Source organism: Carcharodon carcharias, chromosome 19 (assembly GCF_017639515.1).
Source record: "Carcharodon carcharias isolate sCarCar2 chromosome 19, sCarCar2.pri, whole genome shotgun sequence".
Lineage (NCBI taxonomy): Eukaryota > Metazoa > Chordata > Chondrichthyes > Lamniformes > Lamnidae > Carcharodon > Carcharodon carcharias.
In genome coordinates, this window is record NC_054485.1 from 96214752 (window position 1) to 96286840 (window position 72089).

The 72089-nt window shown below is 43.7% G+C and overlaps 1 protein-coding gene and 1 long non-coding RNA gene across 2 annotated transcripts; one reads left to right on the plus strand and one right to left on the minus strand.

The window, feature by feature from the left end:
* Nucleotides 1–13838: 13838 nt before the first annotated feature.
* LOC121291396 lies at nt 13839–59336 on the plus strand. The gene is made up of 11 exons (XM_041212501.1): nt 13839–13890; nt 25840–25962; nt 28044–28370; nt 32567–32827; nt 39501–39617; nt 41039–41143; nt 47292–47411; nt 47501–47596; nt 53297–53395; nt 57620–57654; nt 58197–59336. Exons 2-11 carry the CDS (start codon nt 25905–25907, stop codon nt 58272–58274), a joined length of 1296 nt encoding a protein of 431 aa, XP_041068435.1. The 5' UTR covers nt 13839–13890; nt 25840–25904; the 3' UTR covers nt 58275–59336.
* Nucleotides 59337–64553: 5217 nt separating this feature from the next.
* On the minus strand, nt 64554–69556 carry LOC121291397. The gene is made up of 4 exons (XR_005945994.1): nt 69400–69556; nt 69088–69141; nt 66126–66183; nt 64554–65927 (listed from the first exon to the last, which is right to left on the minus strand). It is a non-coding gene; the product is annotated as an uncharacterized LOC121291397 (long non-coding RNA).
* Between the last annotated feature and the right edge of the window lie 2533 nt (nt 69557–72089).

Genomic DNA, 72089 nt, shown 5'->3' on the forward strand with positions numbered 1-72089 from the left:
CCATCGTTGTGTATTATAGGACTTGAATTTACTGTAGGGTATTTTTAACACTTTTTTTCTCTATGATTCATATAACTCCAGTATATGGCAGTAGAGATCAGGGAAGACGTAATAATATTGAAAAGAGAGGATTGTTTTGAGGGAGCAAGGAGAGAATCCATTTGATTAGAGGGAAGCACTTATCAGCCATCCCAGAACCAACTGAAATGGAGTGGAAGCAAGTCATCCTCGATCCTGAGAGATTTCCTAAGAAGAAGGAAACAAGATAATGTCTCGGGTTTTGAATTGACGCTTGAGACACATGCATTTCTGTGAAATTGCTTTATTTGCCACTTCAGCAGAGGCATTAAAATAAGCAGATAATGTGATTGGTAGGAATTTTTCATATGAGCTGTGAAACCTTGGTACATTGCATGGCAAAATATAAAAGGCTTGGAAAAGAATTGACAGCCCATATTTTGATCATCAATTTATTGAAAAGCTTTGCTCAGTAAATTTTTTCATCAATACAACTCATTGTATGTTCACATCAATAGGTAATAAAAGGAAGAAAAAGGGACATCAGGAACCCAGCCTACGTGTCACAGTGGATGTGGACTAAGTATTGGTATCAAGTACAATTGTAAGTTAAAAATACAGCTGTTTCTCTGTACCCTTCTGTTAATGAGGCTTCCTGTAGTTTTCATAGTATAATAGTCAGAAATGGGAGATACCGTTTCATTTTCCTCTTAAAGAGAATTTTTTATGGAAACTGAGCAAATATCCTAATATCTATTGAGCAAAATGGATGCATGCAACAGTGCTGACAGCAGGCAAAGGTGTTTGATCCTCATAATGTGTAGATAAAGAAGATTTTTTATCCAAAGCTAAGCTTCATTCAATATCTGAGAGGGGAATGCAACAAAATCAAATCCCTCCTTTTAGGCAAAATGTACAAGACTAAATTATATTCAAGATATCAATGCCAGAATTTGCAATAAATGCCCTCTTGATAAGAGCCTCAGCTTTAGAAAATGGGAGAAATACTGTAGGTTTGCATGTTTCGAGAGGATCTAACTGTATTAAACCCATGTTTATTTATTTGTTCATGGGATGTGGGCATCGCGGGCTAGGCCAGCATTTATTATCCATCCCTAATTGTCGTTGAGAAGGTTGTGATGAGATGCCTACTTGAACCGTTGCAGTCCCTGTGGTATTTGAGATTTTGACCCGGCAATAGTGAAGGAATGGTGATATACTTCCAAGTCAGAATGGTGAGTGGCTTGGAGGGGAACTTCAAATATGTCTGCTGTCCTTGTTCCTCTAGATATAGTTGGTCATGGGTTTGGAAGGATTCCTAGCCACAGGATTCTGAGACTCTGACCTGCTCCTGTAGCCACAGTATTTATATGGCTAGCCCAGTTCAGTTTCTGGTCAATAGTAACCCCAGGATGTTGATAGCAGGGGATTCAGTGATGGTAATGCCATTAAATGTCAAGAGGTGATGGGTAGATTCTCTTTTGTTGGAGATGGTCATTGCCTGGCACTTGTGTGTTACAAATGTTACTTACCACTAGTCGGGCCAAGCCTGGATATTGTCCTGGTCTTGCTGCATTTGCACTTGGACTGCTTTGGTTTTATTACATTGTCCATAATAATGTTTATGGTTAAACCTAAATGATATGGTTTACAAAAAAAATTGACAAAACTTATCAAATGTGGATGAAAGTAATGAGGTGGATGTTGTCTATAGGGATTTTAAGAAAGCCTTTGACAAAGTACCACATAAAAGGTTGGTTAACTAAGTTGAGGCTTGTGGAATAGAAGGATTAGTGTCCAATTGAATAAAAAAAGTAGCTTGAGGTGAGAAAGCAAAGAATCATGGTAGATGCTTGTTTTTCAGGCTGGATGATGGCAGACAATAGAGCTCTCGAAGGATCAGTGCTAGGACCGCTGCTTTTTTTGCTATTTATAAATGACTCGGATCTTGGAAAATTGAGTGGAATTTCAAGATGTTCTGATGATACCAAACTTGAGAGCGCAAGAAGTGAAGATGATACAAATTGCCTGCAACATGACATAGGCTGGCAGAATAGTCAGGCAAGTGACAGGTAGATTTTATTACAGAGAGGTCTGAGGTGATGCATTTTGTGGAAGGGATAGGAAGAAGAAATTTAAACTTAATGGCACAATTCCAAAGAGTGTGTGCAAGAATAGAGAGACCTGGGTGCATGTCTATCGATCTTTGCTAACCACTCTGCCAATATGTCCTGCCACCTTCAAATCTTATGGAATCTTGGGTTCCTAAATAGAACCTAAATAGAAGAGTACAGTTGACGTTTCGAGTCCTCATGACCCTTCAACAGAAATAAGTAAAAATTGAGGCTGCCCGGAGCACAGGATTGCTGCAGGGGAACCTTTTTCTTATGTTGCTCGCTTTGAAACCAACTTTTGCAAGGTTTTCGGGGGCTTGTGGCGAGCAATATGCCTCCCTGTAAAGCTTATTCCTATGTCTAAAAGGGAAACACTTTATTGAAAGTCTATTTTAATGAGACAAATCAAATATATATTACCAAGTTTTACTAATTTGTTTTGCATTTATTAATTTGAGCGAAAAAGTCAACTGTTTTCAGACATTTTAATTCACTATTTTGTTTTTATTTTCTTTACCTTCAATTATCTCCACGATCTATTTTAGGGAGTGTTCATGCTGTGAGTAATCTTCACAGCGAAAAAAAGCCTGAACCGAGGGGCACTGTCACCATTGAAGAACTGCTTATTTTCAGCAGCACCGCTCCCCAGGAAAATTGCCTTAAACATTACACCACTGCTACTATTTAAAGGCAGTATTAAATTCAGAGTTTGAACACATGAGAAACAGCACTTTAACTCTGCAAGGCAGACTGTTCTGAGACTTTGTGCAAGCTGTGGGGTTCACAGAGGATGGCTCATCAGAAAATAGCTGGTGCCATCCCTAGAATTTTTGTATCCGTTAGCATTACTTTTAACTAACCTCTTCCATTCTGGTTAGTCTTCCCTTCCTGCTTCTCTCTCTCTCGACTCAATAGGCCACTATCTCTCTGTCTTTCCCTGCTTTATAACGGGGCTGGGTCTATTCTGGCACTTATCACTGTGTTGTCAAATTATAACCCCCAACTGGCCTATCCTTCTTTGGCTGTCTAGCTGCTTAGTTTTCCTGTGAGCCCTCTTCCAGTGCTGGTATTCGCAACATCCCCAAATGCCTGGAGTCTAATCACCAATCCTTTCTGCATTTCCCTTCAGAATACTGCTTTACTGACAAACCAGGTCTTTTGCCATCCAAAAGTTTATTGCCAATTATTTGTATTGATATCCTGGTTTGTCAGAAACTTAGCATATAGGTACAGCAAGCAATTAAGAGAGCAAATGATATTTTGGCCTTTTATTGCAAGGGGAATGCAAGTTTAAAGAAGTGTTGCTAGTTTCCAGGACCTTGGTGAGACCACAAGTGGAATATTATGTGCAGCTTTGGTCTCCACATTTAAGGAAAGATATACTTGCACTGGCGGGAGTACAGTCTCACCAGATTGGTCCTGGATGAGAGGGCTGTCCTATGATGAAAGGCTGAGGTGATATTCTTTGACGTTTAGAAAATTGAGAGGTGATCTCATTGAAATATTTAAGATTTTGAAAGGCTTGACAGGGTAAACACTGAGAGGTTTGCCCTGACTGGAGAATCCATAACTAGAATCTAGAACAAGGGGGTGCAGTCTCAGGACTGAGATGAGGAGAAATTTCTTCACTCAAAGGTTTCTGAATCTTGGAAATATCTCTATTTCAGAGGATGATCCATTGTTGAATATATTTAAGGTTGGGATAGATTTTGGTCTTTCAGGGAATTGAGGGATAACCGGAGTAGGAAGATATGGCAAAGTGGAGTTGAAGCCAGAAATTGGCTATGATCATATTGAATGGTGGAGCAAGCTCAACAGGAAAGATTGGTCTTTTCTTGATCTAACTTCTTGTGCTCTTATATCAAAAGCCAGTTAACAACAGTTGACAACAACTTTTCCTTTACAGCATTTGGCTGTATGTTCGACCAGTTGACCAGATTTTAAGAGCATACTCATCACCAAATTACACCAATTTCAACTCCAAGTAGCTCACTTTCCAACATTTTCATTTTTTTTTACCATTTAGGTGCCACTCCAAGTCTTTATGTTCATACACTCCCTCAAACTTTGCACTGAGAAAATCCTCGTCCTCTTGATTTGAACTTTCATCTTATTTCTTTTTCTTTATCGCCTCTCACATCATTGCCCTCCTGTCTGAAACTTTAGTCTCCAAATAAAAATGCTGTCCCCCTATTTTCATGGCCATCCCCTCGACCTCATCACCTCTTATTGAATCCCTACTCTTATCTTCTCAGTCATTGACCAGAAGATTTCTGATTCCTTTCCATGCTGCTCTCCTAACCTCTTTCAAACCAATTCTTCCTGCAACTATCCCATAGACAAGCGCTTCCCCCAGTGAATTCACAGCTGTCCAACTTTTGGCCCTCCATTCGCTATGATAGCTCAATCGTTGTTGACTGGCTCACCCCTGCTCTCACCTCTCCCTCTAAACATATGTCCTCATATAAACTTCCACTGTCCCCTGTTGCAGTTTTCTTCCCAGTATAAACTACATTTTTACCACCTGAAGTCCAAGAGATTGCAAGCTTCCACATGGCCATTCTGCACAGCCATTCACAGCCAGAGTACTGGAATGTGTCACCTGAAAGGGTGGTGGAAGCAGATTCAATAGTAACTTTCTGAAGGGAGTAGGATAAATAGTTGAAAAGGAAACTTGGCAATTCTGTGGCCAAAGAGCAAAGGAGCGGGGCTAACTGGGTAGTTCTAAGAGTGAGCCAGAACAGGCACAGTGGGCTGAATGGCCTCATTATCCACAATGTATGATTCTATCTGGCTGGATCACGTCACACTCTACTGAGCTTCGCTCTTCTTTACTCACACTATCCATTATTTGAGGATCATCCTGATGGGTAAAGCTTACTCCAGGTTTCAGTTTTCTACGAACAGCCTGTTTAAGTGGTTTACCACTCCGCCCGCCCCTGCAAACCCGCCCCATCCCTGCACCCTCATTTCTCACAGCAAGTGGAAACAGCTCCTGCATTTCTTTGCTATAGTTTGAATCCATCCATTCAACTGTTTCTTTTGTATCCCCCCTTTAAGCCAGCAATTCCCCACAACTTCTTAACCTGCTATTTTCCCATTTTCCCCTCCCCTAGGCCGTCTCCAAGAGCCTCTTCGCCACAGGAGTTTGCTTCCTCTCACTCATTTCAACTAAGCTTTTGACCATTCAGGTTCCTTTCCTGACTCCAATTGACATTGTAAATGATTCTCTTCGTTCTGACTCTTGTCTTTTTTTCCAAAAAACAAATATCACAGCACCGCCCATAACCCCCAGAATAAAAGATCACCTTCAAATCCCCTTTTCCATGATCTTCAATCTTAACTTCCTTTACATAGAAATTTGCCTTGGATAGTGGTGTAAAACAGGAGGTATTGGATCCACAGCATGTCCTTCCCAGCATCTGGAGTGGAACAGAATATTAATCAATAGGATTAAGTATCAGGAGCTGTGTGTACTGGGCGGCTGAGTCACTAACCCCTGTTATACACCACACCCAAGCAAATTTCAACCCACTAAATCCATGGGACCATGGGGGATCTCCCTTCATCTCTAACCTTCATCAATATAGGCTTTTGCCACTCTTCCCAACCCTCTCTCTTTCTCTGATTTTGGCCTCAAGCATTACTCCCCTCCCTGCAGACCTCCACCCCCATCCATTTCACCATTCATGGAAATGCCTTCAGCTGGCAAATCATTAAAAATTTCCAAATACCCTCAGCTTCACCTTTAACAATGCCATTCTGCGGGGTGGGGGGGGGGGGGGTGGTGGGTGGGGGGGGGGGGGGGGGTTGGGGGGTGGGGGGGGGTGGGGGGGGGGGGGGGGGTTGGGGTGGGGGGTTTGGGGGGGTTGGGGTGGTGGGGGTGGGTGGGGGGTGGGTTGGGGGGGTGGTGGGGGTGGGGGGGTGGGTGGGTGGGTGGGGGGTGGGTGGGGGGGATGGTGGGGTTGGGGGGGTGGGTGGGGGGGGTTGGGGGTTGGGGGGGTGGGGGGGGGTGGTGGGGGTTGGGGGGTGGGGTGGGGGGGGGGGTGGGGAGAGGCCATTGTTCACCTCCTTGTGGAATGTGCCTTAGCAAAGAAGGTCTGGAGAGAGATGCAGTGGTTTCTGGAGATTGATCCTGAACAGTGCTGTGACACAGGGCTCTGTGCTCTGCGGGCTGTTCCCAGGGGGACACACCCAAGACAAACATCATCTGCAGCTGGAGGATCATCAACTCGGTGAAAGACGCTCTTTGGTCTGCCCAAAACCTTTTGGTCTTCCAGTGCAAAGAGTTGTCCCCGACCTGGTTTTGCAGACTGGCACATTCCAAGGTCCAGCACTATGTGCTGAGAGACGCACTAAAGCTTGGGGCAGCTGCCGCAAAGGCGCAATGGGGAAAGGGCACTGTTTAAGATCTTTCTGCCACAGTGCACCGAGGGGCTGGGAAAGGTATAGCCAGCCTCGGGTTGTATGTCTCACAATAAATTTCCACTGTATGTATCATAATTGTATTGAAGCACCTCAGTGAATTATGATGTATGTCAATAACTTAAATACCATTGCACTTTCTGTACTAACCATGTTGAAATACCTGTAATATTCATTGATTGTATTGAAGCACCTCGTGCTCCATGTGTAAAAGTTGAATATGCTTGTAATTTTTGTGATGGCCATTTTGAAATGATTTGTAATGTTCTTTTATATATGTTATGAATAAAGTATATTTTACCCAAAGAAAGAACCCAGCCACTGGTGCGAGCAAGCCATTGATGCTGGTCCCCAGCCTTGATCAATGGGGAGACCTTGTGACAGGGAGGTCACCTGGTTGTAAAACCAGTTGTCCAATGTTTTACTTTATCATGGGATGCGGCCATCACCGGCTAGGCCAACATTTATTGCCCATCCATAATTGCCCTTGAGAAGGCGGTGGTGAACCTCCTCTTTGATCAGTCCATGTGGTGTAGGTTCACCCACAGTGCTGTTAGGAAGAGAGTTTGAGGATTTTTACCCAGTGACAGTGAAGGAATGGTGATATAGTTCCAAATCAGGGTGGTGTGTGCCTTGGAGGGGAACTTCCAGGTGGCAGTGTTCTCATGTGTCTGCTGCCCCTGTCCTTCTAGATGTTAGAGGTCACAGGTTTGGAAAGTGCTGTTGAAGGATCATTGCTGAGTTGCTGCAGTGCATATTGTAGATGGTACACACTGCTGCCATTGTGTTTTAGTGGTGGTGGAGGGAGTGAATACTGAAGGTAGTGGATGGGGTGCCAGTCAGCAGGCCCCTTGGTCCTGGATCTTGTTGAGTTCTTTGAGCGTAATTGGAGCTGCACTCAACCAGGCAAGTGGAGATTATTCCATCACACTCCTGACTTGTACCTTGTAGATGGTGGACAGCCTTTGGGGAGTCAGGAGGTGAGCTACTCGCTGCAGGATTCCCAGCCTCTGACCTGCTATTGTAGTCACAGTATTTAAAGGGTGATCAACCAGCATTGTAGGGACTCTAACATGCAGAAAGATGAAAGACAAAGGAAGGCAGTATTGTAAATTAAAGAGGGTCTGAGAAATGCATAGAGAGGCAGTTTTAAGGAGTATTTGGATTCACAAAGGTGTAATGTACTGAGCACATGACTGTAACACATTTGAATCCCCAACAAAGTCATCAGGTTCAGTCGAAGACCTTTTAAGTATATGTTTAAGTATTAGTGTCTGTACTGCATGCTTAGTAGACATATGATTTCATTGTTCAGGAGCCTTATTGAAAACCTCACAATAACGTGCCCAAGACTGGATGTTCTCTCAGTCTTGTTGGATGTGAGCAATGTGTTTTGAGCTGAACACTGCAATCGGCAAACACCTAATTCTGACTTTACAATGGAGGATAGAAACCTATGAAGGTATTTGAACTTAGGACACTGTCCTCAGGAAGTCCTAAATTCCTGCCCTGGGCTAAGACAATTAGCCTTTAGCTGCCACTGATGTGGGATGAGGCTCATGTGTAGGCCTGGAAGCAAGGTCTCCTGGCTAAGAGGAATTTGGACAGGGTATGGGGAGAAAATGGGGAAACATCAGATTAGGAAGATTGGGGGAGTTGGGCTAGAGGGGGGTAAAAAAGAAGCAGCTGAATGGATGGATTTAAACTTGGGAGCAAAGAAATGCATCCACTTTGTGTGAGAAATGAAGGTGTAGGGGTGGGGCAGAGGGACAAAAGCACAAGCAGCTTTTCCAGCGTTTTCTATTTATATTTCAGATTTCCAGCATCTCTAGTATTTTACTTTTACTTAAGCAGGTTGTTGGTAGAAAAATGAAATCTGGGTTACCCACAGGGAGTATCTGCAAATAATGGAAAGTGTCAGTCAAGAAGACCGAAGCTCCTTAGAGCCTGACGTGGTCCAGCCAGATAGAATCCTACATCACAGTGAAGAGCGCCATTCAGCCCATTATGCCTGTGCTGGCTCTTGCATAGAACTACGCAATTAGCCTCACTCCCTTGATCTTTGGCCCAAGAATTGCAAAGTTTTTCATTTTTCAAGTATTTATCCAATTCCCTTCAGAAAGTTACTATTGACTCTGCTTCCATTCCCCTTTCAGGTGACACATTCCAGTAATCTGGCAGTGAATGGCTAAGCTAATCATGTGGGAGCTTGCAACCTATTGGTTTACTACCTCAGGTAGTAAACATGTGGGTCACACTTGGAAGACAACAGGAACAGGGGATAGTGCAAGTTTATATGGGGGTGTGTATTTTGAAGCAGAAGGTGAGAGTAGGGGTGAGCCAATCAACAACTGTTGAGATATCATAGCGAATGGAGGGCAATGTTTGGGCAGTTCCAGGGAAAGCGCTTGTCTGTGGGGTAGATACAGAGGAAGTGGGTTAAAAGAGTTTTGGAATGAAGCCAGAAGAGGAGTTAGAAACCTTCTGGTTAATGACTGAGAAAGCAGGAGTAGGGATTCAACAGGAGGTGATGAGGTTCAAGGGATGGCCAAGAAATTGAAGTCTTTTCAGTTGTGTTTTACTCTGCCCTACCTGGATCCAAGTACATCTCTCTCACACACACGCACACACAAATACAGGAAAAGATTAAATTTGCTGCTGATCTCTGGAGGAACCGGATGGTGAAGTATCCCAGTTAATCAACAGGAACTGTTGATTCCAAGTGGGGAAGGAATATTTGCCTTGCAATTTACACTTTATACAGGAAGAAGCTCTGAATTGGTGCAGAGAATATCCACGCTCTGACTGATGCTCGTTTTCTTGTCCAGTAACCAACCTCTTACAAGATTCAGGCTGCATTCATGGGTATAGTGCTCTGACGTGGGGAAATCCATCACTTTGGTGGAGAGAGGGTGGAGGGAAAGTGTACAGGCCCACATCCAGATAATAAGGATGATATATTTGGGCATTGTCTATTATAATATAGGAAAATGCTTGGTTGAGGAAGAAAGTGGTGAAAGAAGAGCTGAGCTTCAAGCACAGAACAGAATTCGTTAAAGTGGGGACCTGGGAATGAAAGGAAAGCAGAAGAGCTTGCATGTAGTCATGCCTTTCAGAATGGCAGAATGTCCAAACGCACTTTGCAACCAATAAATTATGTTTACAGTGCAGTCACTTGTAGGAAGTGCTGCAGCCAATTAGTTGGTTCAGGGTCACATTGACATTTATGGGATCTTGACGTTCGCAAATTGGATGCTATGTATTCTACATTACAACAGAGATACATTTCAAAAAATACTTCGTAGGCTGTAAATGACTTTAGGGGTTCCTGAAGTCATGAAAGGAGCGGTCAAATAAAATTATTAAAGATAACCCACAAACTTCCAGTGTTACAGTCAGATCTAACCAGGTGCTGATACAAAAGCAAAATGCTATGGATGCTGGAAACCTGGAATAAAAGCAGGAAACGCTGGGAATATACAGAAGGAGTTTGATAGCTTAATGTTTATCCACATAATTTTACATTTACCATGTTCTTGCCCAATCACCCAAAATGCAGCCTCATTGCAATCTCATGAGTTTACTTTCCCAACTAAATTTGTATTGTTAGCAAATGTGGATATGTAACATTCCATCCCCTCATCTAAACTATTAATATAGATTGTAATGCCCAAGTACTGATTTTTGCAGTACCCCCAGTTGCAGCCTGTTAATTTAAAAACACCCTGATTATTACTATTATTTTTTATTCATTCACCAATCCTCAATCCATACTAAAATATTCCCCCAAATGCCCCAATTATTAATTTTGTGTAAGCACCTCTTGTGACATGTTATTGAATACTTTTTGAAATCCAAATATACTGCATCCACAGTTTCTCCCTTATCCATCCTCCTAATTATATCCTCGAAGAACTCCAACAGATTTGGGAAACGTGATTTCCCTTTCATAAATTTGTTTCAACCCTTCTCACACAAATTGTAACTTTCTCGGTGTCCTGTCACCACATCACTAATAAAAGGTTGTCTCTAGCATTTAGCCTACAGCTGATGTTAGGCTAACTGGTCTGTAGTTCTCCTTTTCTCTCATCTTCCTTTCTTAAATAGCAGGGTTATATATCCTAGCTACTCATTGGAACAGTTCTAGAATCTGTGAAACTGTGGAAGATGAATGCTAATGCATCCACTATCTCTAATGCTCCCGCTTTTAAAACCCAAAGATGTAGGTTGACAAGACCAGGAGATTTTGCACCACAAATGAATGTGACTTATTCATTGTTTTTTAATTCTTTCATGGGATGTCAGCATTGCTGCCAAGGTGAGTATTTGTCACCAGCCTTTAATTGCCTGTGAGAAGATGGTGGTGAAGTTCTTTCTTGAATGGTTATAGTCCACGTGGTGTAGGTACACTGTCATCACTGTTAGGAATGGAGTTCCAAGTTTTTGACCCAAAAACAGTGAAGGAACAGTGATATCGTTCCAGTTTAGGATGATGTGTGATTCAGAGAGGAAGTTGTAGTTTGCAACATTTCCATATACGCTGTCCTTGTCATTCCAGGTCGTCGAGGCCACGGGTTTAGAATGCACTGTCAAAGGAGCCTTGGTGAGATGCTGCAGTGTAGCAACTGTCTGTTGTTGGTGGGTGGAGTCAATACTTATCTAGTGGATGGGCCGATGATCAAGTGTGTTGCTTTGTCCTGAGTGATGTTGGGCACTTTAGGTGCTCTTGGAACTGCAGTCACGTAGGCGAGTGGCGAGTATTCCATCACACTTTTGACTTGTGCCTTGTAGATGATGGACAGGCTTTGAGGATTTGTTACTCACCACAAAAATCCTGGCCTCTGACGCTCTTATAGCATTTTAAAAAATGTTTGCAGTTTTGTTCAATAGTAAACCACAAGATGTTGATGGTCTACGTGTTCAGCGATGGTAATACTACTGAACATCAAAGGAAGATGATTAAAATTTATCTTGTTGGTGGAGGTCATTGCTTGGCACGTCTGTGGCATTACAGTTCCAGCCTGAATGATGGGCATGTTGCATACAGACATGGGGCAAAATTTTCTGCCTACCGAGCGGGCGGGCCCGACCCAAACTCCGACGGGCGGGGAGCAATATTCAGCCCATGATTGCTTCAGTATCTGAGGAGTTGTAAACGATAGTTAACATTGTGCAATCATCAGCAAACATCCCCAAATTCTATATTGCCATATACGCAAATCTGTGACATCATATGTCTCTGCTCCCGCCATCTTCAAACCGTGACTCAGTTCCCGCCTTCTTAAATCTGTGCCTCAGTTCCCGCCTTTTTCAAGCTGTGACTCAGTTCCCGCCTTTTTCAATCTGTGCCTCAGTTCCCGCTTTTTTCAATATGTGCCTCAGTTCGCCCCTCCTTCAATTTGTGCCTCAGTTCCCGCCTTTTTCAATCTGTATCTCAGTACCCGCCTTTTTCAACCTGTGCCTCAGTTCCCGCCTTTTTCAATTTGTGCCTCAGTGACCGTCTTTTTCAATCTATGACTCAGTTCTCGACTTTTTCACTCTATGACTCAGTTCCCGCCTTTTTCAATCTGTGCCTCAGTTCCCGCTTTTTTCAATATGTGCCTCAGTTCGCCCCTCCTTCAATTTGTGCCTCAGTTCCCGCCTTTTTCAATCTGTATCTCAGTACCCGCCTTTTTCAACCTGTGCCTCAGTTCCCGCCTTTTTCAATTTGTGCCTCAGTGACCGTCTTTTTCAATCTATGACTCAGTTCTCGACTTTTTCACTCTATGACTCAGTTCCCGCCTTTTTCAGTCTGTGCCTCAGTACACGCCTTTTTCAACCTGTGGCTCAGTTCCCGTTTTTTTCAATTTGTGCCTCAGTTCCCGTCTTTTTCAAGCTGTGCCTCAGTTCCCGTCTTTTTCAATCTATGACTCATTTCCCTCCTTCTTAAATCTGTGCCTCATTTCCCGCCTTTTTTCAATCTATGTCTAATTTCCCGCCTTTTTCAATACGTGCCTAATTTGCGCCTTTTTCAATCTATGACTCAGTTCCCGCCTTTTTCAATCTGTGCCTAATATGCGCCTTTTTCAACCTATGACTCTGTACCCGCCTTTTTCAATCTGTGCCTCAGTTCCCCCTCCTTCAATTTGTGCTTCAATTACCGCCTTTTTCAATCTGTGCCTAATTTGTGCCTTTTTCAATCTATGACTCAGTGCCCGCCTATTTCAATTTGTGCCTCAGTTCCCGCCTTCTTCAATCTGTGCCTCAGTTCCCTCTTTTTTTCAACCTGTGCCTCCACTCCCTTTTCCAATCTATGACTCAATTCTTGCCTTTTTAAATTGTATTGCAAACATCTGCCTCGTTTTTACATATTTGCAATACAGACAGTGTATTAGATATTGACGAGCATATGTATGAAAAAACGGACTGACAGCAGGGCTACAGGCTGCCCGGTTGGACGCAGTACACTGAGCCATATGAAACCTTTAATTGTGAAAAGGCGGTGGGCGGGGGTAGGGGAGAGCAGAGGCCCTCGATCTGGTACCAATCGCCCTCTCATAGAGACTCCCTCCCAGAAGTGCCACTGAACTATTTTGGGACTCTTACTGACACACATAAACTACCTTCCCAGGTGAGTTTAAAAAAAATACAGGATGCGTGTATTTGCGTAAATGCACTGCCTGGGAGTGTGGTGGAGGCAGGTTCAATTGAGGCATTCAGGAGGGCAGTGGATGATTCTTTGAATAGAAACAATGTGCAAAAGTTACAGGGAAAAGGCAGGGCAAAGGCATTAGGTCATCATGCTTATTTGCGAATTAGTGCACACATGATGGGCCGAATGGCCTCCTTCTGTGCCGTTAAGATCCTGTGAATAAAAATCAAAAGTTGCAGCTTACCCTTTTTCATCCAGTCCTGGAGCATGCAAATTGTGTGTGGGATCCTGCTATAGAGAGCGATATTAATGAACAGGATTGAAGCGATCGGATGAGTACTGTTCTACAAGGTTCACCGGGAGAACCACACGACAGTCAAATCCTTGATAAAAGATTTGGAATGGGAATCACTAGAGTAAAATATGTTTTATAAACTATGAAAGGGCTGGTGTAAATTGACAAAAGCAAGTGCCCAGTGCCATCCGGCAATGACTCATCCACACCAAGTACATAGTAGTAAAGCTACCGTTTAGGAACCTTAGATAAAAACATCTCGAAAAAAATATCCAATCGGCTGTAACTTGAAACTTGATTTGGGAGGAGCGATGAGTCATTAACCATGTACATGTAGTGTCAAGATTTACAGTCTATTTAGATTGCACACACATTGTATTGGTCGGTTGCGAGTTTCTTCCTGTTGGGTGAGTAACTTCACTTTCAAACATTAACAAGACCTGGGAGCCCGAAGCTCTGTAAAAGACTGGCCCGTTATTTAGCTCCATGTCGCCGGTTCGAACTGCGGCAAACAGCCGGCCTTAATGATATTACATTGATCGTATATGGATGTAAATGTGTGATGGAAAGGCGCTTCATCACAGTCAGGGGTACACGCTTCAATCACTTTAAAAATAATTGAATAAATGTGTCACATCATCGAATTATTTATCTGTGAGTTAGAGAAAAAAACTTAGGCGCCAATTGTAGATTTTTTTTTAAAGTGAAAATCAACTAATTGATGTGCAAAAGATATTCTGACCTTTCTGTGCGGATGGGGGGAGGGCAGCGGGATGGTATCTACCGGGATCTGCGTCTGGTCAACTGTGGGAGATTGTGACTTCAGATTGGAAAAGTGACCACATTCGGAAGGGGGTTGATCAAGGTGGTCCAAACAAAGTTCTCCCCCTGGACTGGCCCCAGGGGCAGAGTTTAATGGTTAAGAATCGATATGTTATTTGAGGACAGGTTGACTGCCACAACACATCTTGGATTCGGAGAAGGAACCAAGAAAGCGGCTGACCGCCAGCTGTACAAGGGCTTTTAGAGATGGGCGATCAATTCTGGCCTCGTCAGCGACACCCGCCAACCGTGAACTAACAGGAAACCCTTCACTCACAACTGAACTTGCTATTTCCCGTGTTCAGGATTGTGATCGGCGTTACCAACATTTCTGTCCATTTCAGACCAGCCTTGAAACCCTCTCACCTCTCCAAAATACCTTTCATTTTCTATAGCGCTTTTATTTATCATTTCATGTTATTATAACCTCAGTTCTTTAGCCAACTCTTTTTCTGCATTTTACCCGTACTTTGACCACGTTGTGTGATTATGTATATTTGTGAGTGTGCTTGTGTTTGTATTTGTATGTATGCTGCGGTTTGTATGTTGCCTACATGTATACCAGGGCAGAAGAGTCAATTACTAGGGGATAAAAAAAACTGCGGATGCTGGAAATCCAAAACAAAAACAGAATTACCTGGAAAAACTCAGCAGGTCTGGCAGCATCGGCGGAGAAGAAAAGAGTTGATGTTTCGAATCCTCATGACCCTTCAACAGAACTGAGTGAATCTAAGGAGAGGGGTGAAATATAAGCTGGTTTAAGGTACGGTGGGGGGGCGGGGGGGGGGGGGGGGGGGGGTTGGGGGGTGGGGTGGGGGCGGGGGTTGGGTGGGGGGAGAGAAGTGGGGGAGTTGGTGGTGTGGTTAGGTGACTATCAGGTTGGAAGCTGTGGGAGGAAGACCTCCAGAGGAGATGAGGTCAGTGACAGTCCTGGAAACAATGGCTTGATGTTCAGTGGTGAGGTCATGGTCCAGGGAGAGGTAGGAGGAAGTGTCTGTGAGTTGACGCTCAGCCTCCACGAGGTAGAGGTCAGTGCACCAGACAACAACAGCACCACCCTTGTCAGCGGGTTTCAGGTTCTCTCAGGTCCAACCCCAATGTTGTCATCAAACCCGCTGACAAGGGTGGTGCTGTTGTTGTCTGGTGCACTGACCTCTACCTCATGGAGGCTGAGCAACAACTCGTCTGTCCACAAGAATGACCCAAACATCCCTGTCGCTTGCCATTTTAACACTCCACCCTGCTCTCTTGCCCACATGTCTGAACTTGGCTTGCTGCATTGTTCCAGTGAAGCCCAACGCAAACTGGAGGAACAACACCTCATCTTCCGACTAGGCACTTTACAGCCTTCCAGACTGAATATTGAATTCAACAACTTTAGATCTTGAACTCCCTCCTCCATCCCCACCCCCTTTCTGTTTCTTCTCCCTTCCTTTTGTTTTTTCCAATAATTTATATAGATTTTTCTTTTCCCACCTATTTCCATCATTTTAAGTCTTTTATGCCCTGCTAGCCTTTCCACCCCACCCCCACTAGAGCTGTACCTTGAGTGCCCTACCATCTATTCTTAATTAGCACATTCGTTTCGATAATATCACCAATTTCAACACCTCTGTGTTCTTTTGTTCTTTTGTCTGTGGCATCTTTTGATTATCTGCTCCTATCACTGCTTGCTTGTCCCTACAACCACAACACCACCCCCCCCCCCCCACCTTAAACCAGCTTATATTTCACCCCTCTCCTTAGATTCACTCATTTCTGTTGAAGGGTCATGAGGACTCGAAACATCAACTCTTTTCTTCTCCGCCGATGCTGCCAGACCTGCTGAGTTTTTCCAGGTAATTCTGTTTTTGTTTTGGATTTTCAGCATCCGAAGTTTTTTGTTTTTATCTTTTTGTTTTTATCTCTATGTTTAACATCTTATTGACTGAGGAACTCCTCTTGTTCCCGTGGATTGACGCTCGCTTTCTGCTGCAGGGGGTGGCTTTGTACTTTGCACAGATGAGGTTTAGCCAGTCCCTCTGCTGCGAGATTTTAACCACGTATAGAGATATGTGTTTATGGGCGGGGTTTGGAGAGGAATCTCCCGACTGACTGTGACAGGAGCAGCCGTTCTTGAGCTGTCCCCTAGGTTCACAAGAGGAGCAGTTCCGCATTCTGGACCAGTTCTCAAACTCTGCCCGGCAGACCGGCAGCGGAGAGTCTGGTACCCCTACCTGCTGGTAACCCACCACTGAACCAGCCCGAGGGAACCGTCACTTCTACACTCAGGTTTAAAGGCGGATCTGACCAGCGTTGCCGCTTATCACACACGGGGCAAACTCCGGTGTATATGACCGATTCCTCATTAAGCACCGGGATCGGAAAAAGCTCAGGAATAAAAGTAATAAATAGTGAATGACTGCAGGCTCCGTGTTACAGCTCAGGCGAACTGGGTGAGTTACACCGATTGCTGTATGTTAACGGACTCAAGTTGTTCTAGTGCCTGCCCCTTTCGCTCAGGCAGACCTTGGTGAAGCGCCTGGTGACATCTTATTAGGTTAAAGGAGGGAGGGAAATTAAGTTGCTGCAGTTGACTGGGGAAATTACCCACATTGCTGCCAGTGCATGACGGTGTTTCATCAATGACATGTATTTACCGCTTTGCTTTTACAGACTGGTGCTTAATGAAGTGGCTGGGTAAGCTGGACATTGTAATACTTACCAGGTGTACATTATCTGCCAACTCAATCAGTGCAGAGGCATCAAAGTGCCACCAAGTGCTCCAAAGCCTTTCACCTCCCCAGCACAGACTGCAAAGTCATGACCATTTTAGTGAACTGCAGAACAGCTGGACGACTGCACACATTGTACAATCTCCTTGCTAAAGCTGGCCATGGAGCAGTCACTGCTGGAGGCACTCACAGCCCCTTGCAATGTCAGCATCCCAGTTTGGACCACTCTCCCCCATGGTTCAAGCTAACAGGGCAGCCTTGGGCATGGGTTAGAAGAATGCCTGTGCCTGAGCTGAGAGCACAGCATGCAGTCCAATGGGCAAAGCTTCCGCCAATTAGCTGGATGGAGCGGGGCAGAGGAAGGTGGAGTTTTGGGCAGCCATGCAGAGCACTAAACCCTGGCCATCCAAGTGGTGGCCAGCACTCCCTGGGATGCATTAAGGGGCCTTCACACTTAACCAAAACAGGCTCACCAATGCATAAAGTGACGCAGGATGACTTTGGGTGGAACCCCTGACATCACGCCATCCCATTTAAATTTTCAGGAAGGTGGGGGGGGCCGACATGTCAATGGCCAATTGAGGTCATTGACAGGATCAATTAACCAATTAAAGGGCCTGCCCGTCCAACCTTCAGGTTGGCCAGGAGCCCCGGCAGCAACTAGAAAAAAACATGAAACATCATCCAGCGGCAGGATGAGGTTTCATGTAGGGTTTTAAAAATTGTAATAAAGTTGTTATTGAAGTTATGAACATGTCCCAACTCATGTGACATTATCACATGAGGGGACAGGTAAGGGACTGAGGACATCACGCTGGGTGGGCCTTAATTGGCCCACCCACATAAAATGGCGGTGCGGCCCACTTCGCTGGCAGCGATTGGCTCCGTGACCACCAGCGATTGGGTTAGGCCCACCCACCCGACAGGCAGGAAATTCTGCCCCAGGGATTCATCATCTGAGTCGGACTCAGCAGATTTCTGGTCTGAATGCCGAACCCCTGGGAAGTCCCTGCTGCTGCCCATGTGGATCAGATAGTGCGATGTGCTCACTGGATTGCGATCCCAGTGCTACTGTAAAGTTAGGTCCCACTGAGGTGTGAGTCTCTGCGCTGGCGGAGGGTGTGGGTGAGCACTGTGATGGAGGGTGCCTCCAAATTCCTCTTCTGATGTTCCCTCAGGGCTTGAATGGAGGCCCTGGGTCATGGACTCCATTGGCTATTTCCCAGATGTGCCTGTGGAAGTAAGGGGAAATAATTAGTCCTGTGAAACAGGACACATCACTCACAGAATGGTTGCCTGATGGATGTTGCACTGCTGGATCCTTTTTTGGTAGAGCACCGCTGACCTCACCGTCAGCACTGGAACCGTTCAGATTGTCACCAGCCAGCTGGATGGCTCAAGTTTCAAAGTCCTTGAGCACCTTGATTTCAGGCATCCCTCCATCAGTCCGCACCCTCTCCCCCATGTTGTGTGCCAGCCTGTCCTGCATGAACAGAGATAGCGAGAGAGTGTAAACAGGATGCCTGCCAGGCCAGATGATAAGTATGCCTGGCATGTGTGCGGCCTGAGTGGTCCCATGGATGGGACGAGGATAATGAAGGCATCTCCTCAGAGAGTGAATGGTGATGCCCCTTGAACCGGCAGCGAGTGAGGGCTCTGTGGATGTGTGATGGATTTGCGAGTGTGTGAGTTGAGAGTGATGAGAAGCGTGATTTATCCTGGCAGCATGGAGGAGATCTTTTGAAGGGACTTGGCGCTGATCACTGTGGCCACCGCCTCCAGAGCCTAGTTGGTCATGCCACTGACAATCCTGTGGCCAGAGTGGATGCGGGGCGGTGGTTGGGGTGTGGGTAGAGGACATTGCGGCGGGCCTCCACACCATCCAAAAGGTGTTCCAGTGATGCATCGCTGAACCTGGGGGCTGCAGTCTTTTTGCCTTTTGTTGACATCCTCCCTGCAGCAGTTATGGACTGGAAGATTTGAGATGCGTGCGCATGGCTGGACTTTAAAAATGGCGCCCGGCATGATGAATTGGCACGGAGATGGAGTGGCGGGCAAATGAGAGCCCGCCACCATGGAAATGGCGTGTTTCCTTGGACGGCATAACTAATGCTGCAGGTTTGGGATGATACGGCCCGAAAACCCACCATTCCTGCTGGTGGGTAGAACATTACTTCATCCTCCCGTTACCGCATTTAGGGTGGAATTGTCCCTGATTTACAAACTCCTGGGAAGAGTTATGGAGGAATGGTTGGACAGGCTGGCCCTATGTGCATTGGAGTTTAGAAGGATAGGAGCTGATCTTATTGATGCATATAAGATGCCGAGGGGACTTTACAGGATGGATGCTCACAGGATATTTCCCCTTGTGGGAGAGACTAGAACTGGGGGGGGCACAGTTTTAAAAAATAAAGGGTCTCCTATTTAAGATGGAGATAAGGAGAACTTTTTGTCTCGCAGAGGGTGGTACTCTGCCCAGAGAACAGTGGAGGCAGGGCCATTGAATATTGTCATGGCCATTTTAGAGAGAGGCTGAATTAGATAGATCCTTGACTAACAAGGGAGCCAAAGTTTTGGGGGGAAGGCGTGAATGTGGAATTGAAGCCAAAGGCCTACTCCTGCTCCTAATTTGCATGCTCGTATATGTAGCTCAGCTGGCTAAAATAAAAGTTTAATTAAAAAATACTGCCATTGCTGGAAATTGGAAATGTGAACTGTAAAAGCTGGAAGCAGACCTGTCAGCATCTGTGGTTAAAGAAACTGAGATAACGTTTCAATTTCAACGTGACTCTTCTTTCAGAAAAGTCTTGCCTTTTCTTTTTTTCAGCACCTTGGGTAATTTTCCAATACACTGGGAGATCCCCAGGTCACCCAGAGCAGGTTCAAAATCACCAAGAAAGAATTTCACCCAGGGGCAGGGCCAAGGCGCTAGGATCAGCATTTGGAACGCCTGTAATTGGGTTTTAGGTTTAAGGCTGCTTGTTCAGGTCACTGTTCAATGGAGTCAGCAAAAACTCCATCAAGTCCTTTTTATACTTAACTTCCTGAATTTCAGCCTATTGCAGGAAAGCTATAGTCAGAACAAGTAGGCATGACTAATTGTTTACCATGGATTCACAACTACCACAGAGAGGACGAGTTTGGGTGTTTTCAGTTTAACATTGACATAGTTGCCAAAAAAATAAATAAAAACAAAAAAATAGCAATAGTTTCCATGAAGAGGTATCAACACTCCCTAGAAAGGTGAGCTGAAAGGTTACAAACAGCTTATTAAAAATTCTTTCATGTGGGATGTGGGCTTTGCTCGATGGGCCAGTGTTTATTGCCCATCCCTAATTGCCCTTGAGACGGTGGTGGTGAGCCGCCTTCTTGAACCGCGGAAGTCTATGTGGTGTGGGTACACCCACAATGCTGTTAGGGAGGGAGATCCAGGATTTTGACCCAGCGACAGGGAAGGAACGGCCGATGTATTTCCAAGTCAGGATGACAGGTGACTTGGAGGGGAACTTCCAGGTGGTGGTGTTCCCATGTATCTGCTGTCCTTGTCCTTCTAGATGGTAGTGGTCATGGGTTCGGAATGTGCTGTTGAAGGAGCCTTGGCAAATTGGCTGGTCGGATGGGTGAGCCAGCAAGTCGCTAGTTCTTTGTTAACGCTCCGCTGTTTCTGCAGATTCATGGGACAAGGTGGCTCTTGTCAGCGGTCCATCAGTACATGGCGGGTGCATAGATCATACACTGGAAAGTGTATCAGCATATTATAATTATAAACATGAGGCTGTTAGGAATGAATAGAAAGAAGCTGGACTGTTTTTAGACTTTAGAACTATATCTTGAACTGCAATCAGTCCTAAACAGGTCCTGGAAATGTTGGATGGAACTGAAACTACTGAACAGATGAAATGGATGTTTCCAACACTGAGACTGATTTTTTTTTTGAGGTTCTCGTATCAATGCTCCATGTAGCCTGTTTAAGCTATGTCAACAATTTTAAAAGAATGGAAATTCTGATCGGAGGGGGAAAATAAAAGATCAAATTCAGAGGTTTGATCGAGATGGTCGAAACAGGATTCTCCCGCAGGGAATGGTTCAAAGGACAGAGTTTAATAACGGAATAAATATGGATTTTGAGGGCAAGATGCTTGCCACAAAATGTCCGAGAGTCATGAAGTGAAACAGCATTGACGGAGGCCATTTGGCCCATAGTACATGTGCTAACTCTGGTGGAGCTATCAAATTATCCCCACTTCCCCACTCTGTCTCTATAACACTGTATTTTCTCCCTTTCAGTAACTGTCAATTCCCTTTTGAACGTTACTGTTGAATTTAACCCCCCAGCCTGTGTTTTGCAAGTTATAGTAACACATTGCACCATGTTTCGTTTCCTCATCTCACCCCGAGTCTTTTTCACAGTGACATTAAATCTATGCCCTCTTATTGCCAGTCCTTTGGGCCATGGAATCAGTTACTGTTTTTTTACTTTATTAAAACCATTCATGATTTTGAACACCCACTATCAATTGTCTCCTTAACCTCCCCTGGCCAAAGGAGAACAAACCCAGCTTCTCCAATCTGCCTATATCACTGAAGACCCTCGCCCTTTGCCCAATTCCAATAAGTTGTCTCTGCACCCTCCTCAGCACCTTGAAACATTCGTTACAAGTGTGGTGCTCAGGATGGAACACAGTATTCTAGCTGAGGCCCAACTGGCATTTAATCAAGATTAGCACAACTTCATTGATCTTTTAATATACGGCTCTTAATAAAGTCAAACATCAAATATGTTTTTTTCCAAACAAAAACATTGTTTTATTAACTTATGCAACCACCTTGGATTATTTGTGCACATTCACCCCAGATTTCTCGTATCATTTAAACTTCTGCCATTTATTTCACATTGCATCATCTCATTCCTCCTACTAAAATATATCACTTCACATTTGTGTTAACTTTCATCTGCCGTGGCTCTGCCCATTTCACCAGTCTGTCTCTTTTCTTTTGAAGCCTGTTACCTTCTCATGGTTGACTACATTTTTAAGTTTTATATTACAGTATCCGCAAACTTTCAAATTATGTCATTCAAGCACAGTTTTTTAACTTTTTCTCTAGCTCCTGAAACTCTGATGACACACCCTCAATCCCCTCCATCCTGTGTCACTGGTTCCAACATCCACCATGATTTGAGGCTGTTTCCTTTTGCCCCTGAAACTGTTTTGGGCCCTCTGGGTGATATCCAATACTGGTGCAGAAATTCTTGTTCATCTCCATGCCATTCGGATTCCCTACAACCATTACGTTCCTAAACTTGGAATTATATCGCCATTCCTTCACTGTCGCTGGGTCAAAATCTTGGAACTCCTTCCCTAATATCACTGTGGGTGTACCTACACCACAGGGACTGCAGTGGTTCAAGAAGGCAACTCACGACCAATGTTAATTAGGGATGGGAAATAAATGCTGGCCTAGCCAGCGACACCCACATCGCTTAAGTGAATAAAAAAGTCTTTGCTGAGTGCCCCTTTCCCATGGTCCTTTGTTACTCAATGCCATGTAGGATAGATGACAGGAAGAAATAAATGGGGCATGTTAAAACAGTGTCACAATAATAATGGGGGACTTTAATCGATATGTAGGTTCGATGAATCAGATTGACAAAGGTAGACTAGTAATTGAATTCATAGAGTGCATGTGGGACAATCTCTTAGAGCAGTACGTTGTACAGCCAACCAGCGAGCAGGTATTCTAGATCTGGTAATGAGCAATGAGACATGATTAATCAGTAACCTCATGGTAAAGGAGCCTCCAGGCAACAGAGATCATGATATGATAGAATTTTATGTTCAGTTGGAAGGAGTTTCAGTGTGGGCCTAGGACTAGAGTTTTAAACCTGAATAATCGTACTTTTAAGAGTATGAACTCAGAGTTAACTAAAGTGAACTGGGAAATGAGTTTAGAAGGTAGGACAGTCGAGTTGCAATGGCAGTCTTTTAAGGAGATATTTAATAACTTTCAGCAAAGATTTAACCCAGTGAGAAAGAAGGACTCTTTGAGAAGGATGCATCATCCATGGTTGAACGAAAAAGTTCAGGATCGTATCAACTTGAACAAAACACTGCAAAGGTTAATGGTAAAAACAAAAAACTGCAGATGCTGGAAATCCAAAACAAAAACAGAATTACCTGGAAAAACTCAGCAGGTCTGGCAGCATCAGCGGAGAAGAAAAGAGTTGATGTTTCGAGTCCTCATGACCCTTCAACAGAAAGTTAGTGATAGGTCAGAAGATTGGTCAAATTTTAAGAACCAGCAGAGAATGACAAAAAAAATAAAGAGCGAGAAAGTAGAGAATGAGAGAAATCTAGGTAATAATATAAAAACAGATAGAAAGCAAGTTTGTACAAGTATTTGAAGAGGAGAAAAGTAACTAAAGCAAGTGTTGGTTTTCTCGAGATTGAGTCTAGAAAATTGATAATGGAAAACAAGGAAATGGTGTGGGCATTGAACAGGTATTTTGTGTCTGTCTTCACTGTAAAAGACATAGAAAACTTTCCAAAGATACTGGAAAATCAAAAGGTGAATAGGAGGGAGTAACTTAAAACAATCACCATCTCTAGGGAAAAGGTGCTGGGAAAATTTTTATACCTAAAGGCTTACATGTCCCCAGGATTAGACAACCTTCATCTTAGAGTCTTAAAAGAAGTGACTGCAGAAATAATATATGCATTGGTTATAATCTTCCAAAATTCCTTAGATTCTGTAAGGGTCTGAGTGGCTTTGAAAACAGCTAATGTTTTATTTAAGAGAGGAGGGAGACAGAAAGCTGGAAACTACAGGCCAGTTTGCCCAACATCTGTGTTAGTAAATGGCTAGAATGCATTATTAAGAATGTTATAACAGGATACTTAGAAAATCATAATGTGACCAGGCAGACTGGCTTTGTGAAGGGGAAATCATGTTTAACTAATCTATTAGAGTTTTTTGAGGAAGTAATGAGCAAGGTGGATAAAGGGGAACCTGGTGCAGTTGGATTTCCAAAAGGCATTTGATAAGGTGCCACATCAAATATTACTACACAAGATAAGAGAACATGGTTTTGGGGGTAAGATATTAGCATGGATAAAGGATTGGTTCACTAACAGGAAACAGAGAGTAGGCATAAATAAGTCTTTTTTGGGCTGGCAAGATGTGACTAGTGGAATGCTGCAAGGATCAATGCTGAGGACTCAACAATTTACAATCTACCTCGATAATTTGGATGATGGGACCAACTGTATAGTAGCTAAATTTGCCAATGCGTCCAAGACAGGTAAGAAGATAAGTTGTCATGAGGAGGTCGAGAGGCAGTCTACAGAGAGGTATAGACAGGTTAAGCAAGGGGGGGAATAATTGGCAGATGGTGTATAATGTGGGAAAATGTGAACTTGTCAACTTTGGCAGGAAGAATAAAAAAACAGTATACTATTTAAATGGAGAAAGATTGCAGAGCTCAGTGGTACAGATGGATCTGGGTGTCCTGGTACATGAATCACAAAAAAGTTAGTATGCAGGTACAGGAAGTGATTAAGAAGGCAAATGGAAGTTGGTGTTTATTGCAAGGGAAATGGAATATGAAAGTAGGGAGGTTTTGCCCTAGATGTGCAGTGCATTGGTGAGACCACAACTGAAATACTGTGTGCAGTTTTGGTCTCCTTATTTTAAAACAGATATAATTGCATTAGAAGCAATAACAGAAGTTTCACTGGACCCATTCCTGGGATGAAGGTCTTATTCTATGAAGACAGTTTGAACAGGTCAGACATATACCCATTAGAGTTTAGGAGAGGTAAACTTATTAAAATATGTAAGACTCTGAGGGAACTTGACAGGTTAGATACCAGGAGGATGTTTTCACTTTATGGGGTGACTAGAAATAGGAGATACAGTTTAAGAATAAGGTGTCTTCCTTTTAAGGCTGAGATGAGCAGATTGTATTTTCTCTCCGAGGGTCATTTTCTTTCAGCGAGTGGCATTTTCTTCCCCATGGAGCAATGGAGGCTGGGTCATTGAATCTATTCAAGGCTGAGTTAAACAGCTTTTTGCTAGACAAAGGAATGAAGGGGTTTTGGGAGTTGACAGGAAAAGTGGAGTTGAAACCACAACCAGATCATCCATGATCTTATTGAATAACAAAGTGGGAGCGATGGGCTGAATGGCCTACTCCTGCTGCTAAGTCCTGTGTTCCTACCTGGTCATTATCACATTGGTGCCTGGTCAAGCTATGCCTCAATTTTAAAATTCTCATCCTTGCCTTCAAGTCCCTCCATGTCCTGGCCCCCTCCCTATCTCTGTAATCTCCTCCTGCCCAGGATTACACTGAAATGTCCCCACTCCTCTAAGTCCAACCTTTTGAGCATCCTCAGTTTTAATCATTGCATCATGAGGGCCTGTGCCTTTGGTTATCTAGGTTCTAAACTCTGGCATAGCCTCCCTACACCTCTCCTCCTCTACACCTTGCTTCCCTCATTTAGGTGCTTTTCTGAAACCTACCTTAGTAACTAAGCTTTTGGCCATCTGCCCTAAGATGTCCTCCTGTGGCACAGTGTCAAAATTTGCTTCAAAATGTTCCTGTGAATTACCCTGGGACGTTTTATTATGGTAGAAGTGCTCTCGAATTGCAAGTTGTTGTTGTTGTTTGTGGGAATTTAATGTGTGATAATTAGCTGCTGCATTCCCCTCCATCACTAATATTTCATTGGCCATAATGTCATGAGGTTGTGAAAGTCATTAAGTGCAAGACGTTATTTTTAACATCTCCTAACATCCTCTAACTTCTAATTTTACAAACAGGAAACAGAATCAGTGAGTGATTGACTGAGGAATATTGTTATTTCTCAGCTGACACGCCTGACAGAATGTGCTGCTTACTTTGGCTGTCCCTTGTACTGAGTTACTTGATAGAAGTTAACAAGGGTGAGTATTGGCTCTGGGATAAAAGAAATGTTTTTAGTTGTAAGAGTTACATTACATGGTTGCGTTATGAATATTTCCTTTTGTACTGAGATGGTGTTCAGAGAGATATTGAATTACAATACATGTTAGAAAGTAATTCACAGGATGTGGTTATTGCTTTCAGGGCGTATCCTTAATTGCCGTTATGAAGGTGGTAATGAACTGCCTTCTTGAATGGCTGCAGTCCATGTGGTGTAGGTACACCCACAATGCTATTAGAAAGGGGCTTCTAGGTTTTTGACCCAGTGACAGTGAAGGAACGGTGATATATTTTGAAGTCAGGATGGTGTGTGGCTTGGAGGGGGACTTGCAGGTGATGGTGTTCCCATGTATCTGCTGCCTTGTCTTTCTAGATGGAGGAAATCACAGCTTTGGAAGGTGCTCTCGAGCCTTGTCAAGTTGCTGCAATGCACTTGTATATGGTATGCGATGCTGCCACTGTGCGTCAGAGGTGGAGGGAGTGAATGTGGATGGGGTGCCAATCAAGTGAGCTGCTTTGTCCTGGATGGTGTTGAGCTTCTTGAGTGTTCTTGGAGCTCACTAACCTGGGCAAGTGGAGAGTATTCCATTGCACTCCTGACTTGTGCTTTTTAAAATGTCACATTGTTTTCTAGATTACTAACTCTTTTCTGGGAAATTTCATTATATTTATCTCAAAGTGAGTGTGGGATAGATACGTTTACATTTCTACCGATCTTGTCTCTGGATGAGGCCTCAGTCGGTGTGGGGTTGTGTTTTACATCTCTGCCAGAGCCTGTGTTAGTGTCACTCATGGTCTTAACACACCTTAAAACAAGCTGTGCAAGTGAGCAGCCAGACCCAGGTACTTGTGTTGGAGGCAATGATGGGGCTGAATGCTTCAGTGAAACCCAGCACATCACCTCCTGCACCTCTGACACTGGCGATGCAACACAGGGTGATAGTAAATCCCCCTGTACACTCTGGAGTGGGGTGGGTAGGGAAGTGCAGGGTTGCGGTTCCAGAATGGAAGTTCCAGAAAGCATGAGTTTGTTTGACTGAGATCCACAGAATGAGGAAGGACTAACTTTGGGGACAGTAGTTTCGCAATGACAAAGTAACAGTCAACAGTTTGTAACAATGCAGCACTAAGCTTATAGAGTACAGAAGCAAGGATCTTATGGTAAATCTTTATGAATCACTGATTAAGTCACAGCTGGAGCATTGTGTCCAATTCAGGGCGCCACAATTTAGGAAGGATGTTTGGGCCTAGGAGAGAGAGAGCGAGAGTGCAGAGGAGATTTATGAGAATGGTGTGAGGATTGAGGAACTTGTTTTATGGAGAAACTGGAAGAACTGGCATTGTTGTCCCGAGAGCAGAGATGGTTTAGGAGAGAATTAATTGAGGTGTTAAAAGGGATTTGGGAGAATTGATAGGAATAAACTGTTTCCAGTGGTTGGAGGATGTAGATTTAAGGTAATTGGCAAAAAAAAACAGTGGAGTGATGAGGAAACATTTACTTATGCAGTGAGTTGCCACCTTCTGGATTGCAGTGCCTGAAAAAATGGTAGAAGCATATTCAATTGCACCAGCATTAAACCTGCCACATGAATAAACTCTTGAGAACGATTGAAGCTGCAACATAGAATAAAACTTTGCAGGTCGAATACTCACAGGCCCAGCTCTATTATTCTCACACGCTGCAGGTAGCTTACTGGAAAACCATAAGTGAACCGCAAGTTATTTTCCACCCACTTTGATGGGAAATCATGGGCTATGCTCCAGGATCTTTTCCATTCATCTTTCTACTGCTATTGATGCCATCCAGTGATTTAGTATTAGGGAAAGTAAACTCAACACTTTGCAACTCAGTTACATGTTGGCAATGTGAACTGGTGGACATTTCACTCTCATCAGTGCCATAACAAGTCCCCTTAGGCTGTGTTTCTGTACATTCATTACCTGTATTATTTGATTCATATAAGCAATATCTACTCTCAGCACATGGAATAATACTAAACACTCACTCTACACTGTACAGAGGCTGTGTTTACCATTGCTTCAACTGTATTATTTTTCATAGGCCAAGAGAAAATGGAAGTTTACCGTGCCTCTGGGAGCTCCATGTTCTTCCCCGGAGTGCCTGAAGATGACCGGGATCTGGCAAAGTTTTTCCAATGGGAGGTCTGCAGGGGAAATGCAGAGAATGAAACCACAACAGGAGTGGTGCAGTTTCATGCAGGGGATACGAAACCTTCCTTATTGAAAAAGTACATCGGTCGCCTTGACTTCTTCCCATCTAATGGATCCTTTGTCCTTCAAAATTTAACTTCTTCAGATGAGGGTCTTTATATGCTTTTCATTAATCTACGAAAAGTCACTGCCCAAACTGTGCGGCTACAGATAACAGGTATGTTTCCCTTATGGGTTTGTGTAGCAATGATTTGTATCATGGCAAAGTACATGATCCCTACTCTCCTGGGTTTTAGTGGCTGAAAAACCTGGGACAGCAATGGTAAAATTTGCCAAATGGCTGTCCCAAGCTGTACCCAGGAAAAGTGAAGAGCAAAGTCCTGATGATATTCAAAATCCAAACTAATCAGATGCTGAAAAAGGTGGAAAGAGATTTTCCCCTTCACTCCAATGTCTGATTCTGGAATCTGACTGTATTTATACAAGAACTTCAGAGCCTGGGAAAAGCAAATCCACTTCACCCTTAATGCTACGTTGCGTAGCATATATGACCTAAAGGCTTTCAATTTAATAGGTGCTTCACTGTCAATGAGAGCACAGGGTGCTAATTTGGGAGCACTGGCTCCCAAAAGCCATATTCATGAGTTAGCTTGAGATTAGTGACAATATATTAATGAAATATTTTGCTAAAGTAGATAAGGAAAAGGGTAAAAGGGGAGGAGGCGCCTTAGTAATTATGGATGAAATCACTTCAGTGATAAGAGAGGATATAATGAGAGATAAGCACACACCCTGGGATAGATCCTTCCCCAGTACAGCCCTCACCCTGCAGCCTCCACCCTCGCCTGAGGCCATTTCTTCCCCTTCCCCAAGCAAGGCTTAGCCCTGCAGCCGTACAAAGCCACCCCCACTTTATGGCTGATCTGGTAGGTGGAGACCTGCCCGTGAGCACCCCCTAAAAGTGATGAGCTGTTGTCTGCAGAGTCTGGCGCTGAAGACCGTGAGTGCTGCCTGAAAACAGGTAGGCAAACAAACCTCAAAGTCCCGAGCGAAGGTGCAGGTCGCTTATGTACAGCTGTGAAACACGTCAGCATGACGAACAATCCAGTGTGGATGGATGATTCTGGCGGGCTAGGCCTATAATGAGATGCCGATGTATTACAATGAAGTTCCCGACATCTGACTGCGGGAAATGCGACCCGCTGAAGCAGCCGATCTCAATCTGGTTTCACAAGGCCGTAAAACCGATTTTTGGCCTTCTCGCCATATTGTCCACTCACACCGCCGAACACGTCCAACACCAGAGGGCACAGAAAATTCCGCCCCTTATAAAACTATCATTCAGAAAGGCACAGAGGAATCAAGGACAGTCAGCATGGATTTGTTAAGGGAAGATCATGTCTGACTAATTTCATTGGCTTTTTGAGGTAGTAACGAGGAGAATTGATGAAGGTGGTGCATGGATTTTAGCAAGGCTTTTGAAAAGATCCCACATGGCAAACTGATTAAGAAAGCAAAAGCCCATGGGATCCAGGGGGATGTAGCAAGCTGGATACAAAATTGGCTCAGTGGCAGGAAACAAAGGGGAATTGTGAATGGATGTTTTTGTGACTGAAACACTGTTTCCAGTGGGATTCCGCAGGGCTCAGTACTAGGACCCCTGCTTTTTGTAAATGTGGAATCAAGAAGTTTGCAGACACCACAAATATTGGCTGCACAGTTGATAGCAAGGAGGATTGCTGTAGACTGCAGGAAGATATCAATGGACTGGTCAGGTGGGCAGAAAAGTGGCCAATGGAACTCAACCCAGAGAAGTGTGAGGTGATGCATTTGGGAAGGTCAAATAAAGCAAAATAATACACAATAACTGGGAGGATACTGAGATTTGTAAAGGAAGTGTGTGACCTTGGAGCACACATCCACAAATCCCTGAAGGTAGCAAGACAGGTCGATAAATTGGTTAAGAAGACAGTATTAAACAGCATAAAACATTAATTAGGTCACAGCATGAGTACTGTGTGCATTCTGGTCACCTCATTACAGAAAAGATGACATTGCACTAGAGAGGGTACGGAGGAGATTTACCAGTACTATCTCAGGACAACTGAGGATGTTGCCAGGACGAGAAAATGCAGCAGTGAGGAAAGAATGAATAGGCTGGGATTGTTCTCTTTGGAATAGAGGAGGCTGAGGGGACATATGATTGAGATGTACAAAATTGTGAGGGGCCTGGATAGAGTGGATGGGTAAGGCCTATTTCCATTAGCAGAGGTCAGTGACTTGGGGGGCATAGATTTAAAATGATTGGTAGAAGGATTAGAGGGGAGCTGGGGAAAATGTTGTCACCCCAACAATAGTAGGGGCCTGGAACTCACTGCCTGAGAGGCAAAAACCCTCAACTCATTTCAAGGGCATCTGGTCACACACCTGAAGCCCTGTAACCTCCAGGGCTACTGATCAAATGTTGGAAAATGGGATTAGGCTGGGAGGCTAATTTTTTGGCTGGTTTAGACACGATGGGCATGATGTGGCCTCCTTCTGTGCCACAAATCTTTCTACATTTTCTAAATACCTGAAAAGGACGAATGTGCAGGGTTGTGGGGAGAGGGCTGGGAACTTGAATTGCTCCTCAGGAGAAACAGCATGGACACGATGGACCAAATGGCCATCACCTTTGTTGAAATGATTTCATGATTCTGAGTGAAATTAAGAACTACTTCTTCAAGCAAAGGATGGTGGAAGTTTTGAACTCTCTTCCAAACGGACTTTCTGACAAACGGTCAACTGTTAATTTTAAATCTGAGATTGATGGGTGCTCATCAGCTGCAGGATATGGGCAAAGCTGGGTAAATGCAGTTTAATCAGAGAGCAGCCAGGGTCTTCTTTAATGGTGGAACCGGCTTCAGGGGCTAAATGGCTTCCTCCTGTTCCTGGCCCCTCAAAACTGTTTTGCCATTCAGTGAGATCATGTCTGATCTGTGATTCCAAATTCCATATTTTTCATGGAATGTGGGCATGGGCATCATTGGCAAAGCCAGCACTTGTTGCCCATCACTTCCTGCTAAGTGGCTTGCTACAGCATTTCAGAAAGCAGTCAAGATTCAACCACTTTGCTGTGGGGATCTGGAGTCACATGTCAGGCAGACCAGGGGAAATTACTGAGCCAAATGATTTTTTAAAAAAATGACAGTTGGCAATGGTTTCCTGGTCCCATTACTGAGAGTAGCTTTCAATTCCAGTTTTTATTAATTGAATTATATCAGCTGCCATGATGGTATTTGAACCCATGTCCTATATTAGGCTGGGGCCCTGGTTCACCACTACACCACCATCTCCCCACCTTTAGACTATCTCCCTTTGTTAACCCTTGGTTAACAAAAATCTATTAATCTTGGACTTTTAATTAACAATTGACCTGACATCAGCTCCATTTCTGGAAGCAAGATCCAAACTTCAACCAGCCTTTTGTGTTTTGAATTGTTTCCTAGTTTTACTCCTGAGAGTCTTTAATTTTTAGGCTCAGTCCCCTAATTCTTGACTGCCCAATCAGCAAAAATTGTTTCTCTCCAAACCTATCTTATCAGTTATATTAATGAGAGATACCACTAATGATATGTTAATGAGACAGTTTGGTATCAGTAATTATGAATTAATGAACTCTGATATCAGTAATTATACATTAATGTTTTAGCCTGCTACCAGAGTCAGTACATTAGTGTGTCTGCCTGATATCCATGACAATACAATGATGAATGAATGATAAATGAATGAATTAATTTGTTATTTCAATCAACAGCTTAACCCTTTAACATAAAATGGGTTAACCCTCTTACTAAATTATGAATTACAGAATTTCTGGCAGACGGATTAATGCAAAATGAAACAGAAAGTGCTTGAAATACCCAGCAAGTCTGACAGCTTACGTGGAGAGAGAAACAAAGTCAATATTTTGACTCGAATATGAGTCTTCAGGAATTTAAGTAATGGCACAGCAGCGCATTGCTGAAGGAGCGCTATATTGTTGAAGGTGCCATTTTCCTAATTACACTCATTAAAATATGGCTGCTCTAGTGGTTTAGGTGGAGACTAAAGAACCCCATTACACTTTACAGAGAAGAGCAGAAAATTATTCTGTTGCCCTGGTTAACATTCTTCTAACTCCTTTAAAGCCACATCGACTGGCCATTCATTACATTCCTATTTGTGACAAAACAGTGGACAAATTTACTACCACGTTCATCACACAACAACTGCACTTTAAAATGGCTGTGAAACACGTTGGGATATGCTGTGTGTGCCATAAGGTGCTGTGCAAACACGGGTCTTTTCTTTTGCTACCATGTTGTACGGGGCGATTTCATTGCAAATAAAGATTTTAATATCAGCTCTTTAATCAGTAATTTCCCCCTTCAGATCAGCTGTCGAAAGCTTCGATATTAAGCAACTCCAGCTCCCTCGCTTCCACCATCAGTCTGACCTGTGATGTTTCTGGAAAACCTCATGGGTATCAATGGCAGAAAGATGGAAAGGAAATCTCTCGGCCTCACCAGCTAATGAACAGGAACAGAAGCCTCATCATCCCGAGCGCTAGGAAAGGTGATTGTGGGACCTACACCTGCATCGCAATCAACCCCGTCAGCTTTACACAGGCAGATTACACACTAACTATTTATGGTGAGTTTCATTTACGGATGGCACTTTGAAGATGAAGTTTGAGACATCTTTCTACTTGCTATTGGTGGGTTTTCTAAATCATCCTGTACAAATTAGCGCTGCAGCAGAGAACACTGAGCAGAATAAATGCATATATTAAAATAAATTATAAAAGGTTTTGAAAAGAGTGAAGAAGTAAAATATTTTTTAAATGATGTCAAGGGAGATTTAATGCTTTGGTACACCCTGGGAACACATATCAGATTGAAACTAATGGTAAAATTGGCTTTGGGCAACATCGTGGATCAGGCAGTAGTGAATTGGCTTACAACCCACCTTATGTTCTTTTCCATGCACTTCAATAAAAAAAGGATTTAAGCTGTAGTATAAGTGGGTCACTGATTAACCTTGGCCCATTTGCCTTCCCGCCCAAGGCCAATTTCCCTTTGTACTTCCCCGCGCGCCAGAGACTGTAAAAACATGTAACAGTTTGGCATAACTGAGTGGCTTCCCAAGCCATTCGGAGTCAACCACCTTGCAGTCACAGGTAGGCCGGACATCAGATTCCCTTCCCTCGAGAGCATTATAATCCATTGGTTTCATGGTCATCGTTACTGGGACTGGCTTTTACTTCCAGCTTTATTAATTATTCATGTTTAAACTTCACCAGGTGGCATGGTGTGATTTGAACTAAACCCCATCCCCCCCAACATTTGCCTGGGTTTCTTGATTACTAGCCTTGTGTCATTACCACTATGCCACAATACCTTGGGTGCTTGGCTTGTGCAATTTCAAGATGTTCTCTCCTTTCACTTAAAGGTGCAGAGAAATTAGCAGCCTGTGTTCCTCTATTCTCCCCCACCTAACTTTCCTGTACGTGCAAATGATTCAATATTCTCATGCGGAGGAACAGTGGGATCGACTGTCATGGATTTATAGCTATGCTCACACTCAACTCTGGACCAAAATGCCATGTTTTCCCAGTTAGCTAATGGACAGATAACGTTCCAATGACGTCACCTTTGAAAGCATAAGAGGCATTTTTTTTATTACTCACGTAGCAAATTTTCACCTCTTCCATTCAACGAGTACAGTCTCATCCCTTTGTAAACGCGCACTATGCAGTGCTTATTTTAATTAGGGTGTGTTCCAGTCTCACTCACTGAAAACCCAGACTAGTAATCAAAGCATTCATTCCACAGTTCTGCATCCCATAGATAACTCGTCCTCTGTATCCTGAAACAGGCTCCCGGTGAAGGAGGACCCCTTATTGATGAATATTTTTCTGTAGCACGTTTTAATGTCTATTTTGATTGTATCCAAAGAATCATGGGACTGTCGGCACAAAATTGGCTTTACATTGCTGCGCACTTTAACCCTTTCCTTAAGTGTCAATTGTGCCTCAGTGAGTTGCCACTCCCGTCAGAAGCTTATAAATTACTTTCCAGAGTCCTGAGCGTATAATCCAGACTGATATTCTAGTGCAGTATCGAGGGCGTGCTGCATTGTTGGAGGTGCCAGTTTTCGGATGAGGCATTGACTGAGGCCCTGTCTTGCCTTTGCAGGTGGATGTAAAAAATCCCACGACACTATTTCAACAAAGAGTTCTTTCGTTTGCCCTTGCCAATAGGCAGAGTTTTATGGCTCCTCCCACGAGCGGGATTTTTCAGTCTTGCTGGAGTCAATGGGCTTTTGAATGGCTCGTTGCATTTTACGGCCCCTATCCCGCCCCTCCCCCGCCCCCCACCCCACGACCGGACCGTCAAATTCAGCCCTATATTTATTACTTTATCAACTTCACTAAAAACAGATTACCTGTTCATTGTCACATCGCTGTTTGTGGGAGTTTGTTATGTGCCAATTGGCTGCCATGTTTCCTATAATAAAACAGCGGCAACACTCAAAAGTACTTCACTGGCTGCATTTCACTTTGGGATGTCCTAAGGCTCTTTCTTTTTTCTCTTAGACCATTCGGCCCATCGAGTCTGCTCCACAATTCAATCATGGCTGATAAGTTCCTCAACCCCATTCTCCCACCTTCTCCCTGTAACCTTTGATCCTCTTACCAATCAAGAACCTATCTATCTCGGTCTTAAATACACTCAGTGACCTGGTCTCCACAGCCTTCTGTGGCAATGAATTCCATAGATCCACCATTCTCTGGCTAAAGAGGTTTCTCCTCATCTCTGTTCTAAAAGGTCTTCCCTTTACTCTGAGGCTGTGCCCTCGGATTCTAGTCTCTCCTACTAATGGAAACATCTTCCCCATGTCCACTCTATCCAGGCCTTTCAGTATTCTGTAAGTTTCAATCAGATCCCTCCTCATCCTTCTAAACTCCATCAAGTATAGACCCAGAGTCCTCAAACATTCCCCATATGTTAAACCTTTCATTCCTTGGATCATTCTTGTGAACCTCCTCTGGACTCTCTCCAGGGCCAGAACATCCTTCCTGAGATACGGGGCCCAAAATTGCTCACAATATTCTAAATGTGTTCTGACCAGAGCCTTATAAAGCCTCAGCAGCACATCCTTGTTTTTATATTCTAGTCCTCTCGAAATGTATGCCAACATTGCATTTGCCTTCCTAACTACTGACTCAACCTGTAAGTTAACCTTAAGAGAATCCTGGACTAGGACTCCCAGATCCCTTTGCACTCCAGATTTCTGAATTCTCTCCCCATTTAGAAAATAGTCTATGCCTCTATTCTTCCTACCAAAGTGCATGACCTCACATTTGCCCACGTTGTATTCCATCTGCCACTTATTTTCCCATTCTCCCAATCTGTCCAAATCCATCTGCAGCCTCCCCGCCTCCTCAATACTACCTGTCCCCCCACCTATCTTTGTATCATCTGCAAATTTAGCCAGAATGCCCTCAGTTCCGTCATCTAGATCATTAATGTAAAAAGTGAAAAGTTGTGGTCCCAACACTGACCCCTGCGGAACTCCACTAGTCACCAGCCGCCATCCTGAGAAGGACCCCCTTATGCCCACTCTCTACCTCCTGTCAGACAGCCAATCTTCTATCCATGCTAGTACCTTGCCTCTAACACCATGGGCTCTTATCTTACTGAGCAGCCTCCTGTGCGGCACCTTGTCAAAGGCCTTCTGGAAGTCCAAGTAGATAACATCCATTGGCTCTCCTTTGGCTAACCTACTCGTTACCTCCTCAAAGAATTCTAACAGATCTGTCAGGCATGACCTCCCCTTGATGAAACCATGTTGGCTTTGCCCTATTTTACCATGCACTTCCAAGTATTCTGAAATCTTATCCTTAATAACGGACTCTAAAATCTTACCAACGACCGAGGTCAGGCTAATTGGCCTGTAATTTCCTGTCTTTTGCCTCACTCTCTTCTTAAACAGCGGGGTTACATTAATGATTTTCCAGTGGTCTGGGACCCTCCCTGACTCCAGTGATTCCTGAAAGATCACCACTAACACCTCCACTATCTCTTCAGCTATCTCCTTCAGAACTCTGGGGTGTAATCCATCTGGTCCAGATGATTTATCCAAATTTAGAGCTTTCAGTTTTCCCAGCACCTTCTCCTTGGTAATGGCCACCGTCCTCATCTCTGCCCCCGACTCTCTTGAATTTTGGGGATTTTACTCATGTCTTCCACCATGAAGACTGATGCAAACAAGTTATTCAGTTCCTCTGCCATTTCTTTGTTCCCCACTACTACTTCTCCAGCGTCATTTTCCAGCTGCCCAATGTCCACTTTTGCCTCTCTTTTACCCTTCATATATCTAAAAAAAAAACTCTTGCAATCTTCTTTTATATTACTGGCTAGTTTACCCTCATATTTAATCTTCTCCCTCCTTATTTCTTTTTTAGTTGTCCTCTGATGGTCTTTGTAGGCTTCCCAATCCCCTGGTTTCCCACTGCTCTTCGCCGCATTGTAAGCTTTCTCTTTAGCTTTTATGCTGTCCCTGACTTCCCTTGTCAGCCATGGTTACCTTGTCCTACCTTTAGTATGCTTCTTCTTCCTAGGGATGAATTTTTGCTGTGTCTCCCAAATTACTCCCAGAAACTCCTGCCATTGCTGTTCCACTGTCTTTCCTGCTAGGCTCATCTCCCAGTCAATTCTGGCCAGCTCCTCCCTCATGCCTCTGTAGTCGCCTTCATTCAAGTGTAATACCGTTACATCTGATTCCAGCTTTTCCCTCTCAAATTGCAGGGTAAATTCAATCATATTATGGTCACTTCCTTCCAAGGCTTCCTTCACCTTAAGCTCTCTTATCAAATCTACTTCATTACACATCAGTAAATCTAGAATTGCCTGTTCCCTAGTGGGCTCCACCACAAGTTGCTCCAAAAAGCCATCTCGTAGACATTCCACAAATTCCTTTTCTTGGGATCGACTACCAACCTGATTTTCCCAGTCTACCTGCATATTGAAATCCCCCATGCTCACTGTAACCTTGCCTTTCTTACACGCCTTTTCTATTTCCTGGTGTATCTTGTGCCGCACATCCTAACTACTCTTCAGAGGCCTGTACATAACTCCCATTATGGTTTTTTTTTTTTCCTTTGCGGTTCCTCAACTCTACCCACACAGATTCTACATCATCTGAACCTATGTCATTTCTTGCTATCAATTTAATTTCATTTCTTACTAACAAAACAACCCCACCCCCTCTGCCAACCTGCCTATCTTTTCGATAGGATGTATATCCTTGGATATTTAGCTCCCAGTCCTGATCCCCTTGCACCCATGTCTCCGTGATGCCCACCACATCATAGCTGCCAATTTCAATCTGTGCCACAAACTCATTTACCTTATTTCGTATACTGCATGCATTCAGATACAACACATTCAGTCCTGTACTTTCCGTCCCCTTTCTCATTGTCATCCCTTTATCTGATGTGCTTGAAGTTAGATTCCTAGCCCTTTCCAAATACAGAGCTATTTTGTGTTCTGAAGACTTTAATAGCCTCTCCTGGGCTCTTCTTTCTTTTCAGTTTTTTTCATAATTTTCCATGAAGTTGAATCCATCCCCCACATGCTGACCTGCTGCTTTGTTTCCCATTAGTCATACTTCTTGGAGTTTTACCCTTCCCTTCCCCCTCACTTTCTAGTTTAAAGTCCTGTTGACCACCCTATTTACCCTTTTCGCTAGAACATTGGTCCCAGATCGGTTCAGGTGGAGACTGTCCCAACGGTACAGATCCCTCCTGTTCCAATCCTGATGCCAGTGCCCCACAAAATGGAACCCCTCTTTCCCACACCACTCCTTTAGCCACGTGTTTACTTCCCTTATTCTCGCGTCCCTATGCCAATTTGCACGTGGCTCAGGTAGTAATCCGGAGATTATAACTCTTGAGGACCTGTTCTTTAATCTAGTTTCTGATAATCCCCAAACAGGTCCTCTTTCCTAGTCTTACCTATATTATTTGTCCTATATTATTTGACCACAACAACTGGATCCTCCCCCTCCCTCTCCAATATCCTTTCAAGCCAGTCAGAGATGACCCTCACCCTGGCACCGGGCAACATACCATGTGGGACTCTCGATCCTGTTTACAAAGGATGCTATCAATTCCCCTAATTATAGAATCCCCTACAACTACCCACTTGTCTTTTTGCTCCGCCCTCTTGAATGGCGTCCTGTGCCACGGTATCGTGGTCAGCTGGCTCATCCTCCCTACAGCCCTTTCCTCATCCACACAGGGAGCAAGTACCTCGTACCTGTTGGACAAGGTCAAGAGCTGAGGCTCCTCTGTTCCTGAACACAGGATCCCTCTACTTGTCTCACTTGCAGTCACACCCTGCTGACCCTGAACACTGACCGAACTTGAGGTACTTAATCTACCGGGTGTGACCGCCTCCTGAAACAAAGCGTCCAGGTAACTCTCACCCTCCCAGATGTGCCGCAGCGTTCGGAGCTCGAACTCCAGCTCATCAATTCTGAGCCAGAGTTCCTCCAGCAACCAACACTTGCTGCAGATGTGGTCACCGTGGCTCGCAATGGAATCTGCCAGCTCCCACATCATACAGCTACAGCACATCACCTGCCCAGCCATCTCAACTTAGATAATCAATTTTTTTTTTTCAAATTTGGTGCAGATTCCCTACCAACCAATCAGGTCACAGCTTTCCTGTGATATCACTTCTTCAGTTTTGGCTTCAGTTACCCTGTGCCCCGAAGTCACCGCTCCGGTGCTCCTCCCTCCAAGTTTGCTCCCTGGAGACAAGGCCGCGAATCCCCGAGGTAAGCTAGATTTATACTCACCGCTCCAGTGCTCTCTGTTGGATGCTCTTCCTCCAGTTGAGTGCAAGAGTCCTTCTCCTCGATTCCCTCCTGAGTCGGGATGGCTGCGGTGACTTCTCCCAGAATGCTTCAGTCACTTCTCACCAGCACCCTCTGTTGGATCCACCAGCGCTCTTCTTCAGCCAGGTCTCTTCTTAATCACACAAATTGACTACTTTTTTTCATTTCTGCGAGTGACATTGACCACATGTATCCCCCAATCTTAGTTGCCATGACAACTCAGTCATTTGTTCAGCCATGTCAAAGGATTGATGACTGAATTTGAAGCCAAGCGTAGACCAGACCCAGGTAGGGTTGGCAGATTCCCTTTCCTGAGGGGTGTCAGTGAAACATTTGGGTTGTTGTGACAGTTTTCAGTCTGTTTTATCTGGTGAAATGTTTTATACTGGGTTAATTCTGTCTTTTCCTTAAATTACAGGCATTCCACCAGAGCAGATTGTAATCATTGTTGCATCGTTTGCAGGACTGATACTTTCTTTAGTGCCTTTTATTGGATTAATTCGTCTGTGCTGGTTTAAGAGAAATACCAGGCAAGGTATTTGTCAAATAGTCTAATGTGCGCTTAGGTATGAATACACAGGCTCCTCTTTAAATTAGTTGGGATTAACTTGATCTTTTAACATAAACATGTGCTTTACATGAAGAGATTGGAAAGAAAGAAACTAAACCAATTGCAGAGATAAAAGCAAAAAACTGCGGATGCTGGAAATCCAAAACAAAAACAGAAACAGAAATACCTGGAAAAAATCAGCAAAAAAAGGCTCTTCTCCACTGATGCTGCCAGACCTGCTGAGTTTTTCCAGGTATTTCTGTTTCTGTTTTTGTAAACCAATTGCATTTGTCCTGTCAGGCTCAATAATGTATTTTTGCATGTTGTGAGGTGGTTTCCTCTTTGTATTGACAATGAAGAGCTGATTTAATTCAGGAGCCTCCCCTGATCTGATTCCAAAGAGAAGGAATGGGAAAAATGCCTTTTGGAAGGGGAGGTGGGAGGTCTCAATTCACTTGAGTTCAACACTGCAATCTGTCACACCCCCAGAGTATCGCCAAGTGGATTTACAAAGAGGTTGGGCTTGGAAATGGGTCTCAGTTGGTCCTGGTGATAGTGACAGTAGCAGAGGCTACCTTTGGCCCTGATAGCAAAAGTCTGCCTAGGGTCTGTTGGCAGGGGCCTCCCCAGGCCCTGTTGGCAGGGGCCTCCCCAGGCCCTGGTGGTTAGCAGGACTCCATTTGAAAAAGATAGTTTTCCCTTGGACTTTGTGAGGCAAGTTCCACATGAATGTGATGGGGAAGGGTTTTCCCTTGGACCTAGTAAATGGACATGCCTCACATCCAGTGGTAAGTGGTTTCTTGGACCTGGCTCAGGGGCTGCAAGGGAGCTCCTGGGCCTCTTCTACCCTTCTCCAAAATATATGTTTTACATTATGGGTATTTGGAGAATTCAAGAGTAGGCAGAACTTCTCTCCAAGAGCAGACCGTAAGCATCTTTGCAGAGTTATAGCTCTGATTGGCCAGCAGCCTTGGAAGCAAGATCTCATCAAGAAGAGCACCGATGGATGGGAATGTACACATCTGATTGGGAGTTAATCCCAATAGGGCTCTGGAGAATGGCCACAGTGGTGTTTCTACTGGTTCTGTGGCCTGTGGATGGGCCTGCCATGGCCATTAAATTCAGCACTTGCTGGGGTCTCCACTTAATCCTGCTGCAATTGAGTTTGTGGAGCTTCTTCACTTTACTGCCCTAATATGTGGTCCATTGATGAGTGGTTGGTTTGCCCATGACTGTGATACCCAGTAACGCCTACAGCCTGTCCAGCCCAGAGGCCACCACTGTTAACCAGTTACACTTTGCCCATTGCCATATGTATAATTCACTTTCTCATATGTTAGTCTGTTGTAAAGTAGATTATAGTGGATTTCAAACAACTTTTATGTTTTTCTTCATTTCCCCCATAGCGTCTTTGAGACAATATAAACTTTTGTTTCTGAGCCTGTTCAGTAGTAACATTTTGTCTCTTGTTGCCATCTTCACTGCCCTCGCTTTTTGGATTGTGCTTAAAGGTACGTGTACAAAAGATATTCTTTATTTACTTGAAAGTAATCAGTTAAGATGAGGCAAGCTAGATTTGCAGAGTAATTAGAAAAGAATGATTAGTTTGGTCAGTACATAGTAAGCTGCTTTACATAGGTCAACCTGTATGTGTGGCCCTGGCCCACACAACCTTCAGCCAGGCACAGGGAAGCCTGTTTGGTTTTGTAGACTTAAGGAAGACTTTGGTCTTAGTGTCAACCATAGGACTACCCACAGCCAATAAAAGCATATCATCAGCATCAGAGAGATCTTTGTGGTTCTCAAATACCCATCATTAGGTTAGATCATAAGGTCAGCACGCAAACTCCTAGTAACAATGTTATCACAATATTAGCACCTTCATACCAAGAAACTTAATCATTGTTGGATTAGTATCCTGGCATTCCCTACCTAACACCACCATAAAATCACCAAAAACTAAAGACAGCAGTCTGTCAAGTAGAAGAGCCATCATCACCTTCCCTTGGCAAGTAGGAATCGAGAATAGATGCCAACTTGTCAATGTAACCCAAGAACAAATACATAAAATATATAAGCCAGTGTAGGGCAATGAACTTCCTGTATTCGTTCCTGGGATGTGAACATTGCTGGCAAGGCCAGCATTTGTTGCCCATCCCTAATTGCCCTTGAACCTACCTATGAATGTACAAATTAGGAGGAGCAGTAGGCCATTCATCCCCTTCAGCATCCTCTACTATTCAATAAGATCATGGCTGATCTGCTTGTAGCCTCAACTCCACATTTTGCCTACTACTTATGACATTTGGCTCACTTGTTATTTTTTTAAAACTCATTCATGGAATGTGGGCTTCGCTGTTTGGGCCCGAATTTATTACACATCCCTAGTTGCCCTTTAGAAGGTGGTGGTGAGCTGCCTTCTTGAACCGCTGCAGTCCATGTAGTGTAGGTACACCCATAGTGCTGTTAGGAAGGGAGTTCTAGGATTTTGACCCAGCGACAGTGAAGGAACGGCCGATATATTTCCAAGTCAGGGTGGTGAGTGACTTGGAGGGGAACTTCAGGTGGTGGTGTTCCCATCTATCTGCTGCCCTTGTCCATCTAGATGGTAGTAGTCGTGGGTTTGGAAGGTGCTGTCTAAGGAGCCTTGGTGAATTCCTGCAGTGCATCTTGTAGATGGTACACACTGCTGCTACTGCGCATATGTGGTGGAGGGAGTGAATGTTTGTGGATGTGGTGCCAATTAAGCATACTGCTTTGTCCTGAATGGTGTCCAGCTTCTTCAGTGTTGTAGGAGCTGCACTCATCCAGGCAAGTGGGGAGTATTCCATCACATTCCTGACTTGTGCCTTGTAGATGGTGGACAGGCTTTGAGGAGTCAGGAGGCGAATTACTCGTCCTGCTATTCCTAGCCTCTGACCTGCTCTTGTAGCCACAATATTTCTATGGCCAACCCAGTTCAGTTTCTGGTCAATGGTAACCCCCAGGATGTTTGCAGTTGGGAATTCAGTGATGGTAATGCCATTGAACATCAAGGGGTGCTGGTTTGATTCTCTCTTGTTGGACATGGTCATAGCCTGACACTTGTGTGGTGTGAATGTTACTTGCCACTTGCCAGCTCAAGCCTGGATATTGTCCAGGTCTTGCTGCATTTGGACATGGACTGTGTCAGTATCTGAGGAGTCATGAATGGTGCTGAACATTGTGCAATCATCAATGAACATCCCCACTTCTGACCTTATCATGGAAGGAAGGTCATTGATGAAGCAGCTGAAAATGGTTGGGCCTAGTCAAGAATCTATCTAATTCAACCTTAAAAATATTCAATGACTGTGCCCCCACTGCTCTGTGGGGAAGACAGTTCCAAAGTTTCATTACCCTCTGAGAGAAATCATCTCATCTCATCTCTGTCTTAAATGGGAGACCCCTTATTTTTAAACTCTGTCCCCTAGTTCTAGTCTTTCCCACATGGGGGAACTTCCTTTTAACATCCTTCTCATCCCTCAGGATCTTCTTTGTTTCAATAACATAACCTCTCAATCTTCTAAAGCCCAATGGATACAGACCCAGCTATCCAACCTTTCCCTATTTGATAACCCCCGATCTCAGGTCTCACCAACGACTTGTAGCAAAACTTCCCTACTTTTATATTGAATTCTCCATGCAATAACAATGACATTCCATCTGCTTTCCCAATCACTTGCTGTACCTGCATATTAACTTTCCCTGATTCATGTGCCAGGACACCCAGATCCCTCTGTACCTCAAAGTTTCACAACCTCTCTCCATTTAACTGATTTCCTATTTCTATTCTTTTCTATTCTTCCTACCAAAGTGGGCAAGTTCACATTTTCCCACATTATAGTCCATCTGTCAAATTTTTGCCCACTCAATTAACCTATTTATGTCCCTTTGCAGACTCCTTATGTGCTCTTCACAACTTTCCTACCTATCTTTATGTCATCAGCAAATTTAGCAACCATACGTTTGGTCCCTTCAACCATGTCACTGATATAAATTGTAAATAGTTGAGGTCCCAGCACTGATTCCTGTGTCACTCTACTCATCACATCTTGCCATTCTGAAAAAGACTCATCTATCCCTACTCTCTGTTTCCTGTTAGTTACCCAATCCCCTATACATGCTAATATGCTACCCCTTACACCGTCAGCTCTTAGTTTGCATAGAAATCTTTATGGCACCTTGTCAATTGCCCTTGAGAAGATGGTGGTGAGCTGCCTTCTTGGACCACTACAGCCCATGTTGTGTAGGTACACCTACAGTGTTGTTAGGGAGGGAGTTCCAGGTTTTTAAAGGGACCACAATATAATTCCAAGTCAGGATGGTGTGTGGCTTGGAGAGAAACTTGCAAGTGGTGCTGTTCCCATGCACCTGCTACCCTTGTTCTTCTAGGCGGTCGTGATCACAGGTTTGGAAGATGCTGTTGAAAGAGGTTTGGAGAGTTGCTGCAGTGCATCTTGTAGATGATACACACTGCTGCCAATGTATGTTGGTGGTGGAGGAAGTGAATATTTAAGATGGTGGATGGGGTGCCAATGAGGCACAACAGACTTGTCCGCAAACTTATAGCTCATGGAATAAAAGGGATAGTAGCATGATGCATACGGAATTGGCTGAGTGACACGAAACAGAGTAGTGGCTAATGAATGTTTTCGGGCTGATAGAAGATTTTTCCTGGTATATATTATTACTGTTATGATATGGCAAGTGGTATATGCCAGGCTGACCAAATCCACAAGGGAAACTTGACAGAGCTATTACAACAATTTTGCAATATGTATTTATTATGAGAAGGCTTCTGCACTGAAGCCAGCAGTCACGAGTCCACTACCACCTTTAGAAATTTGAAAGAATAAATTAAAAGATTTATTAACAAAAAAACCAAACTTAAACATATGCACAAGATTACAGTTACACAGTTATAACAATTCCCAAAATTTCTACTTAACCAGACTTCCAACTAGGCACCCCCTTAAAGGCAACAAAAAGTCTAAATAGATTCCAAATTTATAATGTATTCCAACAATTTTACCACAAGCACCCACTGGACAATTGGCTTCCAAAGGCTTTTAACACAGCTCTAGTGACTGAAACAACAAGCTTCTTCAGGGTGGCTAGAGGCTTTTTCGAAGTCTGTTTTACACAGTCACCTTTCAGATCTCATATACCCACACCCACACACAACATTCCATCCTTCTTTAAATATATTTCTCCCTCTTTTGTTTGTAAATCCTAATGTTTCAATTGGCCTTTAAAAGTTACTTTTCCCAGAATATAAAATCTTGCATGTTATCATTATGGGTCAGCACTTTTGGGAAAAATCAACGTAATAACTTTGCCCTATTTATCCTGTCAGCTGTAAACATTTTCCATGTCTCTTTGAAAATACACTTTTCTAAAAATGCAAATTTTATTCACACAATCCCTGCTGAGAATTCCCCCAAGCTTTACTCATCTCCATTTCAAACGCCTGTTTTACACCTCAGTCCTTTGATAATTTAAACTTTGCCGCCTTCCCATCTCTAATTTAATTAAATCAGCCACATGCAGAACCACAACCACACACACATAAACTTACTGTAAAATATTACACAATAATATTATGAAAAACATAATCGTTTCCAGACATTACCTAGACCTTGGTGTGCAAGATGTGATTTTAGCATTTATGGATGACATGAAGCTTGGAATTATTGTGACCTGTGAGGAGGATAGTGTAGAACTTCAAAAGACATAGCCAAATTGGTGGAATGCACAGACAGATGCCAGATGGAGTTCAATGTGAAAAAATGTGAAGTGATTCATTTTGGTAGGAAGAATATGGAGACACAATATAAAATAAAGGCTACAACTCCAAAGTGGGTGCAAGAGCAGAGGGACCTGGGTGTTTTGTGCATAAGTCATTGAAGGTGGTAGGAAAGGATGAGAATGCAGTTAATAGAGCATAGAGTATCCTGGGCATTAATAATATAGGCATAGAGTACATGAGTATGGAGATTATGTTGAACATGTATTGGACACTAGTTCACCCTCAGCTGGAGTATTGCATCCAGTTACGTGCACCACACTTTAGGAAGGACGTGAAGGCATTGGAGAGAGTGCAGAAAAGATTCACAAGAATGGTTCCAGGGATGAGGAACTTCATTTATGAAGATAGATTGGAGAAGTTGGGACTGTTTTCCTTGTAGAAAAGAAGGCTGAGGGGATATTTGATAGAGGCATTCAAAATCATGAGCGGTCTGGACAGAATACATAAGGAGAAACTGTTCCCACTCATGAAAAGATCAAGGACAGGAGGGCACAGAATTAAGGTGATTAGCAAAAGAAATATGAGAAAAAGCTTTTTCATGAAGTGAGTGGTTAAGACCTGGAATGCATGGCCTGAGAGTGTGGTGGAGGTAGATTCAGTCAACATGTTCAAAAGAGAATTAGACTGTTACCTGAAAAGGAAGAATGTGCCGGTTTACAGGGTCAAAGGAGAATGGCACTAACTGAATTATTCATTCACAGAACTGGTGCAGACATGATGGGTCGAATGACCTCCTGCACTATAAAAATTCTGTGATTGTGTATGACCCCAACCAGTGAAGAGTTTTCCATTGACTTCAATTTTGCTAGGGCTCCTTGATACCACACTCAGTAAGATACTAGCTTGATATTAAGGCCAATCACTCCCACTTCCACCCTTGAGTTCAGCTCTTTAGGACCAAAGCATTAATGACGTCTGAAGTTGAGTGTTTTGCAGAACCAAAACTAAGCATCGATGAGAAAGTTGTTGCTGTCAAGTGCTGCTTGATAGCACTGCCAACGATACCTTCCATCACTTTGCTGATGACTGAGAGGAGACTGAAGGAGCAGTAATTGAGTAAATTGAAGTTGTCCTGCATTTTGTGGACAGGACGTACCTGGGCAGGTAGAAATGGGGGGAATATCTTGGCTGGGGTGCAGCTAGTTCTGGTGCTTAAGTTTTCAGTGCTACTGCCAGATGGCATCAGAGTCCATAACCTTTGCATTACCCAATGCCTTCAGCCATTTACAGATTCATAAACATATACAACACAGAAGGAAGCCATTTGGCCCATCGTGTCCAGGCTGGTCAACAAAGATCTGACCATACTAATCCCATTTTCCAGCGCTTGGCCCATAGCCCTGGAGGCTATGGCAATGCAAGTGATTTCCTGATTTCATGTGGAGTGAATTCAGTTGACTGAAGCCTGGCATCTGCGATGCTGGGGATCTCGGGAGGAGGCCAAGTTTGATCATCCACTTGGCACTTCTGGCTGAAGATGATGAATGTTTCAGCCTCATCTCTTGCTCTGATGTGCTGGGTTCCACGGTCATTGAGATCCAGCATATTTGTGGAGCCACCTCCTCCCTTTAGGGGTTTAATTATCCATTCATGACTGAATGTGGCAGGACTGCAAAATTTTGACCTGATGCATTTGTTATGGGATCGCTTTGCTCTATCGCATGCTTCTCCCTGTGACGTAGATTCACCAGGTTGGCATCTTATTTTTGCATCTGCCTGCTGCTGCTCCTGACATGCTCTCCTACACTGCTCATTAGTGCACACTATTCATTTAACCTCCCATTATGAACCTGCAGATTAACAACCACTATGTTGAATCATTGGTTTAGGTGCTGCCCCCATGTCTGTGGTTGCCATATGCTTTGTGGCCATTCTGTTAATTTTTGCTGTGACTGCAAGTATCGCTATTTGGAATCCGGACTCTATTAGAAGATTCCTGGGAAACACAAGTAAAGAGGAGTTACTTTATCATACAAAATTCCCAATCCTAAAAATGAAATGGTCTCATCTAAATCAATGCATTGTCTACGCTTGACAGGTTTTCGAGCTTCACTTGACGTAAGCGGCATTATATGTTCCTTTATCGTGATCGCCATCTCAGTTGTAATCCTAGCAGAAGAGATCCAGCAAAACAGTAAGTTTACTGTCAGCGCTTTATTACTCCTCATAGTGTTTCAACCAGTTGATTTCACTTCTGAGTAATCAGTATGTTATCAGTGGGTTTTGCCCATGAATAGCTGGACCGTATAGAATAGAGAGGCCCCAAGTTTGTATTTTTCTTCTATTCATTTATGGGGTATGGGCATCGCTGGCTAGGCCTGCATTTAATGCCCACCCCTAATTGCCCTTGAGAATGCTATCCATCTAGCATGGATAGAATATTGGCTGTCTGGCAAGAGACAGAGAGTGGGGATAAGGGGGTCCTCCTCAGGATGGCGGCCGGTGACTAGTGGAGTTCCGCAGGGGTCAGTGTTGGGACCACAACATTTCACTTTATACATTAATGATCTAGATGACGGAACTGAGGGCATTCTGGCTAAGTTTGCAGATGATACAAAGATAGGTGGAGGGACAGGTAGTATTGAGGAGGCTGGGAGGCTGCAGAAGGATTTGGACAGATTGGGAGAATGGGCAAAGAAATGGCAGATGGAATATAACATGGGGAAGTGTGAGGTCATGCACTTTGGTAGGAAGAATAGAGGCATAGACTATATTCTAAATGGGGAGGGAATTCAGAAATCTGGAGTGCAAAGTGACTTGGGAGTCATAGTCCAGGATTCTTAAGGTTAACTTGCAGGTTGAGTCAGTAGTTAGGAAGGCAGATATAATGTTGGCATATATTTCGAGAGGACTAGAATGTAAAAGCAGGGATGTGCTGCTGAGGCTTTATAACGCTCTGGTCAGACCACATTTAGAATATTGTGAGCAATTTTGGGCCCGTATCTCAGGAAGGATGTTCTGGCCCTGGAGAGGGTCCAGAGGGGGTTCACAAGAATGATCCCTAGAATGAAAGGCTTAACATATGAGGAACGTTTGAGGTCTCTGGGTCTATACTCGATGGAGTTTCGATGGATGAGGGGGGATCTGATTGAGACTTACAGAATACTGAAAGGCCTGGATAGAGTGGACGTGGGGAAGATGTTTCCATTAGTAGGAGAGACTAGGACCTGAGGGCACAGCCTCAGAGTGAAGGGAAGACCTTTTAGAACAGAGATGAGGAGACACTTCTTTAGCCAGAGAGTGGTGAATCTATGGAATTCATTTCCACAGAAGGCTGCGGAGGCCAGGCCATTGAGTGTATTTAAGACCAAGATAGATAGGTTCTTGATTGGTAAGGGATTCTAAGGTTACAGGGTGAAGGCGGGAGAATGGGGTTGAGAAATTTATCAGCCATGATTGAATGTCAGAGCAGACTTGATGGGCCGAATGGCCTAATTTCTGCTCCTATGTCTTATGGAGAAGGTGGCGGCAGTGAGCTTCCTTCTTGAACCGTTGCAGCCCCTGTGGTGTAGGTACACCCACAGTGCTGTGAGGGAGGGAATTCCAGGATTTTGACCCATTGACAGTGAAGGTAGGGCGATATATTTCCAAGTCAGGAAGGTGAGTGGCTTGGAGGGGAACTTCCAGGTGGTATAAAGAGGAAATGAGGATGGATATAGATAGGTTGAGTGAGTGGGCAAGGATCTGGCAAATGGAGTTTAATGTGGGAAAATGTGAAGTTATTCACTTTGGCAGGAAGAACAAAAATCTAGAGTATTACTTAAACAGAGAATGGTTGCATAATTCTGAGTTGCAGAGAGATCTAGGTGTTCTAGTTTATGAGTCACAAAAAGTTAGATTGCAGGCACAGCAAGTAGTTAAGAAGGCTATTGGAATGCTATCCTTTATTCCGAGAGGGATTGAACATAAAAATAAGGATGCCATGCTTCAGTTACACAGTGCATTGGTGAGACTGAACCTCAAATACTGTGTGCAGTTTTGGTCTCCTTATTTAAGGAAGGATGTAAATGCATTGGAGGCAGTTCAAAGGGGGTTTACTAGATTGATACCTGGAATGAGAGGGTTGCCTTATGAGAAAAAGTTGGACAGACTGGGGTTGTTTCCACTGGAGTTTAGAAGAGTGAGGGGTGATTTGATTGAAGCATATAAGATCCTGAACGGCCTTGACAAGGTGGATTGGAAAGGATGTTTCCCCTTGTGGTTGAATCCAGAGCTAAGGGGCACTGTTTTAAAATTAGGGGTCGCCCTTTTAGAATAGAAATAAGGAGAATTTTTTTCTCTCAGAGGATTGTGCGACTTTGGAACTCTCTGCCTCAGAAGGGGTGGAGGCGGGGTCATTGAATATTTTTAAGGCAGAGGTAGATAGATCCTGGTTCGGCAAGGGAATCAAAGGTTATCAGGGTTAGATGGGAAAGTGGAAATCGAAACACAAGATGATCACCCATGATCTTATTGAATGGTGGAGCAGGCTCGAGGGGCCAAATGGTCTGCTCCTGTTCCTATGTCTTATGTTCTTAAGTTCCCTACTGCCCTTGTTCATCTAGATGGTAGGGGTTATGGGTTTGGAAGGAATGCCCATAGAGAGCAGTAGCAGGGAGGCCGCAATTGACTTCAGCCCTTTCCCTAACCCCCCAGCCACAACTCAAATTAGGGACGGTGAGATTGGCTAGATTCCCAATCTTAATGGCCATTCAACCTACATCGAAGTTGATGGAGAATAACATTGAGCAGAGTGTAAATCTGGCAATCCACCCAGTTCCATGGGTTTCCCAGCCAATGAGTTAGACTATAATCACCCACTGTTTGTGAAGACTTGAGTGAAATGGGACAATCTGAGACAGTACTTCAACCAAATGCCAGGCTAACAGATGAAGGAGATTGGTTAAAACTGGTTGCAAAAAGTTTGGGATGTGAGATACCAGCAGGCGTTCTTCACTTAAGGAATAATTGGTTCCTGGAATAATCTTTAAGGTAAGACAGTGGACCAGACATCTCACACTCACACTGGGGTCAGTTAGATGGAGTGGTGTGAGAATGTGTGTCTATAGTCAAGATGAATGGGCAAAAATGGGCAAAAACCCTTCCTTATTTGAATTAATCGTAAAATCATGGAACGTTCCAGCACAGGATCAAGTCTTTTGAACCATCAAGTTTGCATAAATAGATTGACCCGTTCTTTTAATTCCCTACATTCTTTAACTTTCCTTTTTTTGGGATCTTGCATTGTCAGTCTGAGAGAGCAGATAGGACCTTGGTTTGATATTTCATCCAAAAGCCTCGGCCCTCTCTGAGTACTGCACTGGAGCACCAAGCTAGTCTTTGTGCTCAAGTCTTTGGAGTGGGTCTGGAACCCACAACCTCCTGGCTCTGAGATGTGAGTCATAACTGATAGTTATTGAGATAGGAAGGATTCACCGAAGGAGGAAAGCTGATAAAAAAGAGAACACTCTTTGTTCAAAAGGCAGATTTTTGCCTTTGGTGCTGCAAGTACAAACTTGACCAGAGTGAATTATTGTTGATTGAAGCACCAGCCATTTATGGTTTGTTCAGTTAAAATTAATGGACATAAAATCATGAGCAGCTCGTGCCTGAATCTGCAGTGATCATGTCTACCACACCCAGCTCCTACCCTGTGCTGAAGGGGAGGATCTCTCATGAAGTATTTCTATATAAGGTGCATTATTTCCAATTCTTGGCTCTAGAGCTTCTTCAGTTTTCATCACTTCACCATTGATGGCTGTACCATCAGCTGCCTTGACCCAGGAACTCCATCCCTCTGCCTCTCCATGTCTCTTTCTTCCTCTAACATTGAAGCAAACAATGTCTGAAGGTACGGAAGGAGCCAATTAAGTTCATCCTGTCCATGCTGGCTGAAAAAGAGCCTAATCCTATTTCCCAGCTCTTGGCCCATATCCCTGTATATTAAGGCACAGTTAAGCACCTCCCCAAGTATCTTTAAATGCAATGAGGGTTTCTGCATTTACCACCAAGTGAGTTCCAGACCTCCACCATCCTCTGGGTGAATAAATTCCTCATCAACTCCCCTCTAATCCCCTGCCAGTTACTTTAAGACTAAGCTGTTAGCCATTGACCTCTCTGTTAAAGGAAATAGGTTCTTCATATCTGCTCTATCGAGGTTCCTCATAATTTTATATGCCTCAATTAAATCTCTCCTCATTCTCCTCTGTTCCAAAGAAAGCAGACCTAGCCTTTTCAATCCAATTGAAGATGCTCCTTAAAACTCACCTCTTTGCCCAGGCTTTTGCTCAGCTGTCCCAATATTTCCTTCATTAATACTGCAGAAGCTGATAAACTGCAGTAAGAACAAAAAAATACTGGAAATTGTCAGCAGGCCAGGTAACATCTGTGGAGAGAAACAGAGTTAATGTTGTGGGTCGGGTGAGGAGGTGACCAGGTGTGTAGATGAGGGTAGTGTAGTTGATGTAGTTTATATGGATTTCAGCAAAGCCTTTGACAAGGTCCCACATGGAAGACTTATAAAGAAGGCAAATGCACATGGGATACTGGGTAATTTGATAAGGTGGATTTAAAATTGGCTTAGTTGTAGGAGACAGAGGGTGATGACAGAAGGATGCTTTAGTGACTTGAAGCCAGTGTCCAGTGGTGTACCATGGGGATCTGTGCTCGGTCCCCTATCATTTGTCATTTATATAATTGACATAGATGACTATATTGGGGGTAGGATTAGTAAGCTTGCAGATGACACAAAGATTGGCCAGGTGGTTAACAGTGAGGCTGAGTGTCTTGGGCTACAGGAAGATATAGACGGGATGGTCAAATGGGCAGATAAGTAGCAGGTGGAATTTAACCCTGAAAAGTGTGAGGTGATACACTTTGGAGGGAGTAATTTGACAAGGAAGTATTCAATGATTGGCATGACACTAGGAAGTTCTGAGGAACAAAGGGATCTTGGTGTGTGTGTCCATAGATCTCTGAAGGCAGAGGGGCATGTTAGTGGGGTAGTGAAAAAGGCATTTGGGACACTTGCCTTTATCAATCGAGGCATAGATTACAAAAGTAAGGAGGTCATGTTGGAGTTATATAGAACCTTGGTGAGGCCAGCTGGAGTACTGTGTACAGTTCTGGTCGCCACATTATAGGAAGGATGTGATTGCACTGGAAGGGGTGCAGAGGAGATTCACCAGGATGTTGCCTGGGATGAAATATTTAAGTTATGAAGAGAGGTTGGATAGACTTGGGTTGCTTTCGTTGGAGCAGAGAAGACTGAGGGGCAACCTGATCGAGGGTACAAGATTATGAGGGGCATGGACAGGGTGGATAGGGAGCAGCTGTTCCCCTTAGTTGAAGGGTCAGTCACAAGGGGACATAAGTTCAAGGTGAGGGGCAGGAGGTTTAGGGGGGATGTGAGGAAAAACTTTTTTACCCTGAGGGTGGAGACAGTCTGGAATGCGCTGCCTGGGAGGGTGGAGGCAGGTTGCCTCATATCCTTTAAAAAGTACCTGGATGAGCACTTGACACGTCATAACATTCAAGGCTATGGGCCAAGTGCTGGTAAATGAGATTAGGTAGGTAGGTCAGGTGTTTCTCACATGTCGGTGCAGACTCGATGGGCCGAAGGGCCTCTTCTGCACTGTGATTCTGTGACCTTTCATCAGTTCTGATTTTTGTTTTACATAATATTTCCTACTGTAGCTCAGTATCAAGTTTTGTTTGATATCGCTCCTGTTTTGCACCTTGGTGTATGCTATTCTGTAAAAGTGCTGTGTAAATTCAAGTGGTTATTTGCTATATTCTGGATGGGGAGATATTCAATGTAAATTAACTCAATATGTTCACTCTTGTATCTTTTCAGATCAAGGTTGCCATGTTATCATTTTGGCCTGGAGTACACTGGCCCCATTAATGGTGCTCCTTGTTATAATCTTTTCAGTGTACTTTGTAATATGGCGCTGTAAGTATCAGAATGCAAGAGTGTAAGAATGCATCCAAGCATTCATCAGTCTGGTCAATTTATAAGGAATTCAGCCATAATGAAAGCTTTAACCAGCGATTCTCACTACCGCTTTAATTTCTAAAATGGAACGGTTGCAAAGAAATCTTGTGAATATGTTACACATTCTCTGTCTCTTCGCACAATATCATTGTGCTTAAGACACGGACTGAAAGTATAGGCAGCTTGTACAATCTTAGGGTTGTTGTTATCTTATCAGATTGCTTATCGGATGGTTGTTACTGGATGAATAGAGATTTCCTCCAATTAAATATTGAGACCATTTGTTTTGGCCCTCGCTCCAGATTCTGTTCCTTAGCAATCGATCCCATCCTTCTCCCTGGCAACAATCTGAGATTTAAGGTAGTTTTAACTTGCAGCAAATCCCATTCCCCTATTCACCACTGTGCTTGCTGACTGTAAGGGATCTATATTTGTCTTCACCAATCTTTTTCTCTTCATATACCTATAGAAACTTTTACAGTCAGTTTTTATGTTCCCCGCATGCTTACTCTCTTACTTTATTTTCCCCTTCTTAATCAATCCCTTGGTCCTCCTTTACTTAATTCTAAACTGCTCCCAATCCTCAGATCTGTTGTTTTTTCTGGCCAATTTGTATGCCTCTTCCTTGGATCTAATACTGTCTCTAATTTCCATTGTAAGCTGTGGTTTGGCCACCTTTCTTATTTTACTTTTGCATCAGACAGGAATAAACAATTGTTGCAGTTCACCCATGTGCTCTTTGAATGTTTGCCTATCCATTGTCATCCCTTTAAGTAATGTTTCCCAATCCATCATAGCCAACTAAATAGTGGAGGGGAGGGTTCACAGGATGGCAGCTTTGGAAAGTTAAAGAGAAAGGGCAAGGCAATAGAGCTGGGTAGCGATATGGGTAATGGTAAACAGAATGTGACAAAAAGGGACAGGGTGTGTCAACATATGAATGCACCAGCAAATGAGAAAAAATGTGAGGTTGCCAGTTTGACAGGAAAAATTGTTTAAATGGAGAGAGACTGAGGAATCCTTCAGTCCAGAGGGCTCTGAGTGTCCTCATACATTAATCACAGAAAATTAACATGCAGGCAGAGCAAGTAATTAGGAAGGCAAATAGAACATTGTCATTTGTCAGGAGGGAATAAGAGTATAAAAGTAGGGAAAACTTGCTCCATCTGTACAGGGCATTGGTGAGACCCCATCTGGAGTACTGTGTTCAGTCTGGCCTCCTTACTTAAAGAAAAATACACTTGCATTGGAAGCTGTTGAGAGAAGATTCACTAAGCCAAATCCTAGGATGACGGGTTTGTCTTATGAGGAAAGGTTGAGCAGATCGGGCCTATACCCATTGGAGTTTAGAAGAATGGGAGGTGATCTTATTGAAACATTTATGATTCTGAGGGGACTTGACAAATAGATGCTAGGAAGATGTTTCCCCACATGGCGGAATCTAGAACTAAAGGGGAAAATTTTAAGATAAGGGGTCTCTAGATTATGAAGGAGATGAGGAGGATTTACTTCTCTCAGAATGTTGTTAGTCTTTGGGATCCTCTTCCACAGAGAACAATGGAGGCTCGGTCATTGAATATATTCAAGGCTGAGTTTAACAAATTTTGGATTGATAAGGAAGTCAAGGGTTCTGGGGGACAAGCAGGAAAGTGGAGTTAAGGCCACAATCACAACAGCCATGATCTTATTATATAGGAATCAGGAGCATGAGGCCCCTCAAGCCTGCTCTGCCATTTGATAAGATAATGGCTGATCTGTTGTGGCCTTAACTCCACTTTCCTGTCTACCCCATATCCTTGACTCTCTTGTCAACCAAGAATCTAACTCAGCCTTGAAAATATTCAGTAACCATGCCTCTATCAGTCTCTGGGGAAGCAAATTCCACAGACTAATGACTGTCTGAAAGAAAGAAATTCTCCACATCTCTGTCTTAAATGGGAAACCCCTAATTTCTAAGCTGTGTCCCCTCATTCTGGTCTCCCCCTCAGGGAACCATCCTATCAGCACCCACCCTGCAAGTCACCTCAAGACCTTATGTATTTCATAAGATCACCTCTCATTCTTCTAAACTCTAATGGAAACAGGCCCAACCAGTCCGATCTTTCCTCATAAGATAACCCCATCGTCCCAGGAATCAGTCGAGTGAACTGCTTCTAATGCAATTAGATCTTTTCTTAAATATGGGGACCAAAAAGGTACACAGTACTCTAGAATCGACCTCCCCAATGCCCTGCACAAATGGAGCTAAAATTTCTTACTTTTATATTCCATTCCCCTTGCAATAAATGCCAACATTCCATTTACCTTCCTAATCACTTGCTGTGCCAGGACACCCAGATTCTTCTGTATCATAAAATCAAAATACTGCAAATGCTAGAAAGCTGAAACAAAAACAATAAATGCTGGAAAAACTCAGCAGATCTGACAGCATCTGTGGAGAGAAAGACAGAGTTAATGTTTCGAGTCCTTATGACTCTGAAGAAGCGTCTGCTCTGAAGAAGAGTTACATGGACTCGAAATGTTAACTTTGTCTTTCTCTCCACAGATACTGTCAGACCTGCTGAGTTTTTCCAGCACTATTTGCTTTTCCTTCTGTACCATAGTGGTCTGCACTCTCTCTCCATTTAAATAATATACTGCTTTTCTATTTTGCCTGCCAAAGTAGACAAGTTCACATTTTTTTAATATATTCATTTACAGGATGTGGGCTTCGTTGGCTGCGCCAGCATTTATTGCTCATCCCTAATTGTTCTTGAGAAGTTGGTGGTGAGCTACCTTCTTGAACCGCTGCAGTCGGTGTAGGCGCACTCACAGTGCTGTTAGGGAAGGAGCTCCAGGATTTTGACCCAGCGACAGGGAAGGAACGGCAATATATTTCCAAGTCAGGGTGGTGAGTGGCTTGGAGGGGAACTTCCAGGTGGTGATGTTCCCATCTATCTGCTGCCCTTGTCCTTCTAGATGGTAGTGGTCATGGGTTTGGAAAGTGCTGTCTAAGGCACCTTGGTGAGCTCCTGCAGTGCATCTTGTAGATGATGCACACAGTGCCATTATTCGTTTTGCTCCGCCTGCCAAATTTTTGCCCATTTACTTAACCTATCCATATCCCTTTGCAGAATGCTTATGTCCTCCTCACAACTTAATTTCCTACTAATTGTCATCAGCAAATTTAGCAACCATACATTCGGTCCGTTCATCCAAGCCATTTATTGAAGGGCAGAGCAAGCTCAGTGGGCCAAAAGGCCAACTTCTGCTCCTATTTCTTATGTCCTTAGGGACAATCCTCCAAGATGGTGGTTCTGGATTGTGAGGGGAAGATTTAGAAGAGATGTCAGGAAGGATTTCATGCACAGCAGTTGTGATCAACAAAAGGAATCATTATCAGGAAGGAATGGGTGATCCAGACCAGGACACTGCACTCATATAAATAAAATGCTGGAGGAACATTGGGAATGTAATAGGTTTCCAGGAGAATGAGATCAAATGGACTGAAGGACATTTTCCATTTGTACCCCTCTTTTAAAAATACAAATGCACAAAATGAAATTTTCAGCTGCCTATCTCTGGAGAGGAAGAAGTGGAGAGCCTCCTGGGCTGGGAGCAGAAATCAGAAATTGGGAAATGAGCTCCCACGTGGTTGTCCGCCCCTTCATTTTAAATGCTTGGAATGTTGTAGGCTGTGGGCTGGGACACGGATTGAGCTTTGACTGAGAGTGCTGATTCAGAACTTAACTCTTGTGAATCAGAATGAGAGGCAGACTTTCTCCCAGGGGAGTCTCGCACCCTGTGAGCAGTGACGTGATGAGAGAATAGATTTTCTGTTCTGACTTCCAGTACACATTGATTCTCCAAGCCCAGGAATTTCTATCCAGCAAAAGTCACAGGCTGGATGTGCACAATTTCCTGACATGCACCGAATGAAAGTCTCCCTTCATGTACTTTGTAAGATCACACAGTAAGGTGCCTTTCCATTTAATGGTTCAGCCCTTTCTCACTGACTGGACCAGTACATTCCCCAAGGCAACTAATCAGAGATACCATCAGCACTTACTGTTCAAGTACAGATGTGGAAAACCACACACACATGGACCAAAAGTATTCAAAAAAAATCATGAGACAGATGCATCATGTGACAATATTCTATCAAGGGTTGGACTTTCTAAAAGATCAATTTATTCATTATAGGTGGAGATGGTGCCAGAAGTCAAGGAGAACAGCAGGTATTTATTATTAATGTGAATTCAGATTTCTACACTTTTGTGAACTCTTTACTATGGCTGGTTTAAAATGGGCACATAGTATCACTGAAACACACACAGACCAGAGGGAATATTCCCCGTGTTTATAATGTCACTTATACATATAGAGACCAGCGCAAATCTTCCATCTGCATTTATGTCACTAACAAAGATACACCAGGAGTAACTTTGGCCTCTAATTTTCGTGAATGTGTATGATATGTTTGGTGGATCTCATTAAGTGTATGTTATCTGTTATTGTTACATCATTCCTGTGTCTATACTTGTTAGCCATTTAATTTATGCACATTTATTATCATTAGGACATTTTATTCCCAGTTTGTATCTGGTTTGGAAGATTGTTGTCTGTTTAGATCTTTTCCGTTTCCACTATTTGTTTCGCTTATCTCTCTCTCTCACTCTCGCTGTCTGTATCTCTGTATGCCTCTGTTTGTCTGTCTGGCTCTCCAGTGTCTGTGAATAGTTGGTCATTGCATATAACAAATACACTTATTTTACTTTAGGGTGGTAGAGAATTGCAGAGCCTGAATGGCATCAATGCAGATCAGGAACCTGAACCTGAATACTTACAGCGCTCTTAGAGAGGACACATCGGCAGTCATTTTCTGACTTGTCACTGCCAGCGAAAAGCTTCTGCCTTCTAAAAGGGTAAATTGGAATTGTGTCTCTATTCCTCAGCTATGGACTGACTGGATCCTCTCATTTTGAAGACTTCAGTGTTACAACCTTGCTGCCTGATTTCAGACTATGTTTCTTTCAGGACACTGTTCTCAACCATTGTATTAAACACAAACCTCTGGTACAAGGAACAGCCACATCAGACTTTGAGCATCTTGGCAGGGAAACCCCTCCATGAAGTGGGGCCAGTGGCATCCCCTTAACATTAAGCTTGATTTTGCTCAGATTGGCGAACGAATGGAGCCAGTTGTTTATTAAAGTTGCACTTGCTCATTGACATTCTATGGGGTTTTGCAAGATGTGTTGCTGTCAAGGGGACATCCAAATGATACTCCAATCTCTGCTTTGCAAGCATTTATATGTCTCCTTAACCAATCAGGTTGAATATTTGTGTATCTGAAACTGGAGAAATGAGTTGGAATATTGAGTTTAATGTCAAACCACATAAAAAAGCCAAGTAAGGAGAGGGCAAAAAATATTGGATTAAGGCAGGGAACAATAAACAAGCCAAAACACAAGTGAGAAGAAAAATATTCACAGATTTTAAAAACTCCAAAAATAATTAAAATCTGAAGGAAAGACTCCACACTCACTAAAGTTGATTTTCAGTGCTGGAGAGGGTGTCTGGTCATAATGAAGACTTCCCATACTGTTAAAGGAATAATTGAACTGGGATGACATGTCTTAACATTTGATGATGCATTTCATCCAGACCTACAACATCAGTACAGGAAATTCAGACTGTGCAATGCATTTGAATAGGGAACCAGATGTGAGATGCCATTTTTGCACAATTTGGGAAGGAGGCAGCCACAGACAGCAACACCTACATTTCTGCATTTGACCATGCATCTTCATTCACTGTTTGCCGTTAGCCTCGCCGTTATGTTTATAGTAAAATCTGGCCCAATATGTTTACAGCTTTGCTAAACTGCACAATTTCCAGAATGAGATGCCCCACTATTGCTGTGTTGTTCAAAGTGTTGGTTGAGGGAGGGAGTTGGCCACGATACAGAGAGAACGCCATGCTCTTTGGAGCTGGTTCAGCACTTCCTTTTCAAAGGCAATTTGACTTAGTCAGCAATCTTAAAAGAAAGAGTTTTAAAAGAAACCATGGCACCTGGCATTGGTGAATGTCTCACCTAATAGCCAACTGATAGTAGCTGATGAAATAGTCAATGAAATTAACTGGAATTCCAATTCTCTTACATTTATCTCTATGGCTGGGATTTTATGGCAGCAGGATTTTACAGTCCAGCCAAATCCAACGGAGTTTAGAACGGCACAACTCATTTTATGGCCCCGGCCCCCGCCTTTGTTTTATTAGGTTAAAATAGATTTACTGCTGAACCTGGATAAGCAATGACCCAGAATTTGCTGGAGACAGGTAACTCATATCATGCCCTGTTTGTTGCCTTCAGGATAAAACTGAAAAAGTTTTGTGTTGCAGGTTGCTGATGAGGGCAACAGGGCATTTGGGATCTTGAAGAATGATTGGAACAACAGTCCATGTCCTTAATCAATGAGATTTTTAAGGATTAAACAATAAGTGAAATGATGGAGGAGAAAATTGGGGTGAATTAGAATGAACTCAGGTACATTAAAATTAAAATGAACTTAGATACATTAAAAAAAGAGGAAAGGAAAGATTAGATTAAAAGACTGAGGGAAGAAGGCAGAAAGGAAAAGCAGGAAAAAGGTGCTAATTTTGAAATGGCCTGTAACAATTTACTGCCTCTGAATGAGAGTCAGTTTCAGTTTTCCTTTTCTGGGTCATAGAGGTTGAGGGGCAATGCTGTAATATAAATCTCATCGTTAAAAAGTAGTTATGCTGTTAAGTAGCAGCCCAGAGTTTCTACTGAGTTTAATAGGTAATTAATACACAAATATAGAAACTTCTTGAAATGCGTGGTGGTGGGTGCATACTGTTTTGTTTTCAGTTTCTGAGATTGTGTGTGAAAGTGAGAAATTTTCCTGGCCTCTGTCAGCAGTGTCTGTGTTGTATTTGTTTTTGGTGCATGCAGCATACCTAATCTGTTCACAGAACAAAACATCAGCTTGCCTCTGTTGAAAGCATCAAGTATTTTATTTCTTTTCTTATCGATGAGTATATGCTGTTTTTGATGTGTTGATTGTTTGCACTATTTATATATACATTTAATGTATGTATATAATATATGTACACACATGAATATTATTTTAGGGAAACTTGGGTCATGTTTTTTGTTTTGAGCTGAATTAAGCTGTGAATAATTTTTGGGATCAATTATTGGGTACAACAGATTTGACGATTTGAGCTCACAAATGATTACAGCTGAATTTTACCAGATGAATGGGGCCCACTCCCATGTCGGGGTAAAAAGTGGGGAGGAGCGAATGGCCTATGGGCCTGCTGTGCAGGCTCCTAATGCTGCCAGCCCAATCAGAGTGACTCCAAAGCCTCAACAGCGCCATTGGGAGAGGTGGTCGCTGCTGAAGACTGCAGAAGAACCTGGGAGCTGAGCCAGTAGGAGGAAAAGAAAATTCAAAGTCAATATGCAAAGGTTCAGAGGGAAAACCCTGCTGGGGTGGTCCTCAGGGCCAGGGTGCTGCCTACCCTGTTCACAGCACCTTCTGTGACCCACGGATTCCCTCCTCCCCATCCTGCTGCTGGGAGGCCTCTTTTATGTAGCTGGTGACCTCCTCCTGGTGACCATGACTACAAGAACAGGTCAGAGGCTAGGCATCCTGCAACAACTAACTCACCTCCTGACTCCCCAAAGGCTGTCCACCATTTACAAGGCACAAGTCGGGTGTTGTTGGAATATTCCCCACTGTCCTGGATGAGTTACAGCTCCCACAACACTCAAGAAGCTCGCCACCATCCAGGACAAAGTAGCCTACTTGATCACATCCCCAAACATTCACTCCCTCCACCACTGATGTACAGTGACAGCGGTGTGTACCGTCTACAAGATGCACTGCAGGAACTCACCAAGTCTCCTCAGACAGCACCTTCCAAACCCATGACCATTATCAGTGGTCTCTGCCATAAGTTAGCTTGGTCACTTGTGTTTTTATGGTAAAATAAAACACTTCAGGTAATATAACCAAGGTAATAAAATAATTACATGAGATTGAGTTGTGCAAAATGCATTTTTTTTATCCATGTTATTTTTATGTTGCTATTTGCATGTATCTTTGTACTGGAAATCATGCTTGACAAATCTATTGGAATTTTTCGAGGTTATAACCAGTAGAGTTGATGAGAGGGAGCCAGTTTATTTGGACTTTCAGAAGGTTTTCGACAAAGTCCCACATAAGGGATTGGCGGGTAAAATTAAAGCGCATGGGATTGGGGGTAGTGTATTGAAATGGATAGAAAACTGGTTGGCAGACAGGAAACAGAGAGTAAGAATAAATGGGCCTTTTTCCGAATGGCAGGCAGTAACTAGTGGGGTACCGCAGGGATCAGTGCTGGGACCCCAGTTATTCACAATATATATTAATGATTTAGATGAGGGAATTACATGTAATATCTCAAAATTTGCAGATGACACAAAGCTGGGTGGGAGGGTGAGCTGTGAGGAGGATGCAGAGATGCTTCAGTGTGATTTGGACAAGCTGAATGAATCGGCAAATGTATGGCAGATGCAGTATAATGTAGATAAATGTGAGGTTATCCACTTTGGTAGCAAAAACAGGAAGGCAGATTATTATCTGAATGGCTATAAATTAAGAGAGGGGAATGTGCCAATGAGACCTGGGTGTCCTTGTACACCAGTCGCTGAAGCTAAGCATGCAGGTGCAGCAGGCGGTAAAGAAGGCAAATGGTATGTTGGCCTTCATAGCCAGAGGATTAGAGTACAGAAACAGGGATGTCTTGCTGCAATTATACAGGGGCTTAGTGAAACCACACCTGGAATATTGTGTGCAGTTTTGGTCTCCTTACCTGCGGAAGGAGGTACTTGCTATAAAGGGAGCACAGTGAAGGTTTACCCGATTGATTCCTGGGATGGCGGGCCTGACATATGAGGAGAGATTGAATCGATCAGGATTATATTCGCTGGCGTTCAGAAGAATGAGGGGGGATCTCATAGAAACCTATAAAATTCTAACAGGACTAGACAGGGTAGATGCAGGAAGGATGTTCCCGATGGTGAGGGAGTCCAGAACCAGGGGTCACAGTCTGACGATACTGGGTAGACCATTTAGGACTGAGATGAGGAGAAATTTCTTCACCCAGAGAGTGGTGAGCCTGTGGAATTCACTACCACAGAAAGTAGTTGAGGCCAAAACATTGTATGTTTTCAATAAGGAGTTAGTTTTGACTCTTGGGGCAAAAGGGATCAATGGATATGGGGACAAAGCGAGAGCAGGCTATTGAGTTGGATGATCAGCCATGATCATAATAAATGGCGGAGCAGGCTCGAAGAGCCGAATGGCCTACTCCTGCTCCTAGTTTCAATGATTTATTTATGGTGTACATGGAGTATACAGATCAAAGGTTAACTGGTATAAGAACAGTGAGCGAGACTCTGGATGCAGTGCTCATACTGGAACTGTGTAATATGATGTACCTGAACTCACACTGGAACTGTGTAGTACTATAAAGCATCTAAAAGTGGTGAAATTGGTGAAGGGTTGAAGATGAGAAGGCAGATAATCTGACTGGAATCAGCAGCTTTTTAGTGATGCCTATACTCCATTAATATGTTGAAACATACTTATTACATAGTTTGGCAGATCTATTTATTAGATTATTGTTGAAGACATTATTCTGTATGTTTGATTTGATTCAACATCAAGAAAAAAGAATGAATTCCCTCACTCCTGTTTCCCATGGTTTTTCCAGTTGAATATATTTTCCAGGATATAAATATGACAAGTCTCCCAGTGAGGGCACCAGAGCTCTCTCCGCTCCAATTGTTTCCAATTTGCTGGCAGGATTTAGTTTTCTGGCTCAACTTCTAAAGAAGCAGAATATCAGAAAGAGAAAGATGGCAATTAAATTCCCTTTCTCATTACTCTCTGGAAAATTCCTTTAATGTTCATGTGAGAGATGATCTACTCGCCCAGCAGTGACTCTTTCTCCCTAAACAGTTCCTCACTCTTCCCTCTCGCAGCAATGATCCTCTCTCTCCCACCCCCAGCAGCGACCCTCTCTCTCTCTCCCATCCCATGCCAGCAGTGACCCTCACTCTCTTTCTCTCTCACTCTCAGCACTGACCCCCTCTCTCTCTCTCTCTGCTTCCCCCAGCAGCAAATCCTCCTCCCCCCAGCAGTGACCCATCACCGCAGCAGAGATCATCTCCCCCAAACAGTAACACCCCTACTCCCCTCCCAACAGTGACCCTCCTTTCCCCCTCAACACAAAACCTCCTCCCCCTCAACAGCGACACCTCTTCACCCCTCAGCACCGACCCTCCCCCAACTCCAGCAGTGACCCTCCTGCCCCGCCATCAGTGACCCTCCTCCAGCCACTGGAGTAACCCTCCTTCCCCTCTCAACACCAACCCTCCTCCCCTTCAACAGTGACCCTCCTTCCCCCCAGCAATGACCCTCCTACCTCCTCAACAGCGACCCTCCTTCCCCCAGCAGCGACCTTCCTACCTCCTCAACATCGACCCTCTTCCCCCTCAACAGCACCCCTCCTACCCCGACCAGTGAACCTATTCCCCTCCGGCAATAACCCTCCTCCTGCCACAGCAATGACCCTCCTCCCCACCCCGAGCAGTGACCCTCCCTCTTCCCTGAGAATGGACTCTCCTCCCGCCCCACAGCAGTGACCCTCCTTCCTCTTCAGCAGTGACCCTCCCTCCTCCCAGCAGCCCCCCTCCCTCCCCTCGGCGGTGACCCTCCCATCAGCAGGGCCCTTCCCTCTTCCCAGTAGTGAGCTCCCCTCCTCCCAGCACGCCCCTCCCTTCTCCCAGCAGCGCCCCTCCCTCCCCTCGGCAGTGACCCTCCCATCAGCAGCGACCAACCCCCCCCTCCTCCCAGCAGTGACCGTCCCTCCCCTCAGCAGCGACTCTCCCTTCCAGCATTGTGACCCTCCCTCCCCTCAGCAGCGACCGTCTCTCCTCCCAGCAGCGACTGTCTTCACCCCCCAGCAGTCACCTTCCCTGACTTCAGCAGTCACCCTCCCTGCATTAATTCTCTCTCAAGCTATCATAAATTTCATACCCACTCTCCTAAAGAGTAGCTTCAGAAAAATGTGAGCTTTATTTGGTTTTCTTTTGCATTGACACATCGATGAGAAGTGACTAAGTCATTAAAAAAAGAAATTTGCTTGCACAGTGTCTGAGATGTACAGCCAGTGTATGTTGCGCTCCAACTTTCATTTTGTCCTGAAACAGAACAAATCTCCTGGGCCCTGTGCCTTTTAAACTTTGCGCCACATGTACTACACATCATTCATTACAGATTCTGCAGGAGGGTATTGAATCAGGGGCATGTGATGCCACACTGATTTCAGCCAGTGTACAAACAGTGAGCACTGATATATGGTGATGGCCATTTTGTGCAGAACCTCATGACCAGGTATTGGTATACATTGCCCTTGTTTTACATCCAATGACAGGGCAACTTTCAACCCCAGTAGTGAGGCTCATTCCTCTTTGCTTCAGATCACATCCCCGGACTCTGGGATCAGGCCGCAAGTACACCAGAACTGCAGTGATTCTTGATAGAGTGTGAATAATCCTGGAGTCGCATCAATTGGTGAGTCTCCGGCTGAAATTTCATTTTATAAAATCCAGCCATTTGGGATTATTAATACACAGTGCATCATAATCACAAAGAACAAGACAACAGAAATGGTTGTGAACAGAATGTGGAAACAGGGAGAGTTTAAAATGCAAATGAAAGGAGAATGAATACAGAAACCGAGTCCACTATCGTATGCTGGAATGTATCCCACACACACACACACATATTCAGCTGGTGGGATTTAAATTCAATTAATTAATAAACTCCAGAATTGAGTTGGAATTGGAACCATCACTTGATTTTCATAAAAACCCATCTGGTTCACTAATGTCCTTTAGGGAAGGAAATCTGTTGTCATTACCTGGGCTGGTCTGCATGTGACTCCAGACCCACAGCAATGTGGATGACACTTAACTGCTCTCTCCAATGTCCTAGGAAGCCACTTAGTTCAAGGGCAATTTAAGCTCTATGTAAACTTTCAGATGAGGGTTGTTCAGATGTTCAGTGCCATTATTGATGGGCCTGGTTAATGTGCTGCATTGTCTCAGCTGTGATCCTGAGTGGCACATTTCAGCTAGGGGCTGCTTTTTTTGTGTTCTTCAGTCTCTCCTCAGCAGCATTTGTCCTTCTAACCTTCCACCCTCACTACTCTGGCGCACTGAACAATCGCCCTTATTAGCATGTGCTTCCCACTCTCAATCTTTCCCTCTGCTTTCTTGAGTTTAGTGTGTGGGATACAGTCTCACATATTGTGTGCCTCGGGTTTCAACTGTGTCAATCATGAAGACAGCTTTGGCTTTCCATATTTCTCTTCAATGCAGCGATCCAAAAAAGCAGAGACACTGACTGCCAGGAACAACTCACGAAACCTGAAAGAAGATGAGATATTAGGTTGGAAATTGAAGACTTGATACACCTCCTGCTTCACATGAATGCTCAGCATAATTCAGTGGGTAATTAAAATATGTTAAATTCACTGAACTCCAATCCCTTAACGTTCAAGCCCCAGGAAGCTGAAGGTTGGAGCATTTGGTTTAGCTGTTAATACGTTCCTGGAAATATCTTACCTTCTCCAAATCTGGGTTCTATGATTTTTGCTATTTCTTCCTTGTCCCATTTTAAAATCTGCAATAAATGTACTAAAAGTTAATGTCTCTCCCTGACACACACATTCTCTCTTTATCTTCTTCTCTCTTGTTATTTGTTTATGCCTTGATTTATGTATGTTTTTTTCTCAGCTGAGATTAAAAAATTAGCCAAAGGGCAGAAAACAGTGAGTCACGGTACATGATTACCAACCGCCCTCCACTTTGAAAAACGATGAGTTTCCCCAAGGGTCAGCGCAAAATTCATTGACAAAAGCAAACTGGAAAGTATGGCAAACAATTAACACGACATAATGTTCTGATGAAGAGTCATACGGACTTGAAACGTTAACTGCATTCCTCTCTGCAGATGCTGTCAGACCTGCTGAGTTTTTCCAGCTATTTTTGTTTTTGTTTCAGATTTCCAGCATCCACAGTATTTTGCTTTTAACATGATATCAATCATCTGCAAGAGGATGTGGACAAGTCTGCAGAATGTATAGTCAAATGGCAATTGGAATTCAATACAGAGAAGTATGAAGGGATAGGGGGGAGCAATGTAGACTTAATGAAAGTTATAAAGAGTGTGCAGCAATAGGAGGACCTGCAGATTCATGTGCACAGATCTTTAAAGTGATAGGATGTATTGCGAAAGTAGTTATCTAAGCATGAGATCTTGGGCTTTATAAATAGTGGTACTGCTTACAAAAGCAGAAATGTTATGCTGTACCTTCATAAAGTTCTGTTTAGGCCATAACTAGAGTATTGTGTCCAATTCTGCTCACTACACTTTAGGGAGGTCATTCAGCGGGTGCAGAGGAGATTTACCAGAATGGTTCCAGGGAAGGGGTATTTTAGCTACAAGGGATATAGATAGGTTAAGCGAGTGAACAAAAAGTTAGCAGATGGAATATAATGTGGAAATATGTGAGGTTGTTCACTTTGGCAGGAAGAACAGAAAAGCAGCATATTGTTTAAATGCAGAGAGACTGCAAAATGCCGCAGTCCAGAGGGATCTGTGTGTCCTTGGACGTGAATCACAAAAAGTTAGCATGCAGCTACAGGAAGTAATTAGGAAGGCAAATGGAATGTTGGCTTTTAATGAGCTCCAGCCAAGGAGGGTGGAGTATAGGAGAAGGGAAGTCTTGCTATAACCACAGTACTGTGTACAATTTGACCTCCCCACTGAAGGAGAAACTTGCATTGGAAGCAGTTCAGAGAAGGTTCTCTAGTTGATTCCTGGGATGAAGGGATTGTCTTACGAGGAAAGGTTGAGCAGATTGGGCCTGTACCCATTGGAGTTTAGAAGAATGAGAGGGGATCTTACTGAAACATATCAGATTCCGAAGAGGCTTCACAGGATAGGTGCTGAGAGGTGTTTACCCTCATAGGAGAATCTGGAACCAGGAGGCACAGTTTAAAATTATGGGGTCTCCCATTTAACATAGAGATTAGGAGGAATTTCTTCTCTCAGAGGGTTGTTAGTTTTTGGAATTCTCTTCCCCAGAGAAGAATGGAGACTGGGTTATTGAGTATATTCAAGGCTGAGGTAGACAGGTTTTTGATCAAAAGGGAGTCAGGCATTATGGGCGACAAGCAGGAAATTGGTGTTAAGGCCACGATCAGATCAGCCAAGATCTTACTGAATAGCAGAGCAGTTTCAATGGGCCGAATGACCTAATCCTGCTCTTTTTTTAATGATCCTGTGATATAGATTAGGTTGGAGAAACTGGGCTTGATTTCCCTGGAGTAAAGGAGGTTGAGGGGAGATTTGATAGCTGTATGCAAGATTTTGACAGGTTTCAATAAGGTAGACAAAGAGAAGTTGTTCCCATTAGAACCACAGAAAAGTTACAGTGCAGAAAGAGGCCATTCAGTCCATCATGTCTGTGCCAGCCAGAAAAAGATGAGAAAGAAACTAGCTGCTCATTTGAATCCCATTTTCCAGCAACTGGTCCGTAGCCTTGCAGGCTACAGAGCTTCAAATGCAGATCTGGGTACCTTTTAAATAGTTGAGCATTTCAACCTCATTTACCAATTTAGGCAGTGAATTCCAGATGCCCACCACCCTTGTGAAAAAGCTTCCTCATGTCCTATCTAATCCTTCTACCAATCACCTTAAATCTATGCCCCCTGGTAATTGACCCCTCAGCTAGGGGATTCAAGTCTTTCCTGTCAACCCTATCTAAGCCCCTCATAATCCTGTACACCTCAATCAGGTCACCTCAGCCTCCTCTGCCCTAAGGAAAACAACCCCAGCCTATCCCATCTTTCCTCATAGCTGTAATTTTCAAGTCCTGGCTGCATTCTTATAAATCTCCTGTGTCCTCTGTGTTATTGAATATATTCAAGGCTGAGGTGGACAGATTAAGGCTGCAGATTATAGAAGGACTAAGCGACACAGATTTATGTTTTTGAGCAAAAGATGCGGGAGGTGGGGGAGCATGTGAGGAAGAACATTTTTTTACATAGTGCCTCATCCAGACACATCTTTTGTTTCTTCACTATACCCATTGCCACTCTCCTTCGCTTTTGTATCATGAAACCTTTAGTTATTTAATCTCGCCAAACCTGCACCCTGATCACTGACTTTCCCTTTTGTCCTTCCTGCACTCCTCACCTGACTGCTGAGTTTTTTCCAGCATCTTTATTATTATTATTTACCCTCCTGGTACAAAACAGTCAGAACATTTTATACTTGAATTATTTATTTTTACACAAAAACAGAAAATGCTGGAAAAACTTTGCAGTTCTAGCATCATCTGTGGAGGGGAACAGAGTTGTCCTTCTTCAATTAGGTGTACCTTCCTCCGAATAAAAGTCATACGGACTGGAAACTCTGTTTCCCTCTCCAAAGATGCTGCCAGACCTGCTGAGTTTGTCCAGCATTTTCTGTTTTTGGTTCAGGTTTCCAGCATCGGCAGTATTTTGCTTTTTTTTTTACCTTTTTGTTTTTAAAGATCTCTCCTCAGGGATTGGTCTCTGGCCTCTTCTTACCCTGAACATAAGTAAATAAATTACATTCAATCATGTGATTTTAAACGAAGCAGCGCCATAGTTCAGCGCAACCGGACCAGCCCCCTGACTTTGCCCAAGTACTGATCCTTCACTGGGTTACCCAACTTTACATATCATTAAGACCCGCGGCTTCAACCGGCTGCATGGAGCTAAATGCTGGACCAATCTTTGGCAGGATCTCTGCTAGTTCGCAGATCTGGCTTTAACGTCCAGTGTTCGTGAAAGTAGAGTCACTCACCCCAGCAGCCGGAGTCGATCCTGCTGATCTGTCACTGTACAGCGAAGAAGAGGAGTGAACCCTGAGACAGCATTTATGCTCGTACACGTCCCACTTGTCTCCGCCCAGCACAAATTCAAATCGAAAACTAACGAACCAGGCTTTCGGTTCATCTGTAATTAGTTATTTCCTCTTCACATCGAACAGAGCAACAGGAGCAGACCATTCGGCCCCTCAAGCCTATGTCTCCCCCCCCCCCCCCCATTCAATCGGATCCTAGGTCTGATATCCCCCGCAAAGCTGCTGTAGGGATCACAGAGAAAAGCAGCTTGAGAGATTTCAGCCAAGAAGGAGGCGCGGTGGAAGGGATGTAAAGGCGGCTATAGTTAGTGAGCAGTCGCAGCCCTTGCCCCACCTGTTTGACTACCGTGAGGGCCCATGGAGAGGTCAGCAGTGGGAGATATGGAGAAACTATGTTTCCCCCAGTATCAAGCAACGTCAGGCCTTCAAGGAAAAAGAGCAAAAGCTCCAAGTTAGTTCCTTTCTTTATGCAGTAGGTCCAGTAGCAGACGAGGTTTTCGTCAGGCAGAGTGTGCAGAAGTCCACTGCAGGCTTTTCCATTATTAAAGCCTTTGACATCTATTTTAACCCAAAGCAAAATGTAGTAATTGAGAGAGCACATTTTAACCTGTGCTCACAACGACCTGGGGAGTCAACTGAATTATTCTGAACCCACCTATATCGACTAGCTAGCTCTTGTGGATACTGGGGCGCTGAAGGGCGAGCTAATCTGTGACTGCGTAGTCGTGGGTGTTTGGGATGAGAAACTCTCCAATGTTCTGCAGGCCGAAGGTCATCTTACACAAGCGGTCCAGTGTGCGGGGCGGGCTGAGCTTAGAGCATTTAAGCGGATCACTGCAAGGCTTCACGTGGCTCCTTAGGTTGGGTAGGCTCATAGGCAGCGGCCCCACCCCTACATAAGCCTGACAAACCAACCGGAAGGGTGGGAAGCTCCACGCTGGTGGCCATTTTGAGGTGTTCATGTTGTGGCACGGAAAGCCAGCATAGACATCAAGCCTGCCCAGAAGGGGGCATGGACTGCTTCCAGTGTGGCAAGACTGGGCATTCCAAGCAGTTCTGCAAATCCAGCAATTTTAATCAAAGTTGCAGGCCAACTAACACTTATGAAACACATTCCTCACCAGAAATGAAAAGTCTGGAAAAAGACAAAACTATAAAGTTCCTAGAGGAAGTAGATAGTCTTAATTCAGACTACTGGTCAGTTACAGTCCAGGTTCAAGGTTCAATACTTCTTTTAAATGATACTGGAGCAACTGTTAACATATTAACAGATGCCCTCAACTGACTTCAGCCTTTATTCATCAGACATCAAGTTACAAGGTGGCATAAATTTTCCAATGTTCCTCTTAGCTACAAGGGTGACAGATCATTGATTTTCTCTATGTACTTCAGAATCAATGTACATCCCTATTGAATGGTGATATTTGCATACTTCTAGGAATCCTAGAAGAACCAGATAATGCTCATCATTGGAATGACTCACTGTCTTTCATGCAACAATCTTCTTCATTTTAATTAGAAACACTGGTAATTCAGCCTTCAGCAGCTGAGGACCTTTATACACTCAGCAGTAAGTTCCTTTCTTACACAGAGACACCATCCACTCAACCCAAATAACTCTCAATGTGTTAATAGTGGGGGATTCCAGCGATGGTAATGCCACTGAAAGTTATGCGTGTAATGGTGTTCGGCTCCATTGTGTGTGGAGTCAGAGCAAGCTGGTTGCCTGGGTGTGGGGGTGGGGGGACAGGGCTGCATGCCTGGTCTTTGTGCCTGTGTTGTGGACCTCCAGAGGCATTATTGGTGGAGGGAAGTACTGGTGGCTGTGATTTTCGCCGGGGGTTGCTGATCCCTGTGCTGGGGGCGTTGTTTTTGGCTGTTTTTGTTTTGTTGCGTTGGCCCAATCTCATTTACTCAGATAAAGGTGATTCTGCTGGATCCACACCATCAATCTGTCATGCACAGAGCTGAGGAGGTTCTGCAAGATTGTGCCATTTTGGTCAAGACTCGAGTCCATGGAACACGAGTTGTTTGAGAGCTGCTGTCAGATGAGGATCAGTGGCTGAATCCTTGAAGGAAAAGAGCTGGAATTTTACTCGAGGAAGTTCAGACATTTTGGCTGAAATTAATACCATATTACTAAGTAGACTGCCCAGTAAATCTGTGAGATTTATCTTTGTTGTGTTTACTATTTAATGTGCAATTCATAAAATGAATTGACTGTTAATTTGTCTGTTAATTCATGTTTAATTTATGATGATTTTGGTTTGATTGCTAAAGTAAAAGTTATAAAAGTGAAATCTTGTCAATTTAGTTTTCTCAGTGAGGTCATCTTTGTTGTGTTTACTATTTAATGTGCAATTCATAAAATGAATTGACTGTTAATTTGTCTGTTAATTCATGTTTAATTTATGATGATTTTGGTTTGATTGCTAAAGTAAAAGTTATAAAAGTGAAATCTTGTCAATTTAGTTTTCTCAGTGAGGTCATTCAGTAAATTCAGTTCTTTTGGTTTGTTGGTCTCCATGGGGATAATAACAGGAGAAAAGCTTAGATTCTCTCTTGTTGAAGATGGTCACTGCCTAGCACCTATGTCACATGAATGTTACTTACCATTTATCAGCCCAATC

Coding starts and splice junctions, on each gene's coding strand:
- LOC121291396 (XM_041212501.1), top strand. CDS start 25,905: ATGTGCTGCTTACTTTGGCTGTCCCTTGTACTGAGTTACTTGATAGAA. Junction 28,371..32,566: donor TGTGCGGCTACAGATAACAG/GTATGTTTCCCT, acceptor TTCCCCCTTCAG/ATCAGCTGTCGAAAGCTTCG. Junction 47,412..47,500: donor AAGATTCCTGGGAAACACAA/GTAAAGAGGAGT, acceptor TACGCTTGACAG/GTTTTCGAGCTTCACTTGAC.